The 63,789-nt window shown below is 39.3% G+C and overlaps 4 protein-coding genes and 1 long non-coding RNA gene across 6 annotated transcripts; 1 reads left to right on the top strand and 4 right to left on the bottom strand.

Moving 5' to 3' along the window:
* Positions 1-8,498: 8,498 nt before the first annotated feature.
* On the bottom strand, positions 8,499-11,871 carry LOC148892714 (uncharacterized). The gene is made up of 3 exons (XM_089007061.1): positions 11,465-11,871; positions 9,808-9,920; positions 8,499-8,841 (listed from the first exon to the last, which is right to left on the bottom strand). The coding sequence occupies exons 1-3, from the start codon at positions 11,869-11,871 to the stop codon at positions 8,672-8,674; spliced, it is 690 nt and encodes a 229-aa protein (XP_088863187.1). The 3' UTR covers positions 8,499-8,671.
* An 846-nt stretch (positions 11,872-12,717) lies between these two features.
* Positions 12,718-35,105, bottom strand: rab11fip4b (RAB11 family interacting protein 4 (class II) b). Its single transcript, XM_089006498.1, has 13 exons — positions 34,738-35,105; positions 24,676-24,908; positions 24,392-24,577; positions 22,646-22,780; positions 20,434-20,469; positions 19,386-19,485; positions 18,505-18,608; positions 18,263-18,403; positions 17,233-17,314; positions 16,988-17,125; positions 16,138-16,296; positions 14,731-14,874; positions 12,718-14,176 (listed from the first exon to the last, which is right to left on the bottom strand). The coding sequence occupies exons 1-13, from the start codon at positions 34,813-34,815 to the stop codon at positions 14,060-14,062; spliced, it is 1,653 nt and encodes a 550-aa protein (XP_088862624.1). The 5' UTR covers positions 34,816-35,105; the 3' UTR covers positions 12,718-14,059.
* Positions 35,106-35,438: 333 nt separating this feature from the next.
* On the bottom strand, positions 35,439-46,306 carry LOC148892716 (uncharacterized). Its single transcript, XR_016116192.1, has 3 exons — positions 46,278-46,306; positions 36,344-36,439; positions 35,439-35,560 (listed from the first exon to the last, which is right to left on the bottom strand). It is a non-coding gene; the product is annotated as an uncharacterized LOC148892716 (long non-coding RNA).
* On the top strand, positions 41,080-48,279 carry LOC148892717 (uncharacterized). 2 transcript variants are annotated; one of them, XM_089005840.1, is made up of 11 exons: positions 41,080-41,404; positions 41,549-41,697; positions 41,784-41,937; positions 44,450-44,806; positions 44,926-45,207; positions 46,220-46,243; positions 46,329-46,430; positions 46,507-46,537; positions 46,629-46,678; positions 47,065-47,099; positions 47,978-48,279. In XM_089005840.1, the coding sequence occupies exons 1-11, from the start codon at positions 41,344-41,346 to the stop codon at positions 48,065-48,067; spliced, it is 1,335 nt and encodes a 444-aa protein (XP_088861966.1). In that variant the 5' UTR covers positions 41,080-41,343; the 3' UTR covers positions 48,068-48,279. The 2 variants fall into 2 exon arrangements, 1 of the variants encoding a protein (XP_088861966.1); XR_016116191.1 differs by lacking the exon at positions 47,978-48,279 and having other exon boundaries at positions 41,329-41,404; positions 46,329-46,427; positions 46,503-46,537.
* Positions 48,280-51,221: 2,942 nt separating this feature from the next.
* On the bottom strand, positions 51,222-59,848 carry misp3 (MISP family member 3). The gene is made up of 4 exons (XM_089005839.1): positions 59,741-59,848; positions 56,095-58,058; positions 55,158-55,231; positions 51,222-53,290 (listed from the first exon to the last, which is right to left on the bottom strand). The coding sequence occupies exons 2-4, from the start codon at positions 58,010-58,012 to the stop codon at positions 53,195-53,197; spliced, it is 2,088 nt and encodes a 695-aa protein (XP_088861965.1). The 5' UTR covers positions 58,013-58,058; positions 59,741-59,848; the 3' UTR covers positions 51,222-53,194.
* Positions 59,849-63,789: the final 3,941 nt, after the last annotated feature.

A 63,789-nucleotide genomic window follows, 5' to 3' on the forward strand; every position in this document is an offset into this window, starting at 1 on the left:
TCTATTTTCCTTGTTGAACTTTTGTGGAAGTGGGAAGTTTGTAAACTGAGTAGACTACCAGAGCTCAGAATTTTTACTTAAAACTCATTCACTGCCAGACGTGATAAAATGTGTCCACTTGAGTGGCAGGGTTTTTGTCATTGTCACTTGAATTCCAGGACCCACAGGATATTGAGTTTTAGGACTACATAAACTTTCAATGCAGCATTGGAAACTTTAGACTCTCTTCTTTCATCAGAAAAAAAGACTCAATTCCTAAATCATATGGGTCTGGATTTATATGAGCTTGAAATGAGGGTGGCTGTTCAAAATAAAATGCAATACATACACATTGGTTTATATAGCGCTTTAACAACAGCTGAAGCTGGAACAAAGCAATAACATGGAGAAAAAAGGGGGAATGGTGCCCCCTTGTGGAAGGTAAAAACATTGCCAGAGGCCAAGGCCAGTGCTTCATCGGCACCCAAACAAGAAAAAAACAAAACCCGAACAAATTCCCGACTGGCGCTTTATGTCCTATTTTCAATTCCAGAATAAAATTGTAAATGGCAGTGAACAAGTTAATCTGATTTTACATAATTTGGTGCCATCCCCAGAATCACAATGTGATTTATTGCTGTCAAAAAAACTACCGTGCATGGAATGTGAGCAAGAAAAAAAAATGAAATATTCCTGATTTTCTAACAGTCTGAAGGCAGCTTTTTTTTATTAGAAATTTGGACATCCTCCATAATGGATTATGAGGCAGACATGCTAACCACTACCACATCATGCTCCCCTAAAAGTACGCGTTCAAGCTTAAATATTTATTTTGACACTCGTCCACGAATGACAAATTATTCATTAGCGACAAGGGGTCACAAGGGCGAAAGCTGTGCTTGTCTTATCAGTGATTCAATAAGTCATCACAATGATGCAGCGACAGCGTGTGTGTGTGCATGAGAGATAGAAAGAGAGAGAGAAGGAAGTATGACTGTCACAAGCTCTTTGTTTCCGCACATGTTAAGTCTTTGAAGAATGATCGCCGAACTCTGCAGACAGCACGTGTGATAATTTAATTTTTCAACAGTAGCCAAAATGGAACTGTATAGTGCCACTTAGCACTTAGCAGTTTTTTTGACGACGATACTAGTGCAGCGTATTCTACCGGAAACAAATTCCTTGTGTGTCCTACATACTTGGCAATAAAGATGATTCTGATTCTGATTCTGATTTAATACAAACCCCAGAAATGTGCAAGCCTGAAAATGAGCAAAATGCATCATCCTTACATTTTGACACTGTCAGATTTGTGTATCCTGTTTGTATCGCCCGCACTTTATTTTCATTTGTTCTGTGTTTTGTATCCATTTACAGTATATATTATTTCATCTATCACAGGCCCTCCGGCAATTCTTGTTCCCTTGTCACTGATGTTAGCAGTCGGCAGGGCGCTTGTTATCCAGTACCTATTTTGACATCCCAGCCAGACGGCACCAAACTGGCAGGTGTGCACAAAGACATAAGATATGTGCCGACAATGAACCACTTAAAAGCTATTGTAGTAAAAGTGATGGGGAGAAAAGTGGGTAAGGGTCAGTGTGCGTGTGTGTGTGTGTGTGTGTTGGGGGGTGTTGTTCGCGTAGGCGTGGCTAAATGCCATCTTGTCAGAGGCAGACAGGTGGTCAAAGCAGCCAGACAAGCAGGTCGTTAAAGGCTGGCGGGGAGCTGAAGGCTGAGCTACGAGCTCAGCATCTCAACAGGCCATAGTCGATAGAGGCTGGGCTGATAAATACTGCCCCTATCTGGGCCTGAAAGGGTATTGCAGGGTTCGATTAAACAGACATGTTGCACAATCAGGCAGACAAGTTGCACTGGAGGGGGTTGGATTTTTTTTTTTGTTGATTTTTCAAAGACTCCCCTCAGATTACTAAAAACCAACTCAACATAACCAAATTGTTTGTGTCTAACTGTCATCTATAATTTAGTTGGTTTGTCTAAACGTTAACCCTTTCACTGGATTGGATTTGGATTTACCTTTATTAGTCTCACAGCGGAGAAATTTACATTTCACAGCAGCAACGTTATGAAAGGAAGAGGAAATGAAAAAAATAAGTAGAATAACAAAATACAGGAGCTGCTGGAAATGTAGCCACTCTCACGGCGCCATCTTGAAGTCAAAAGAACGAAAAAAAATCTCCTCCAGAAGAGAATATGACAACACTACACATGCACCTTGGAACCTGATATATTGATAAACTGAAATGACTGTTCATGTTCCACATTGTTCCATTACATTTGCCTGAATTTAAATTACCGTATTTTCTGGAATATAAGGCGAATGACATATTTAAAAACCTTTTCCATACATAAGGTGTGCCGCATTATAATGGGCACCTTCAATGAATAACATATTTGAAAATGTTTTCCATACATAAGGTGCACCGGATGATGAGGTGCACGGTCAGCTTTTGAAAAAAGTATTTTCTTTTAGGTGCGCCTTATAGTGCAGAAAACACGGTAATATTAATCAATTATAGCCGGCTAGCGCGAACCGTTTTCTTTGAAAACGGGCGGAGTAATCAATTTATCCATCCATCCATCCGATCCCATTCATCCCCACAAGAGTCACAGAGCGGGCTGGAGCCTAACCCAACTGTCTTTAGGCAGTAGGCTGGACATACCCTGAACCAGTTACCAGGAGGGCATACAGTGACAACAATCCGCCCTCACACTCACACCTAAAGACAACTTACAGTGTTCAATTAGCCTGCCTTGCATGTAATTGGAATGTGGGGAGAAACCAGAGTACCTGGAAAAATAACCACGCAGGCATGGGGAAAGCATGCAAACTCCACACAGGGAGGCCCGATCTGGAATTGAACGTGGAAAAGAAGACTCAAACAACCCACTCGACTGAACTGCTCTGAACACAACTGGGCTTCTATAGGCCCACGTGTTAACAATTTCAACAGCATTCGTGTTACAGTAAAAATGTTCTGAATTAACATTGCACACGGTGAAAGACATTCGCACAAGCACATGCACACACACACAGAGCCGCATAGCCAGCAGCGGTAACATATGCTCCACTTTCACAATATAGTGAAGCTTTCACCCTAGAAAAGGAGTCTTGACTCACAAACTTCGCTAAACCCGCTGCCTTTGTTGTGTTCACCACATGTGGCAAGACTTTATTTCAGAACAATACACCCAAGAGGACAAAAATGAGTACACCCACCCGAGCGCGAGACATAAAGCAACATAAAAAGGAAATCAGGCAAGGGTTTTGCGGAGAGGAGGGCCTGTCAAGAGCATGCAAGCTTGATTTATTAGAGTGGGGAAATGTTGCGTCTTGTCAGGATGGCTTGCACCATTTCTGGGTCCAGACTGCAACCCTTGAAAGATGCATCACTCAGATCACGACAAACTGGCTCCCTTCCATCTGGGTTAGATCACAATGAAAGGATCCTTCATAAAAATGAAAGACAATACACACAACGGAGAGCTCACATCCTCACGGAACGCCATCAAATCCAAACCACAGTTGCTATAATGTCAAAGTCATTCAATATTACGGTCAAATATTGGTGAAACTAAATCCAAAAATGGCTAAGAGTAGCATGAAACTAGCGCATTTTTGACCTACCATCTTCTACCGCTTTACACAAGATGATTCCAGATTATGTCTTGACCCCTGAAGGGCTAAATGTAAACTTATTTTTCTATCGCTTGTACCTGACTGTGGTGAGCTAACTGCGGCCATCTTTGTTTACATGCCAATATAGTGCACAGGAAGAATCAGGAATAAGGTGTCAGATGCATGTGCACGCATTACAAGGGCAAGAAGAAAGACTTGACTGGTTGTGAGTCCCAGTGGAGGAAGAGAGAATGAGCCGCCTGTATTTGTGTGTGTTTTATGTTCAATGCACAACACACGTACACACACACACCATTGATGCATGCTGTTTCCATGAGCAAAGAGGAATTCATCTGCTGGCTCTGCCAACTGGTGGCCAAATGTGATCTTGCGGATCAGCAAGACTGATTAGTGAAAGACCTACCCTCTAGTTTAAAATAAGATGCAAAGTCTACAGGTAATACTCAGAAAATTTGAATATCGTGAAAAAGTTCATTTAAGCACAGACGCTCCCCACCTTATGAACGAGATATGTTTCGAGCGATCGTTCGTAAGGTGAATTTGTTCGTAAGTTGCTTCAGTGCTATCTTTTTTATGGGATGTATGTTTAAATCAAACAATTGGGAAGTATAAAACACAGAGACTCTTTTTGGTCTTTTGGATTGGATTGGATATGCCTTTATTAGTCTCACAGTGGAGAAATTTACATTTCACAGCAGGAAAGTGATGAAAGGAATGAGAGTAGAGCGTAGTAGAGTTTTGGGGTACAGGCGTCACTCCTAAGGACTTTCTATGACTGTGTGGTGGTTTCAGTCATCCACTATGGAATTGTCTGCTTGTCAGGCAGCATCACGACCAGGGACAGGAAAAAGACTGGAGCGCCTTGTCAAGAGGGCCAGTTCTGTCCTGGGCTGCTAGCTGGACTCTCTGGTGGATGTGGGCAACAGACGGACGCTTACTAAACTAAAAGCTATGATGGACAGCGCCTCCCACCGTCCCCTGCCCACCCTGACAGCACTGGGTAGCTCCTTCAGCCAGAGACTGTTACACCCACGCTGCAGGAAGGAGAGGTACCGCCGCTCGTTCCTACCGACTGCTGTCAGGCTTCGCAATTCTCAATAAACAAGAAAAAAAACTGGACACTTGTACTGTAAATATGGGTTGATGCAATACAGCTACATATATCAATATGACTTTCTTGATAATTGCACTATGTAGTTTCTTTATGAAACGGTTTTGCACATTTACAGTATACAGTTGACATTTTTACTTTACTATGCTTAGAATAACTTGTTTTTCTATCCTTTCACCCCCCCCCCCCCACCCCATCCCCTTTCAAACTGCTGCTGTGGACTACAAATTTCCCCATTGTGGGACGAATAAAGGTTTTCTGATTCTGATTCTGATTCGAACATTCGTAAAATAAATTCACACCTAATATAGTAAAACGACATATATCCTTGGGTCTGCTGGTGAGTTTGCTGGCCAATCAAGCACAGGAATCTCATGGTCATTGAACCAGGCTTTGGTACTTTTAGCCGAGTGAGCAGGCAGACAAATCCTGGATATGGGTTTCAAGTGTCGTGTTGCTCAGGTCAAACCACTCCTGAGCAAAAAAACAATGCTAGAAATGTCATACTTGGCCAAAGAAAAAAACAGTCCAACGTCTTCTTTTCTGATGAGAGCAAATTCAGCATCTCATTTGGAAATAAAGGTCCCAGAGTCTGGAGAAAGAAAGGAGAGGCCCACAACCCAAAATAATTAAAGTCCAGTGAGAGGTTTCCACAGTGTATTATGGTTTGGGGTGCCCAGTCATCGTCTGGTGTTGGTCCACTGTACTTTATAGAGTCCAGAGTCAATGCATCCGTCGATGAAGCAATTTTAGAGCACTTCATGCTTCCTTCGGCAGTCAGCTCTTTGGAGATGCTGATTTCATTTTCTCACAGGACTTGGCATCTGCTCACTCAGCTAAAAGTACCAAAGCCTGGTTCAATGACCATGGGATTCCTGTGCTTGATTGACCAGCAACATTACCTGACTTCAACCCCATCGAAAATGTATAGACCATCGTCAAGAGGAAGATGAGAAACATGACACAGAGCAATGAAAAAGAGCTTAAGGTCACTATTTAAGCATCGTGGTGTTCCATAACACCGAGCAGTGATGGCTGATGGCTGACATTTCATTTATTTAACCTAATTTTTCTGTTTTTTTTTTTCATGGGATATTTTTTTTTTTATGTGACTGATTTTGTGGTTTTCATAAACTGTAAGCCATAATAATCAAAATTCTAACAAATAAAAGCTTGAAATATATTGTGATGCATATTATGAGTCTAAATAAAACATTTGTATCACCTTTCAAGATGAATTACTTAAATGAATGAACTTTTTCACCATATTCTAATTTTCTGAGTATAGCCAATACAGTCGTTGGTAAAAAGACACTTGCCCAGTAACAAAAGCAGGATGAACACTTACAACGCTGATGTCTATGATATAATATTTTTATTTTCCAACAGAAAGGTACATTTTTTTTCCACATTATTCAGAAAAAAATGGGCAAAGTAAATAACATATTTTTATTATTATTTAAAATGCTTTCCTATTAATTCATTAAGTGACATTCATTTTACTTATTTGTAATATTTTCGGCTGAATCAATACTGAATTGGTTGGGGAGGGTACTACTGCAAGGCAGTGATTAATTGATGTTTCTACCCACAACTGATCTGGAACCTATAATATAAATCCAACTTAAAATTCTGTTACTAGTTATCTGGATGGAGGAAGAATTAGTCATATATGTCATTATGGCCTCTATGTATATGTGCTAAAAAGCTACTACCAGTATTTCCAAGTCCAGCCAGTCAAACAAAATATTCGAAATAATACCATTCATATGCAAAATCTGTGAATTTGTATTCATTCGCCAAACAAAACATCAGTGTTGGAATTTAAATGATGAGTCAAGCACGCTGATGGCATTCAAGATGATTCATTTACATGCCGAACATCACCATCTGGAAGGCACATCTGACGACACATCAAAAGTAACTTCGGGTGACAGTGACAGCCATGTGTTTGCCAAAACAGACTTCAGGAAGTCACAATGATCACAAGCCCGAGTCCCCCGCCAGAGCTGACAAGTTCGTCTCCCGCCGCGTGATCAATAAAGACGCTACTTGACAGCTCTCACGGGAACCAGATGAATCAAATAAATGTCGGTGAGTCATATCGAAAGGAAGTGGCGTTGAAGCCCTGCAGCTTTGCCTTTCCGAATGTCATCATGAACAGAAAAACTGTGCGGCTGGCAGTGCAACACACACACACACACACACACACACACACACACACACACACACACACACACACACACACACACACACACACACACACACACACGCAGGACTAGAAATGCAAGTGTATATTGTCAACATGTGGGAACATCCACTGGTATTCCACGGCATGCACAAGGTTGTGACATTAACATCCAGATCAGTCTGTCGTTATTTTTCTTTTTTTTCACTAACATTTGTTTACCGTATTTTCCAGTGTATAAGGCGCACCCCAATGAATGGTGCATTTTCAAACTTTTTCCAGATATAAGGCGCACCGGACTATAATGTGCACCTTCAATTAAGTTTTCCAAATATAATATATAAATAGATAAACGTTTTCCAAATATAAGGCGGACCACATTATAAGGTACTACAGTAGCGGCTGGGGTTATGAACAACTTCTTCTACAGGAGGAAATGGAGTCATTGGCTGCTGACAGTCATTACGAGACCTGTTGTGGCTCATTATTACTTCACATCTAAAGCACACGTGCGTAAAAAACGCAGAGTCATGTTTTGAAGAAAATCAAGGCATTTGGGTGCACTTTATACACCGGAAAATACAGTATTTTGTAATAGTGGCTCAATGAAAATGGCTCTTGGGAAACTCAAACTACTCAAGTCAGACTTGTTCAAGGTACTGCAGCTATTTTTAAAAATGACCTTTGTCATTGTGGTTAGGCTAATTTCTTGATTTAATTGGACCATTTGGAATTTTAAAGTACTATTAGTGTTGGTGTGTGTTGGGTATGTTGGATGTTAGAATAATTTCTCATTTGTCGTTGTTCAGGCCTTTGTCATATTGTATCTATATTTTTTGTCCTTAGCAGAGTGGTGGTTCTCTAACTCAAACGATGCAAATCAGTAGTTTGATGAAAATGTGTCCTTTAATGTCAGATAGATACACTTAGATGTGCCTAACACGGAAGAACAAGTCGAACAATGGACCAAGGCCGTTGATTTTGCCATGAAATAACACTTCAAGCGTGGACATGAAGGGTTTTTCATACCATAAAAATCGCCTTAATTGGCACGACAGCGGTTACCTCACCTGCATTAAGTGCTTCGTGAATGAAACTCCGGGGAGAAATAGATTCGCTAAGCAGGGGAGTCGATTGGAAATGAACTCATTCAACTCCCGTTGAGGCACGAGAACGACAAGAAAATGTAACAACTGCACCACCAAGTGGTCAAAGAGCGTCATGGCCACAGCAAAAATGACTTCGGTTTTACCTCGTGGTGATGAAAAAATAATAGTTTGAGTTTTAGAACATGGGATTTATTGGAGTTCTGAAACGGCACAAAAGCACCAGAAGCCATGAATGTGTATATTAGTTGTGTCACAAATATGGCGTTGTGCAAGTCAAACTGATTGTACAGACAATATTCAAAAGTCGAACTTATTTTCTGCTAACAACACAACAATTAGAAAAGGAGTAAATAGACAATGAAAATAAAAGCACTTTCACAATGATATTACCAAAACTGAATAAAAACGAAAACATTTGGTTTGAAAAAAGCATGACACAATATACAGAGCACAACATAAATATAAAATCAGAAAAGTAAAAACAAGAAATAAAAGCTATGGCCATCTCCTACCCATTTTAAATGAATTACCGTACATTGATGCTTACATAACAAATGAACCCCAATCTTCCGAACTCCCATTAAGGATTAATAAATTTGACTGTTGTGTATCAAAATGCGAATTTAAGCTTCAGCATCTGCAAACTGTTCAGGCTCAACAGCGATGCTGGAGCAGGTCAACAGGAGGGGTCGTGCGTGCTTTGCAGCCGGAGTGAAACTGGCTGCGGAAGGCATGTCGCCCCGCTGTTCCAGTGTTAAACACTCAAAAGCAATCGCAAATACATCTTCTGGACCTAGAAGGAGCATAAAATATTATTGAAACAGTTTGAGGAGGGGTCGGTGGCATGGTTGACTGAGTGGTTAGCATATAATCAACTTTAAATTCAAAGGTTTACGAACAGAATGCAGTCCATATATATCAATTACAAGTATTTACACAAATATGATCTGATTACACAAGAGCGACCAAAGATGACGACACAATGAGCACCTGCAAAGTAATCACCCTCAGGCTGGAATGCATTTATTCTAACCAATATTTCTCTTACTAAAATCTATATATATATATATATATATATATATATATGTAAATTTTGAAAGGAAGAAAATTCACCTTGGCATTGCTGATACCCATTTAGCAAACCTGTATAGACTTAAAGGACAACCTCCGGACAAGTTGTGTGAATAATTTGTAAAATCACTTCAAATGACTTCTACTGAGCGTATTTTACAAAGATTCCACGGCATACAGCTATATTTTACGTTTTAAGACTCGCGCTGAATATTCAAGAAGTCTTGTTTTCGAGTTGATGACAATGCCTGACGTGACGTCACGTCTGGAACGCCCCTGACTGAGAAAGCAACACACAATGCATTTTGGGTACTTTGTTTGGTCTGAAAACTTTGTGTTGATCCGTGTTGACGGGGAAATTAGAAGGAAAACATAAATAATGCGATGGTGAATCGTTGTGTGTTGCACCAAGACTACTATTTGATACTAGTTGACACAAATTCCCAGCAGACAAATCAGCCCATTTCCAACGGAGCTTGGGCGCCATCTTGTGCATTCTACCTCGTGCTTTCTACTAACTTTGTGACAGCTTTATTTCCTGTTTATGATATCCATGTTAAGCGCTTTGTTGCAGCTTCAGCTGTTGTTAAAGCGCTATATATATATATATATATATATATATATATATATATATATATATATATATATATATATATATATAGCATTGTATAAAATAAACGTTCTTTACCATAAGGTTGGAGCGCGCGTGTCTTTTCCAAGTTGTCTTCACATTCTTTTTCCCAGTCTTCCTCCTCCAGTCGCTGTAATGTTGGATTCTTGGGACGCGCAGATTCTGTGCCTCTATAAACGTCGACTGATTACTACTGTATGTTTATTGTTGACAATATCGATACACGGTGACGAGGACATAAATTGGCTAAAATGTTTATGCACAAAAGAAGTGATTTTTTTTGTCATGGTATGAGCTGCTTTTGATTTGTAACAATGTTAGAGGTACTTTTTGGGGAGTAGCTTGTTGATGCGTGTGGTATGGACTAATCTGCTTATATTTTTGAGAAAAGGAATAAGTCAAACAAGATTGGTGGTTAAAAAAACATTTTTAAAACATTTCTTTGGTTCAAATATTTCAAAAATCGGAAAGCAAAACTCTCACTTGATTAACTATGACTTCAAACAGTGGCTGAGGGTGGAAATGAAATGTATTATTATTGTTATTATTATTATTATTATTATTATTACTGGGTAATTGTTAACAGAAATGTATATATTTCAGGTTACATTATTGTTATTTGGAAGGGCTCTGGTAGATTCTTTGCGGTCCAGTTTTGAAGCGACTACATCACACAAAATGTTTTTTTGCAAGGCTTTCTAATGAGCGACTTAGCTTCCTTCCATTTTCTAGTTGTAAATCGAAATGCTTGGTCGTAGTGCTGCTCAATACATTTTATCATATCCTGATACGGTATACAAAGGCACAGCCAGAAGAAGCAAACTAAAGTATGTGGCTATTGTTAGAGCAACTGATTATTTAAGTCGAGTCCCCCAAAAAATAAAAGGCTTAAATTATACTATTCATAAAATCCTTTCAGCTACATTGGTGCCATGAGTCAGGGTACTCAACAGTTTTTCAAGATAAAAGCGATTGCATGGCCACTTTTTCGTCTCACAAAATGAACAAAAATCAGAGAAATGAGTGTGCTTCTGACCGCCACCACTAGATGTGAGCAGATATCATAACATCGGGCCATTATTAATTTGCAACGCTTTTCAGCGATAGTGATTTGCCAACCAGCAATAAATACCACAGACGAAGAACATGGAATAACTAGATTTAGGTACAGTGCTTGTGTTTTGTTCTCGCAGTTTCATTGTTCATGTGGAGCACTGTGGGAATTACTAGGTTTTTGATTCAGGCTGAATAATTTTGAATCTACATATTGTAATTGCAATATAATCTGCATATTTTCAAGGACCTCTTCCCATTTATTATTGAAACAATAAATAAATCTATATTACCAAAAACAATAGATTAAACAGTGTTTTGGTCTTAGAGTTTGTGGTAAAATATAGGCAATGAACAGTGCTTGTCATCTTTTTGGCTTTCTTTCTACCGTATACACATTATTTTCTTCACAGAAAAAGTTTGTTTTAACCATCATGGTGCAACATATGTTAACATATCAACAAAATAGAGAAATAATGCAATTTACACATTGGAGATCTGCAGCCTCAAATTCAAAATACTCCCCAATAACTGAAATGTTGTTACCCACCAGGAATTGAATCCACAAATCTAAATTTGTGATTATGCTGAAGCTATTTCAAAATATTTTGGCATGGTATTGCAGTTTTCAATCAGCAAGCAATAAATTGTTGAGCCCTACCTGTATCTCTTATTTTTCACTCTGGGTGTCACAGGCAGGCCAGGTTCTTTTGGTGCTTGTTCAGAGGACGCCAACACATGGGGCTCACTGGCAGTATGGTGTACCAAGATACCATCTGCAGCTGAAAATGCCCTTCTTTGTTTCCTTTTAGTCCTTGAAGGTGCTACATTGGTAGCCTTGTCCTTAACATTGTTCAAGTATCCGTTAACAGTGTGGTTTGGCTTGGTCACATTTAACTTGACTGTTTTTGTGCTACTGCTGGTTCTAGTGGTAGAGAATGGATAGCCAACAGACACAGTCGGATCTTTAAGCGGAAACGAAACCGGAACGTTGTGACCATTGGCATGACAGGTGTTCTCGTGAGTTTCTTTTGTTCCATCCAAAAAATCAGTAGAACACAGAGACATCTTGAAACCTGCACAAAACACCAAGTCGCTTGGTGTCAGTACATTGATTTGAAAATGAGAAAAGAGAAAGAAATATTAAGAGAAAAGAGAAAAAAATATCAGAAAATTGTCAACATTTTTCAAAGGCAAATGATACTCACGGTAATTGTTCTGAAAAGAAACCACGGGTGTGGGTCTCACGTAGACCAAGTGAACACAACACATATTCATTTCGCTAGTTGAAAGCGTGCATTTTAACAAGACTTGCTATATAATACTGTGATACTTCAAAAACCAGTACACACACACCTACATTTATCAACAAACTTTCCAAGTTAACCGTACTTGTTAACGTTCTTACTTGGTGAACGGCGTGTTACGTTTCACGAACCAATAACGATACCTGGATGTAAGCTGCTAAGCTAATTTTAGCCAAGCAATTGATATGCATCAATTTGCGACGAATATAAAATTAAAAACTACAACATCGGTGGAATAACGCCAACGTCGGCGTTCTTTTGACGCTAAATTAGTTTAATTTTAACTATACCGTGTCTCACCTGTGCTGTTGCCAGAGAAGTGCAACTCCGACTCTAATCGATTCCGAATCGATCAGTATCCACCTGGAATAGGAAGTCAGACACTACCTGGCGCCAGAACTCTGGGAACGAGGTGCCAAATTGAAGTTTCAGAACGGCAAATGACACTTGCACTTTTCATTCGACTTTTTAAATTTATTTTTAAATCTCATTTACCCTTGCAGGTGACTTAATATTCCCGCAAGGGTACACGTACCCTCATTTGAGAATCACTGTGATATTAAATACATATAAATTCTACAGAAAGAGAAAATGCACACATATGTGATCTATTTTGCAAGCTCCATGTGCTCCTTTAATTTATTCCAGAATGGTACAAACAGCCCATGTGAAACCATTTGTTCAGCCAGACACAAAAAAAACAGGCATTTGGGGATGGTGACTAAAAGAAACCTCACCACTGAGTTCAGATAAGAAAGACAGTTTGCTTACCAGAAAACAAATTTAAATTAGTATGAAATCTCTGAGCATAAATTATTGTAGAAATGCAACAAAACGATTCACCCAGTGTTACACAATCTTTAAAATGAACAAAAATGTAACCTTTCTATGTCTTTAGTAAGAGGACACCTACTGTCCAAGCCATTGCGTGCTCTTCCATGATATGATCTGTAGAAAATAGATTTCCACAAAAAGACTAGTCGATATCATGTGTTTACAATTGGGCACATAATTATAACATTTACAAGTTAGAAAAATGATTAAGACATAGAACTTACCCTTCTGAAAACCGCCCTCCCAAGGCACAGACAGAATGTATAAACCATGAAGAGGGAAAACAAATCAACTTTTTTTTGTATGTGCAAGGAAGCAAAACTCAAGTTTCAGTTAATTACAAAGTACAGCATATTCTTATCCCATCTCATATATCAACATTTATATTAATGATATTTACACTATAATAAAGTTTCTGACAACTGTGCTGTGTACCCTTGTTGTTTTTAGTACCACTCTACAGGGCCAACACAAGAGTAGTCACAATCATTTCACCTTGTCACATTTATGTTGAGCCTATTATTGCTTGTGTACCTTTCGGGAGCTGCCTTTTCTTCTCTCGAAAGTGAGTGACAGCATGAATCATTCCAAGATTTCTGGAAGACGTTCTGGAGAACAATCACGAGTAGTAACTTCATCAAAACCCTCTTGTGTTTGGGTACATGACCGATTTTCCCCAAAAGTCCTCTCTGACCACCTTTTCACATTTCACAACCCAGTCTCAAGACGTGCAAGTACCAAACATATCACTCACATTTTTCTCCCACCACCTCCATGACCAAATGTAGCCGCTTAACAGATCAGATGATGGTACACTGGCCATATGTCTCACAGTGCTCAACTATTAGCCTACACTGTCACTGAGATGACAACAAAAGATGGCTGGCTATGTACGGTTCCAGTTTTCATGCCAGTGTGCAAATAGTTCAATCCTCAGACGCCGTAGAAAAAGGTCAGATGCCCTTCAACAGTCACAGCAGCAAAAGCATTGAGTGACTCCCCATTCTGAGCGTCCTTGTTTTCATCCACAAACAGCAGGGGGGATATTCCAGTTGTTTGTGTTCCATAACAGGGTGTTTGATTGATTCTTACAGTCTCTTCAGACGGAGTCCCTGCTAATTCTTTATCTCCAGGATGGATGGGTTGTGATCGAGGATGGATAGAATGATTTTGTCCATGTACTGCCGTAGCCTCATGTTGATTTCCTCCTGCTCTGTCAGGGCTTCCATTAACTGGGGAAAAAGTAGCACAAAAACTATCTATAAAGAACTGTTGAAAAAAATTAAAACGCCATGATTGCTTGTCCTTTTCATTCTGGTTTAGCCGTGACAAGTCAGCGATGTGCTAGAAATAGACCTTGTGATGATCTCCATATTGCATAATAGCTGCACTATTGACTCAGATGAGGAAAGTTGTCAGGCAGTGAAGTCCTGCGCTGACTCATAAATTGGTGCTCTCCACTGCACAATAACGGCTTGGTTCAGGTCGCCTCAGTTTTGAGCGATCCGTTTTCGAAAATGGTAGAAATTGCTTGAAATGCGGAATGTGACTGTAAATTTTTATGTGAAGAAGGCTTTGACATATACAAATATGAATCATAAAAGTGTATCAGTTACAAACATATTCTATACTTTTTATGTTACAGCCTGATAACAAAATGTATTTCATTCACACAAAAAAAACATTTTGAAATAAGGCTCTCATGTAATGAAATTCAGAATATGTGAAGCACCGCCAGTACTTCCTGGACGCACTTTACCATCACATGGTATGTTCTGAATATTACCTCATCTCTGGAAGCATTATCTATCTCGGCAGCCAGAGACTGTGCCTTGGTCTGCGTGGCAAACAAATTCTTGGCTTCGTACAGGCTCAGACTGAGAATCTGACCGTTCAGCTCGTCATTCTGCTCCTTCAGCCTCTGATTCTCCTGGGAAGGGAAAATTAGAGACTAGTGAGTGGTGAGTTTTTGATTCAAAGGGATTCTGTTGAATGAAACCTAACGCAAAGGATAGCACACGAAAATAATCCAGAAATTCCCCAGTGTAACACCTGTACAAAGCTAATCATGAGATGTGAAAACACACGTCCTGTCAATGTTTACTGAACAACAGGTCTGTACACTTCGTTCATTCAGCAAATAAGACGTCATAATTTTGAAACCCAAGAACATACAACGCATTTCAGGAAGTACCTTCACATTCAGAAAATAAACAAATGTGCCCAGTTTACTGCAAATGATTCAAGAGCTGTTCACAGGTTGATCAAGGGTTATACTGTACAAATCTACAAACCTCTCTGATCCAAACTTGATACTTTCAAATTGATACAATAGATTAGACATGGAAATGCAGAGGCAGAACGTAAGACAGGTTGAGGCTATTTATCTACAAGTTTCTACAAAATTCGCTCACTATAATACACAGGTGTCAAAGTCAAGGCCCGGGGGCCAAATCTGGCCTGCTACATCATTTCATTCGGCCCGCGAAAGTAAATAATCAAACTTGTGAAATTCCATGATCGCTAAAGTCAACCCAAAATTTCAAAGTGTCCCATGTAAACCAAAAAACAGTCATGATTTTTGACTTCAAATTTGAAAACTGATTATTCATTATTTTTTGTGCGCTCTTTTTTGTGCGCTCTAGATGTAATATGACACAGATGACCCACGGAGCAAATCTGGCCCACCATATTATTTTATTCGGTTCACTAAAGCAAATCAAACTTGTGAAATTCCATGCTCATCTATTGAGCTAGCTAGCTAGCTAGCGATTGAACGTGCTAGCTAGCTCACTTTCAATTGCTAGCAAGCAATTGAGCTAGCTAGCTCTCTTACTATTTAGCGAGCTAGCTAATCCCTTACATCACAGGTGTCCAAGTCAAGGAGCGGGGGGGGCAAATCAGACCCGCCATATCATTTTATTTGGTCCGTGAAAGGAAATCAAACTTGTGAAATTCCACGATGCTCCCTAAAATCCAAACCAAAATTTAAAATTCTCCTATGTAAACCACAATAACAGTCATTATTTTTTACTTCAAATTTTAAAAGTAGTTATCCATTCATTTTTTTGTGCGCTCTTAATGGCTTCCACATTTCCTAACGGCTCCTTTGCTGTAATAAAATATGGATGATAATTATGAAACATGCATTACAACAGGTGATACATAATTTTGACAATGCATTAAAAAGTACCTGCTTGAGCCTCTTCACCTCGTACTCCAGCTCCATCTCTCTGGTCCGACTGTTGTACTCGGAGAGACTAGAAGATGAGCTGCGTCCCCGTCCGGGCTTCTCTGCCTCCAGTTTGAAAAGTTGCAAGTGCTCCAGCTCTCGCCGCAGGTCTTCAATCAGCTGCGCAAAAGATGTAGACATATAGGAAGTGCTAAACTCTGAAAACTTCAGGTTATTTCATGAACTAAAATTGTGAGGTTGTTTGTGTTGGGTCCAAACTATGTGTTATTACTTCCCAAGACAATGAAATTGTTGGTTAAAATGAAACTTTTACTGGGTTATAAAATGAAACTTTTACTGGGTTATATGGCTATAATGTTTTCTTTGAGTCAAAAATCAATTGATCAAATCTGATTGGAGGCCAATTAGCTAGCAAGGTAGGTAGCTTGCCTGATAGCTAGGTCGCTATTCAATGAGAGTTTTAAAGAGTTGGGTGAAAATAAATGAAATGTTTTGACACAATTTTATATTTTCCCGTAACCTTAAAATGTGGAACAAAAATGGAATAATCCATTTTTTTGACTCAAATTGTGGGTGGATACTTTTTTAACCCCGTATTTGGATCAAAGCTGTTTTAAAATTGTATATACAGTAAAGTCTCGTTAAATCGATATTCAAGGGAGTCCGAAAAAATATCGATATAACCGGGACTATCGATATATCCGACCCTGTTTGCATGTAATTTTCTCCGTGCGTGCATAGAAATAGTACCGATATAACCGGGACTATCGATATATCCGATATCGATATAACGAGACTTTACTGTATTGTCAGTGGTAATGTCTAAGACAGAAGTTTTGATTGATTGTACCTCCTGCATGGCTTCTTTTTCTTGCTGGAACTGCTGCTTGCTCTTTCGTAGTTTGTCCATCATTTTCCTGTAAAGGTCCATCTCATCCTTCAAACGTAAACTGGTGTCCTCCAATTTATCTGTCATCCTTTGCTTCTCCTGAGCACAAATGTAAGTTTTTGTTGTACTTTCGCAGTTGTAGGAAAAAGAACCGGGACTATCGGTTCAGAGTTTATCCAAGCAAATACACATAAATTATGGCGCACCTTGTCCAATTTCTCTGTCTCCGTCTTGAGTCTGCACATGCCAGCATGTATTTCATTTTTCTCGTCCTCTAGCTGTTTCAATCTAAGAGTTGAAAACACAATCAATCACCAGTTCATCAGTACGAGGACGAGGACACCTTTAAAGGACAACCGACATCACTTTTTTGTTTCCTAACTGACATCAGAAAAACGTTTTAAAGCATCTAAAATACCCAAAACGATATGATATTTGATATTTTTAGTCAAATGCAAAACACCAATAAAAATGACTTAAACTGTCCAAAAACTACTTCAAATTGAACCTGGAAGTGGCCAGTTTCAGAAGGTCCCGCCCCCTTGTTCGTGGTGTCACCCCAAGACGTCTTGCCTTGCTGAAGAATCAAAACAATGGCTTCAGATTCGGAAAAGATGCTTTCTTGTTACTCATCGAGTTATGAATATGATTCAAATAGTTCTGAAGAGGAAAGCATACATGTTTGCAATCGATTAAATAATTTATTCCGGTCATTTTGATGCATCTGGAGAGACATGTAGTGACAAACTCTTTAGTACTCACAGTACCCAAAAAAAAGGCAGAAGAGGGCGACAAAGCTCTGTGTAAATTGTCTCCTGGGACGTTTTGTAAGCGAACATCAAATACACTGTAGAAGTCTTGGCGCAACACACAATAATTCACCATCGCGTTATTTATGTGTTTTCCTTCTAATTTCGCCATCAACACGGATCAACACGAAGTTTTCAGACCAAACAAAGTACCGCAAAATGCATTGAGGTGATGCAAGGTATGTCCTGTCTCGGTGAGGGGTGTTCCTTCAGTGACGTAGGGTGAGGACTCGTCACCAACTCAAAAACAAGACTTCCGGAATATTCAGTGCGAGTCTTAAAACGTAAAATATAGCTACATGCGGTGGAATCTTTGTAAAATACGCTCAGCAGAAGTCATTTGAAGCCATTTTACAAATTATGGACACAACTTGTCTGGAAACGTCGGTTGTCCTTTAAATACTAAATGCTTGTGTGAATTTCTCACTGGCTGTTCAGCAGCTCGATCTGAGTGTTTTTGTCATTCTCCATTTTGCTGAAGGCCTCTCGGTGTCGTTTCAACTCCCCCTGCAGATTTTGGTGCTCGCGGACCTCCTGGTCTTTCAGCTGCTCTTCGAGCTCATTAACTCTTTGTTTAATGAAATAAAAATTAATATTATTCCTTCACCAAACACTTGGAATTGGCAAAGGGTTTATGGCAAAGGTGTGGGACATTGTTTTGGACCATACCTGTGGACTAAATGAGTGTTATCCTGCTTCAATTTGGATTTCACGTCACCCTTCACCAAAATTTCATTCTCGAGTTCTGCAACATTCTTTTCCAATAAGTTTACCTGGCAAAGATAGAGAGGTTGAGGAACACAACAAACCTATGAGGCGTTCAATAGCTAGGCATCAACCAATGAACAGTTCACACTCGCAACTGAAGCCGTATACAATATAAATCTATTAGCTAGCTAGATTTCTATCCGAGTTACTTAGCTATCGAATTAGCTGTCTATTAGCTAGCTAGCTTATCCTGTGACTATGAAGTGACCTTGAGAGTTTTGAAAGGCACTTATAAATGAAAGTATTATTATTATTATTATTATTATTATTATTATTATTATTATTATTATTATTATTATAAACATTTTCTTCCACATTCTGAACATACTCAAAAGTCTTATTTTGGCCATAAAAATGTGACCATGTATACGGACCCATTCCACCAATAATTATCAATACTGGGTGATATGAAATATTTATATTTTGGGGCCTGTTTTCCAACTATATCGCCAAGCCTGATTAAGCACATTAGGTTTGAAATAGTATGTATTTAATCTTTATATGTAGCATTTTATTTAACTTTTTCATTGTTCCGTTGACTGCTTTTTAGAGATTACATATTTTCTTAAAATAAAAGGATTTAAATACAGCACTTTCATTAGTCATTATTTTTAACAGTTAATAAATGATTACATAGCAAATAATATGAAATGCTGATTATCGTGATATACTTTTCAGTTATATTGCTCAACCGTAATTGACAGTAACATAAAATAAAGTGGGTTTCACAACTACAAAAGCAAGCCAAGGAGTAAACAAACCCCAAAACAAAACGAACATACCTTCTCATTGATGTCGATGTCACAAGAGTCAATGCTATCTCGGAAGAGATCTTCGGTGCTTCCGTTGCTACTACTCAAGTTGCTGTTGTGGAGCAGCTGCCTGATCAAACACAGTGTTACATAGTCGCTCTCGTTAGTGTGATTGCATGACTGGAACAAAAAGTGCGGGGCAGGGTAAAAAAAAATATCTCCAAGGAAGGCAGAATGATAGAGGACTACCCCCCGAGGTCAATGTCAACTAGAGAAAGTGGTGCAAACAGAATTAAAATAGCACACGGTGGTTTTATCATGGTTGCAAATACGTTTTTTTAATCTTTATTCAATGCCATTTCAACTGCATTATTCAAGCACTTAAAGCGCAACAGTGGCCTCTGATTTTGAGGGATCGAGAAACAGAGCAACACAGAGATAGAGAGAGAGAGACAGAGAGATCTAGCTAGGTAGCCATCCAGCTCAATAGATACAGTAGACAGACGAGAGCGAGAGCGAGAGAGAGAGAGAGAGAGAGAGAGAGAGAGAGAGAGAGAGAGAGAGAGAGAGAGAGAGAGAGAGAGAGAGAGAAATAGTGCAAGTACCAAACTCACAAATTGAATACATAGATCAACTCTGACAGGCCATTTTCAGTCTGTCACCATAATTCAATTGGTGCGACTGGAATAAGGGATACAAAACATCTCGGAGACAAACAGACCCCTAAGACCGTGCAGCCCGAAACAATGATTTGACAGCACTTTCTGTTAGATATGTGTATGCTTTTATGGGAATAAGTAGTTAGTAATTAACTGACTAAGTACAACACTGCACATGGGAGAGGAGAAATGAGGAAGTTGTAAATGCTCTGGTGATGTGCTGTACACGGAAACCATGAGCAAACTTTGCTGTTTGTGAGAAAAAAAAAATAATCAAGTCTTACTTTAATGTTAGATGCTTTACATGAGAAGGTACTAAAACAGCTCTCAGTACGATGCAGTTTTGCTGTACAAAGTCCTCAAAGACAAACACGGATCCCAAGAAAGATGGAAAGAAATAAACACAACTTGTTTCTTACCTCCCAAATGCTGTACTGGAGATTTTCCTGTTCGGGCTACACCAAAAAAATATGAGAGAGATTTGTCAGTGAATTGCCATGGAGAAGTCTTCTCGTTCAACAAGGCAGTTTCGAAAAAATATGTAGCTGGCCCTTTAAATTGTATGTGGTGAAAGATGGAGACAAAAAAAAACAAAATAAAATATACCTAAAATACCCTTATTTGTTCATAGGATGGAAATAACGTAAAAAAGACCTTTCAACTTCATGAATGTCTAGCTCTTCGAAATCCATCTTTAAAATGACCAAGATGTAACATACAAAATGAATCTGCTCGCTAATGTGACTACAGTGATACCTCGGCTTAAGAACTTAATTGGTTCCCAGAAAGTATGTGTAAGGTGAAAAGTTCGTCTGCCAAACATTTATTTCTCATAAGAAACCATTAAAAATGAGAATAATCCGTTCCCAGGTCCTCATGAAACAATTTTCTGCGAAATAAGCCTTAAAACTACACAAAATATACCTTATTTTTACCTATAATAAATGTGCTATTGGATTGTAATTAAAGAAATGAACGGTACAGTATAATAAAATCAGTTTATTAACCTTTGTGATGGCAGTTGTCAATGAACGGTAGCAATGGTCGATTTAGCGTAATGGTGCTGGGACTGCTAAATCAAACAAACGCATACCTCGTTCGTGTTTTTCGATGATCTTCTGCTCGACCGTTATTTTCTTTTGAGTCCTTTTCGGTTTAACACTAGCCTGCGGTGGGGTCTTTTTCGGTCCCATATAGCAAAAGTAATCCATTCGATAACAAACCACGTCTGCACTCAAAGGGGGTGTGGAAAACTAATCCGCCAGCCACTGTGGCGCTCCATGTGGTTTGGTTCGTTTGCCGAAAACTAGTTCATATGCCAAGATTATATTCTCCCAAATTTAATGTTCGTAAAGCGAAAAGTTTGTAAACTAAAGCGTTCGTAAACGGAGGTATCACTGTACTTTCATTACATGAACAACACACGCCGAGGTTCTGAGGCTTCCAATGCAACTAAGCTTTTTGCATTTTAATATCTCCAACTGATCAATTTTCCTTCTTTTCCCATCTTTTTCTGCCCATGAAGATTGTGTTATTCACCAGAAAAAAGCATGTAGCATTGTGCCGGATTAACCGGATTAAACTCGTTTTCCACTGAGTCAGCGATGTAACCTCCTCACACCCTCCTGGGTTTCAAAATGAATGAGTGCAAGCAGGTACGACTATTAAGGGTCATGCTGGATTGTGTTTCCTTTAATAGATTCCCCGATGCAATGCTTGATGAGCTAAGTGCAGGCGTGAAAGCCTTATGTAAGAACCAATTAAGTCTTTGGATGTGTGAGTTGGGTGTGCGTCAAGAACATTTCTGTCAAATGAATGGCATGGACGAGCCCAAGATATATGATCAGGCATCCCTAACCTGTAAACAGTATATTGCTCTCAACAAATCAGCATATCACGGAACTGTCATTTATTGAAAATTATAATATGGTGGAGGGGTTATTTAGTTCAGTGGCTCAATTCTAAAAGTCCAATTTATGTGGAATCACTTCACCATAGTGAAATATGTCATGAAGTTGTTTATTTATTCAGATTCAGAAGTGTATATGATTAAAGGTGACAAAACCTAAATACAGTAAAGTCTCGTTATATCGATATCGGATATATCGATAGTCCCGGTTATATCGATACTATTTCTATGCACGCACGGAGAAAATTACATGCAAACAGGGTCGGATATATCGATAGTCCCGGTTATATCGATATTTTTTCGGACTCCCTTGAATATCGATATAACGAGACTTTACTGTACCACTATAGTGCTAATTTGGAATACACGACAAGACATCGAATGATTTTTCTGACAGGGTCTTGAGGTATGTTCCTCTGTCCATGTTAAGTGGTTTGTTGCAGCTTCTTCAGCTGTTGTTAAAGCGCTATATAAATCAATATGTATTTTATTTTATTGTATTGTGTTTACCGAATCACGACAAATGTAATTTTTTTTGAGTGGAACTTAATTGCAGTCACTTCGACTGCTACTTTCTATTACGTGCATTTTCTATTGAGCTGAAAGTCTTCCAATAGGCCCATTGTGGTCAGTGAGTTAACAAAGCTCATCATAGACTGTATCGTGTGAGCTAGCAAAAAGAACATTGCACACATTGTAAGTAGGACAGAGTGACATTCCACCTGTTGGCTTTGAGATTCTTGAGACGTGCTTCCAGGTCATTGAGTAGGTTGACTTTTTTGCTGCACTGAGAACAGTAGACGTCCACCATCTCACTAGGGTACTGTTGACGTAACTTCTGAGGAGTCTGGCCAGCACTGTTGACACATTGCCATACACAAGTGAATCTCGGCAAGCTGAAGAGCCATGCGGATCTGACAAGAGTCCCCGCCATGTAATTGTGAGTTCAAAAGCTGAGACATGTGATGTAATGTGAATAAGCATGAGGGAAACCTCATACACACCCGCCTCCCGCATACATATGCTGGTAATTGCCTTTCCATACCTCGCCTGTAATTACTGCTCATTGATGTTGTTGTATCTCTTTGAAAAAGAATTGGATCATGACAGGTTCTGTTGTCGAGAATGCAATATAGGCTGTAATCATCTACTGTGTCTTCTTGTTGAGATGCAATGCATAAAAAAGGAACCCTAGAAAACGGCTGTTTTGTTTGGGTCAAAAACCAAACGCTGCTACAATGTAAAATCACAGATGAATGCTGCATATTTTGTTTTCATTTGGATGTTAACTCATTCACTGTCATTCACGAATTTATTCGGTAAAGTCTCGTTATATCGATATTCTCGGGAGTCGGAAAAAATATCGATATAACCGGACTATCGATATATCCGATCCTGCAGCATGTAAATTTTCTCCTTGCGTTCATAGAAATAGTATCGTAATAAGCAGTACTATCGATATAACCGATATCGATATAACGAGACTTTACTGTATATGATGTAGAGCGCCATTCCCATATTTGTTCGGGTTTTGTTTTTTTCATGCTTGGGTGTCAATAAAGCGCTAGCCATGGCCTCTGGCAATGTTTTTTTATTTTCCACATGGGGGCAGCATTTCTCTTTTTTCCATTTTCAAGCTTTGTTCCAGCGTCAGCTGTTGTTAAAACGCTATTTAAACCAATATGTATGTATTGCATTGTATTTTGGACAGCTGCCCTCATTTCAAGCTCATATAACTCCAGACCCATATAATTTAGGAATTAACTCTTTTTTTCTGATGAAAGAAGAGGGTCTAAGGTTTCTTACGCTGCATTGAATGTTTATGAAGTCCTAAAACTCAATATTTTGTCCGTCCTGGACTTCAAGTGACAATGACAAAAACCCTGGCACAGGAGTGGATACATTATTGCACATGTCTGGCAGTGACCGAGTTAAACTTGTCGCGCTGCGTGTATACAAACATATACAATACATTTATAAAGTACAGTAGATTGTTGACTGAAAATGAGGGCAGGGTCGTTTAAAGGTCAGCTTTCAACATTTTTTTTCATAGTCTGTTAAAGTGTATGCTGTCGCGGGTGATATGTTTTGTCACTTCCCTCAAGTTTTCAATCACAGTTCGATTAAAAAATGGTTTTAATTACACACAAATGAATATTTGGGGATATTGTTCAGCATTGTTCTCGACTATACCTTGAACCTATTTTCAATTAAACTAAACTTATTTAAAATGGCTTCTGCCCGTCCAAAATGTGCAATCCAAGACTTCTCCTTGATCTGGCCCTCATTTAGAATTAAAATCTTGCCTAGTCAGTTCATTTTATAAGTTTTGTCTGCTTGGTATGTGTGGGAAAAAAAAATCAATGAGCAGCTTTTTCCACTTTATCAGCCTCTCATATGTGGAGTCAACATTTGACATGAAATGTCATGCTTTTTTTTTTTGCATTATATCGCCGAGTCTTTCTTACCTTGAGGACACAGATGAGCCAAGATCAGAATACCCGTTCATGCGGTTCTCGTCGTCGAGAGAAGGACTGCTGGGAACATAGTCTGGCTCTCCTCCTTCGCCGTAGTCCTCAAACTGCTCCTCGTTCAGAGAAGCCGAAGAGCGCGTGGACAGGTCAGAAGTCACAGAATTGCTTGTTCCACTTGTCCTAATGGCAACAACATTAAAGAATGCAACTTTTACACAGTAAAACAACAAAATACGTTGTAAAATAATCCGAAGCACTCCAAATGAAACGTTGCTTACTTTTCTGCAGGGAAGAAGAGATCCCCCAAGATGTCTTCTTTATCCCCGAGTCTCGTGGGACCTTCCGATGTGTCAGACCCTTGGGTGCTTTCCACTGCGCTGTCTCTGTCAGAGTCTCTCTCCTTGCCCTCATCTTCTTCGACATCTTTGGAGAACAGTGGGCTGCTGGGTAAGGCGTCGGGATAGGCCCGTGTGCACATGTTCACCGGAAAGTGCCGCTCGTCCTCACCGGACTGGAGGATGATACCGAAAGGGCGACAATATTGCATAAGATCTTTGAATCAGATCGATTGGTTCCCAACATGGCATTATGATAGCATATATAAAGTGAAATTAGAAAAAAAAATCCTCTCTAAATAATACTTTGTTGATGTTTTTTTACGCATTCACTGCCAGATGTGCCAAAATGTATCCACTCTAATGGCAGGGTTTTTGTCATTGTCACTCGATTTCCAGGACCCACAGATTATTGAGTTTTAGGACTACATAAACATTCAATGCAGCATAACGAAACCTTAGACTCTCTTCTTTCATCAGAAAAAAAACAAATTCCTAAATTATATGGGTCTGGAGTTATCGGAGCTTGAAATGGGGATGGCTGTCCAAAATACAATGTAATACATACATATTGGTTTATATTGTGCTTTAACAACAGCTGAAGCTGAAACAAAGCGCTAACATGACAAAAAGAAAAAGAAAATTTGGCCCCCTTGTGGAAAGGAAAAAACATTACCAGAGGCTATGGCCAGCGCTTTATCGGCACTTAAACAAGAAAAAAACAAAACCCGAACAAATTCAGGAATGGCGCTCTACGTCAATTCCCGAATAAATATGTGAGTGGCAGTGAATGAGTTAATTATGTTGAATCGAGTTTCGCAATAGCTTCAGTGGATATTTTTGCACATTGATCAAATGTTGCATTCTTGAGATTGTTTTGTTTTTGTTCACATTTCTGCAGGTATGTTAATTAAAAAAAGTTTGGATTTTATTGTTTTGGGTGGGCTACACTTATAAAGCACCTTATAAAGAGGATTAGACATGAAGTAAATCCCCTCCCTGTGGGAATGTTCTTAAAACTAAGTGGTGGGGGGTGGAAGGAGAAAAGGTTCATAGGTCACGGGCCACAAGTCCTGCTACATTGCATTCAAATGTTTCAATGTAGTGAGCTACAAGGCTTATCCCAGCATGCCTGAGCAGCTGAAAGACCAGAGCACAAAAGGGGGGAGGTGCAGGTGAAGAAAGCGATGAGACCAATTAACACGGTATTAAAAAGGAAAGACTCGAACAATGTCGGGGATATCACACAAATATTATTTTGAATAATTGTGAATTGCTGAAGTCAAGTATACAATTTGCTAGTACAGTATGACATTTTTCAGTGTCGTGACAACGGCAGATGACTGTCATGTCTGTTTCAAGATGTTAGTTTCCTTTATTTGTCTTATTTTGATAGCTTTCTACCTTTCCCATGCAAGCCGATAAGAGTCTCAGTGATAGGGAGGTAGGAACGGGAAAATGACCCGTGTTGTGTAAACAGTAGACTTGTCATTGAGTCATGCATTTTGAGTGACATCTGTTTGTGATGCGTGCAAAGAGCGAACACGTGATCGTAGACCGTCCACCACGGCCTTCGTTTGAGCGCACAATGTTTTAGAACAACTTTAGGCCAGACAGGCGAGCTTCTGCTACAAGCAAGCTAACCCGTGAAATGCTCCCCCTACTGACTTTAAAAGCAAGACTAAACACTTACTATATTACTATTCATAGTTTCTATTATTTCAGAATACGTTTGAAAGTTAAGGTGTGGCTCGTTGGCTCTGACATCTACCCAAAGTAGTCCCAATGAAAATTAGCTTAATTTTAGCTCACTGTTATGAGGTTTCAAATGGATTAATTTAGCATTGCATCTTTCTAAATAAATAAGATTGATATATTAGCTTTTTGAAAATTAGCTTAATTTTAGCTAACTCTTATGAAATTACAAATTGATTAATTTTGCATTGCATCTTTTTAAATAAATACATTAGATGGATACATTATTGTTTTGAAAATTAGCTTAATTTTAGCTAACTCTGATGAGGTTTCAAATTGATTAATGTTCCATTTCATTTTTTTAAAGAAATAAATGAGATTGACACATTAGCTTTTTGAAAATTTAGCTTAATTTTAGCTGACTATTGTGAGGTTTCAAATAGATTAATTTAGAATTGCATCTTTTGAAATAAATACAGTAAAGTCTCGTTATATCGATATAACCGGGACTATCGATATATCCGACCCTGTTTCAAATAGATTAATTTAGAATTGCATCTTTTGAAATAAATACATGAGATTGATACACTAGCTTTACGCCCAGATGGAGATTGTTTGATGAGGAGGGAGCAACCGCTTTTACAAAGCAAAAGGAAACACCTGAAGAATAGGCAAGCGATTTAGAAAAAAAAAAATGCTACAAGTCCATGTTGTAATAAATATATATTAAGAGAGCTATTGTGGTCCTCTGCATTCTAGTGGTTTGGCCGGAGCAGAAACACCTTTTATCTGATTATCCTCCTAACTTCTTTTTCCTTTTGTTTTTGAGGGCCAAACCACCTCCTGGCTATTTATGTGAAGAAAAGTACACTAGTGGTCTTGAATGAACTGAGAAAAAAATATTGATTGGATGGATTCGGAATGTTTGCTATCAGGGTGACTCAGCACAGCACATGGAAAATTGTCTGAGCTACAATGTAGTAAGAAAAAGGATGGACAGATGGATGCTGGAGAGGAAAACATAAAATATAAAGAGGGAGAGAAAATGCATGAGAATGTTAATATAGCACTGCAAAGCCCTTTTCTACATCTGTAACTCTCTTCCCCGGCATTACTTTCCTCTTTGCCGCCGGGTAATTTGAAACTTGGCAACCCCAAAATATTCACAACTGCATTTAATGCCTCGCTTCTGATGTTCAGCCAAGCTGTCGCCCGTGGCTACTTCTGTCATCTCAAATCCATTCAGAGGGTCCGAGAGGAGGCCACAACATTTTGAAAGTGAAATCACTCTTCTCTCGGGATGAGATTAGCAAACGGAATAAATGCTTCATTTTTTTTTTCTAAACAAGTTAATTCCATACAAAAGTGAGTCTTAATCGTTAGTGCCACTATCTCTTTTGAATAATTTTTCAAAGTCGTAATACGATATGAAGATTTCTCACCAAAATGTATTGATATTCAAAACACAGTGATACCTTGGCTTACAAACGCTTTAGCTAACGAACTTTACGATAAAGCTGCCAAAGCTTACAAGGAATCATTCCTCAAGATGGCGGAAGAAGAAGACTACGTTCCTCATCAAGTATTTAATGCTGATCAAACCAGCCACTACATTCCATCAAGCCATCAATGACCCTCTCAAAGGTAAATAAAATGACTTTATTATACAATACAGTTTATTTATTTAATTACAATAGCATATCACATTTATTATACATAACGAAGGTATATGTTGTGTCGTTTTAAGGCTTATTTAGTAGAAAACTATGTTTTATGGGGACCTGGAAACGGATTATTCTGATTTTAATGGTTTCCTATGAGAAATTAATGTTTGGAATAAACACTTTTCACCGTACACACACTTTCTGGGAACCAATTAATTTCGTCAGGTATCGCTGTAGTCTGGTTTTCAAATCTATCTTTTGTGATGCCAATCCTGGAACTTTTCTGAAATACCACAGGTGCATGCACAAAAATAAAGAGCACCGTTGAATGTCTGCAGGTTTTAAGATCAGACACCTGCTTGCTTCCAGTGGCGGCACAGGTGGCATCTTGGATTACCAGGAATGTTGGCCAGTTGCAAAATGCAGGGAGTGGTTTGCGTTGACTATGAGGAGGCATTCATGCCAAAACTCTACTGAGGTAAGAAAAGGAAAATCCGTGGGAAGAAATGGCTTCATTTTTACATACAGGATGGAGTACATTTATCAGGCAACTGATTATATTGACTTACCTTACATAATATGAGATAAGACTTCAAAACGTGCATTCATTTTGCAAACGGTTTAATGTGCCTTGGTACTCTTCATATTACTTAACAACAGATTTCAAAGTGTCCATGAAGAGATATTTACAAATAAGACTTTTTTTCGAGTACAAAATGTGCAGGCAACCATTTGAGGGGTGTTTGCATAGCTTCCTTCATGTGTGTTTTCTGCTCAATCAGCATATCAGAGACTACACTCGTGAAGTCGGGCGTTTCAGTGTACATGTACTATGTGTTGGCAAGGGGACACGGACAAAAAACATTAGTTGCGTGGCGACTTCTGTGCCAGCGTCTGGTGTGACGTCGTTGATACTTGTGGGACAATGACGATTGGTTTCAACACAACAGGGTGTGTGTGTCTTGGGTGTTGCCATTTCACACCCCATTCAGTATTTTCCGCTATTCAAACTGCTACGTCGGTTAGGTCGGCGTTCCAACGTGAGAAACGGGAAAATTGGTGGATTGAATTTGATCCTTTCTTCATACGGTATGTGAAAATAGCAACCTGGTCTTTTTGCCTTCAGTGGATGGCATCACTAATAGCCGTCGCCATAAGTCATGGTGACTATTAGTGGGATGGGTACTTTCGATGCGTTATCATCATTAGTCTTATGACAGAATTTACTGTTTTACAGTCATTAAAGTTCATGAAAACACCCTAAACAAGTACGGGAGAGGCTTTGGAGTGGCGCACAGTACATCTGACAGAAACCGCGGGTATGGAGCGGGTGTGTTAAACAAGGAAAACCTGAAATCCATCAAAAGTGAGAACTCATCCTGAGAACTTTGGGATTGATCAAAAGTGAACTAGTGAAATGATGACACTTTTATGTCATTTTTAAATGCTAAAATGTCAGTTCTAACTTTTTCTTTATAAAAGAGATATGGATATGTGTGTGTTTATGTGTTTGGTTTCATGTCCTTTTGTTCACAAAGTGACACACACCCGTAAAACTCTTAAATGCTTCCCTACTCACAACACAGACACTTTATGTCAACATGAAGTAGGCCCAACAAAGGTAACACTAAACAGACAGAAGGTGAAACAAGGAAGGGTGTGTTGTCTGTCTGAAGCTCTGGAATAGCACAGTAATAGTTTTTAGGACTCTGTGTTCAAATTCCAAAAGAACTTGGCGTCCTGAGCATTCACTCAGGGCGCCAATACAGTATTTACATTACTTTATTTATTTTTAATAATCCCACCAAAGGATAAACAAATAAAGACAGCTTTCACACTTGACCAAACAAACCACAAACAAGTCACACTGGAGTTGATTTTCATCACTAATGGACAAAAGAGTTCAATGACTCCAATAACATTTCAGACCCCCCCACCCCCCTTTTGCCCCGCTGGTTAATCACTCAACCACTAAAGAGCAAGACAATCAGTTCCCACTCTGCTCCACATCCCGAAAATAGTTTGCTCACGTCAAAAGATGATAGTCGCCCAAATAGCTAAGGTTCCTCTGTTGGATGAAAAGTTCAAGGGTGCCGTTTTGCACTTTCCCTTCTGACTATGATGTGTTAGTGCATGAAAATGTTAAAATCTAACTATTCCAAATGATGATTGTGTGATACAACAGTGACTCGTTTATTGGTTGTAAAGCTTTTACTCAATTCTGTACTTTGGGCTGAATCACCTTAACACAGATGTTATTCTCTAAATATTTCTACTTTTGTAATTTTTGGAATATATCGTACAGGAACCTCGCACCCTGCCCACAACCTTTTCCAGCTACTCCCCTCAGGTAGGTGCTACCGATCCGTGCGCACTAAATCCAGCAGACATTTAAACAGCTTCTTCCCTCCAAACCATTAACTCTCTCAACAGTAACCCAAAAATAACGGTATTGTGCTTCTTTGCATTTTTTTATGATGATACTAGAGTAGCGTGTTGTACCGGAAATTCATTGTGTGTTCTACCTACTTCGCAATAAAGATGATTCTGATTCTGATATAAAAGGACAACTTGGCAAAGGGTGAACACATGATTTGACTTTATAAAACAAATGAAATAAAGTGAACTGCAACTTTGCTGTCAAATACAGTAAAGTCTCGTTATATCGATATTCAAGGGAGTCCGAAAAAATATCGATATAACCGGGACTATCGATATATCCGACCCTGTTTGCATGTAATTTTCTCTGTGCGTGCATAGAAATAGTATCGATATAACCGGGACTATCGATATATCCGATATCGATATAACGAGACTTTACTGTATGTAAAATTTCAACTTGAAAATGTATCCCGATAATTATAACATCTGTCTTAACGATGAAAAGTATATATATATATATATATATATATATATATATATATATATATATATATATATATATATATATATATATATATATATATATCGATATATATATATATATATATATATATATATATATGTCCCTACTGTCCAGTCATGGCAGTGCCAGACTCTGCTATGATAGGTCCCTGCTCTCAGGTTGGGGGGAGCAGAGGATTACTCCCTGCCACTCCACTGATTGTTCCTATTGTCCTGATTTACGACTGGTCTGAATGCCCCACTTCCACCGGTATCACCTCATCAGTATTCCTAATCCTATTTTGCCTAAGTAGGCTGTTGTACGAACGATCCAAATCGAACCTCACCCCACCAAACCGGTTTAATGAAGGATTTAGTTGTTTCATGAAGATTGCTTCTTTTACTCCCCTTTCAAACCATCTATGTTCTTTCGCTAAGATTTTAACCTCATTGTCGTCAAATGAGTGGTTGCTAGTTTTTAGGTGCCTATGTACTGCCGATTGAGGCCCACTAGTATTATCCCTGTGATGTTGATAATCTTTTTTTGAGAATTTGTTTAGTCTCCCCAATGTACTGCTCTTTACAATTTTCATTCTTACAATGACCACTGAGGGTACCCACAGTTAGTGAGTGCTCTCCTGATATGTTTTGACTCCTTTTCTCTCCCTTCAAAGCTTGTTGGTATTAGTTTAGCCCTATGCTGGAGGGTTCTGATAACTCCTAGTTTGTGTTGTAAAGGGTGGTTAGAATCGAAAAGTAAATATTGGTCAGTGTGCGTCGCCTTCCTAAAGACTTCTGTTTTTAGCGCTCTGTCCTCTTTTATAAGTACTTTACAATCCAAAAAGGCTAGTAGGTTCTCTTTAATGTCCTCACGAGTAAATTTAATGTTGATGTCTACCGAGTTCAGGTGATCTGTGAAGGATTGAATTTCTTGTTTTTTGATTATGACAAAAGTATCGTCCACATATCTAAACCAGTGTCTAGGTTTTGTCCCCGGGAAGGATGTGAGGGCCTGTTTCTCCATATCTTCCATGTACAGATTAGCCACTATGGGTGAAACTGGTGAGCTCATAGCACAACCATGAATTTGTTTTCATCGATGGACCACTCCTGTACAACTGAGAGTTTACACAGATGAAACATCTGTCTTATTTTTGTTTTGCGGCTAAACCACTCCCTTCAGCGAAAAGAACAAATGTTTGATGACTCAGACGATATGAATGCTTTTGTACTGTATTGTCGGCTCATTTTATTTTATTTTTTTTTCGAGGAGAACATTTCTCCCACAGCAACAATCTCTCAGGTAATATAAAAAGAACCTGTGAGAAAGGAAGGAGCGTTTTAACTCCCGATTAGCCCCATTCATCCACGACAGTGCAGTAGGCTGGGTTAATCTAGTTATTCAATTGCCAGTGTGTACGCATTGTGTACGGGCAGGACATGTGTGGTTTAAATATCTTTTTGGGGGAAAGATAAAAATATAATGAGAGTCATAATCCCATCCAACAGGGGAATACACTCAAACAAGATGACTGGGGGATAAGAACAAAAAGCACAAACAAGAGAATTTTATGTGACAGTGTCATATGGAAAGACTAATCTTCTCGTTACGTAACATCCAAATCAAGACCTGGAGTATTCCACATGTCACATGTCGTGACTGACAATCACACGGCAAATAACTTATGTCACTATTCTACTTTTGGACTCATTCATTAGTGCCACTTGCACAGCCATGTGAGAAGTCTAACATTGGAGGTTTCCTATTATTGTCTAGATTAGTGTTTCCAAACCTATACTGTGTAGCTGGCTATCTAGCTGGCTACCTAGCTAGCTAGCTATCTGCTATCTATTAGCTATCTGGCTGGCTTGCGAGCTATCTATTTGAGTTACTTCCGGGTTGAGTGAACGCTGGCGCGTGTGGCTGCCGCTGCTCACCCACAGAAAAACATATACTGTGACTGTAAAGTGACCTTGACACTTTTCAAAGGCGCTTATAAATGAAAATTATTATGATTGTGATTATTATGATTATTATTATTATATTGAGCCACATCTGTTTTCCATGAGGAAAAAAGCTCACAGGACACCTGCAAAGAAACAATGTCACACACTGTATTGTGTCTTTGTAAACGGTAAACACACTCTTTCAATCGCCCAAAATACAGAATGTTCCAGAACAATGCATCTGTCCATATTATTTTGAATGTGGACTATTTAATTAAAATCTTTGCAGAGTCAAGAAAAGAGTTACGTGACCATGATTAAAAGGCAATTTCAGCGCACATGTACAGTATATATTTTAATTTTACTTGTTTAATCTGTGCTTTTTATGTTTTTCTCTGTAATCTCATAACATCCATAATTTCATAGTCCAAACTGTAATCAGATGCAGATGTTCTCTCAAACCAGCCTCATCTCCCCTCACCTTGGACAGTCCCTCACTGAGTTGAGAAAGATTGTAAAAGGTGTAAACCCGATTGCCTCTGTCTTCATATGGTTTATTGTTTTCTTTTTATAGAAAAACGTTTCTATTGTCACGCTGATGTATTTCATAGTTTTGCTGATTGTACAGCAGATACAGCGCGACACGCGGCTGACAGTGTTCTGCCTCATATAGGTAGCAATAAACATTTCTAATAAAAAGGAATAAGAATAAGAAGAATTCATGCAATGGAATGTTACATCTTCTTTCTGCATTTATTAATGCTGCAGTCAAGAGAGATGGGAAATTAATTTGTCCCAGCTCCAACGTCAAAGCTTTCGAGGGGAATGTAAACAACAAAGATGGCTGATTCCGACGAATTGTTTGTTGTTCTGATTCATCATAACACATTTGTACTTTTATCAAACCTTCTCTATGTTCTTAATTTAATTAAATAAATTTCGCTATATAATTTCATGCAGGAAAATATCCACATATTTTCAGGCAATTGGAACCTATTCTGATGCGTTGTGTGAAGTTATTCTAAATAATATATATTTTAAAAAAATCAATAAAATAAATAAACACGTTTATAACATTATAAATTATATTTTTCCCTAAACATTTTAACTCCTTGGGGCCACCATTGTGAAGTGATGTTACATTGAAGTCAGTTAAATTCAAAACATGAACTAATTATTGAGGTAAAATCAATCTGACTTAAACCTGCTAATTTAATGTTGAATCTACCACTCAATTTGGTCACTTTTTTATCATACTCTTTACTCATCCCGTGTTGCTGATACTGTGTAGGCGATGATAATTTATGCAATCAAGGTTTTTGAGGCTCCAGTTATGACCTTTGGATAGTTTTTAAAAGTGTAGAGCAGCCCAGAAACCCTTTTGAGGTCTGTATGAAGGCCAAAGGCCATGTATTCCCAACCTGTTCACTTTTTAAACAATCAGTATTATTTGTTTTAATTTATCATCATGTTGATAATTCTACGATTTTGTTACGTACCCTTCCCCCACTGAGGAAGTATTTGATGAATAGAAACTGGGAAGCGACTGTAGTGTGGTGTGATGTTTTTGGTCACTAATCAGCTGAGTTTTGTCAGACATATAACAAGTGTAAAATACAATACAAAACAATACATGATTGATATCGCGAGCATCAATAACGGAACATACATGTACTGGATATATAACTAAAATGGCAAGAAGGTGTGACATTTTTTTACGTATCACTCCGAAACAACGATTTTAGCCTCATTCCCAAGGGAGAAAAAGTGTCGAATATGCTGAGCCAAGCGTCATTTGTCATCCCCCTTTACTCACCTCGCTTCCTAAAGAGGGGGGTCCAACGTCCAAAGCCCCCCTCTGGGCTCCAGACAGACCTTCATCCACCGAATTCATCCACTCCCTCCGTGTTCAAGTGAGCGACGTCGCTATTCCCTCTCCGTTAGTGGCTGACACCGGAACAGGTGCTTCGGTCGTCTAGTCGCCCCAAAAGCTTAGAAAAAAAAGTCCCAAACCCGCACCGATCCTAGTTGATGTATTCCAGTCAGTGCCCAGCAGGCTAACATAAACGAGCTACTCGCTCGCTCTTTCCGTTTCACACAGACAAGAAACACGAAGAAAGCTCACACGGCGGCCCCGGAGTACCTCGCTCAACACGGCTTGAGTACTTCTATTCACAGCCCCTCCCCTCTTCCTCTTCCTCCTCCTTTTTCTCCTCAGCTTGTAGAAAGGGCAGCCGCCGTTGCTCGTTGCCAGGCAACTGTCTATATAGGCGGGGCTTACACGTCACCCACTCAGTCTGTATTTGCATATAACGCCCCGCCCCTTCTGCTTGTGTGGTCGTATGAGGGAAGTGATTGTCCCAAGCAAACAGGGCGTCTACTGTGCAGCACTTTCGTGTAAATCAGGGGACCTTTTTGACTAAGAGAGCCATAAAAGTAAAATATTTAGAAATGTTTGTCAGTGAGAGCCACAATGTCAGAATGTATTATTTAAAATAACTTTGTAATAGTACTTACCATTAACATGAGTGATTTTCCGTTCCTCATGATTGGTAAAAATCCAGCCAAACGATCGGAATAAAAGTCAACTTGCCGGGTCCAGAGGCGAAGTTACTGCTAGCTAGCTAGCCTGCACGCGGCTGTACAGAATACAATAAAAATTCCCCTTTTTCCAGTTAGTTTTGTTCCTACTTCAGCTGTTGTTCAAGCGCTATACAAACCAATATGTCATTAGTGCATTTTGGACAGCTGTCCTCATTTCAAGCTCATATAACTCCAGACCCATATAATTTAGGAATTAACTATTTTTTCTGATGGAAGAAGAGAGTCCAAGTTTTCTAACACTGTATTGATTGTTTATGTAGTCCTAAAAATGTATATTCTGTGGGTCCTGGAATTCAAGTGACAATAATAGAAACCCTGGCACTGGAGTCGACATACTTTTGCACATCGTCTGACAATGAATGAGTTAAAAGTTGACAATAACTCAACAACATCAAAGTGACAGAAAAGTAATAATTAAATAAGAACTTGAGGGTTAATAGGCGAATGCCACAATTTTCATATTGATGTGTTAGTTTCATCAACACAATAAACCTCAGTTTAGCGGCGATACATTCTCTCATGCAGCAACAGAGTTGACCTGATTTTGGCGGCACTGCATAATAACTCAACACAAGCACCAGAATTGGTCTCATTTCTACAAACAGGTCAGTGACAATAACAATTATAAACTGGTGGTTTGTAGTCATTTGTTTTTGTAGCCGTTTACTGGGTGACCCACTCGTTCCGTTTTGTAAAGGTACTCATTTGCAATTCTAATCAGGTCTGTGTAACACTAACAATCAAAGCAGAGTACAAACTGGATCACACTATAAATTCAACTTAAGTCAGCGATTCTATCTCGCAGAATGAAAATTCACCTCATTTGAGTTGACAAAGTTCTGCTGAGACTTCACAAGGGGGGATTCTCCACCCACTGCTGTGTTCGCATTGCAGCAAGATGAATGATGTCGAGACTGGAGAGGGTGGGGGACGAAAAGGGAAAGAAATACACTTTCAAAAGCTGTGAGTTTGTAGGTCACTTATTGGGGTCATGAGCGTGTCACAACATGGGTATGTGGTTATTTCACTGCAGGGGTCGGGAACCTAAGGATCCCAAACCATTTACAGTGATAAAGTGAGACCTCAACTTACAAACACCTTATCTTACAAACTTTTTGTCTTACGAACCTCTAATTTATGAAAATTAAACCTTATAATAAGCACTATTTTCATAATACACACCCACCACGGCTGGCGGAGTGATCTTCGGCGGAAGCCCACGACCGAACAGCGCTCCAGCTGGCGCTACTTTGCACACCCCCTCTCATTGAATGCACACGTCGATCGCCTACTTGGAGCTTTTTGCTGATAATTTTACTATGATGGGACCGAAATAAACCACCACAGGCTCGTGTTCAGCCCAAGAAGACACAAAATAAAATCACCGTCGCTGAGAAGAAGGAGATACAGTAAAGTCTCGTTATATCGATATTCAAGGGAGTCCGAAAAAATATCGATATAACCGGGACTATCGATATATCCGACCCAGTTTGCATGTAATTTTCTCCGTGCGTGCATAAAAATAGTATCGATATAACCGGGACTATCGATAGATCCGATATCGATATAACGAGACTTTACTGTAATTGAAAAACACGAACGAGGTGTGCGTTTGTGTGATTTAGTGGCTAAGCAAGGCTATGCTAAGTCAACCATTGCTCCCATTCTCCGGAACAGAGAAGCCATCAAAGGTGAGTCTGTTGCAAAAGGTGTTTCCGTGCTCTCAAAGCGACGGTCTCGGGCAATCGAAGAAGTTGAAAAAAAATATATTTTACAGCACAGTTTATTTCTTTAATTACAGTCCTCATGTAATGTGCCTCTCTTTGTGACTTTATGATACAATGCAGTGTATTTCTTTACAATTACAATACAATAGCACATTTATTATACATAGAATAAGTTATGTTGTGTGTAGTTTTAAGGCTTATTTAGTTAAAAACTATATTTTATGGAAACCCAGGAACGGATTATTCCCATAATGGTTTCCTATGGGAATTTTTTTTTTTAGATACACACTTTTCACCTAACACACTCTGTCTGGGAACCAATTAAGTTCGTAAGTTGAGGTCTCACTGTATATTGGCTTAGGAACTTAATTGGTTCCCAGACAGAGCGTGTAAGGCGAAAAGTGTGTATCCCAAAAATTAATTTCCCATAGGAAACCATTAAAATTAGAATAATCCCTTCCCAGGTCCTCATAAAACATAATTTTCTACTTTCTAATTTTCTAACCCTTAAAACTACACAAACTATACCTTATTTTATGTATAATACATGTGCGATGGTATTATAATTAAAGAAATTAAAGCTCCTGTATTTTGTTATTCTACTTCTTCCTTTCCTCTTACATCCATAACTTCCTTACCTCTTACATCACTTTATGACTGTTGAGATTGTGCAAGCATTTGTTTCCTGTGTCTCAGAGCAATGTCATTGTTTATTCACATTCATCATTGCACTACGTACAGTGCTTCTTTTTAATGCATTTAAAGAAATCACGAATAAATGTAAGGTTTCAAATAACCTGGCACTGGTTTTGTCCCTTTTGGACCCAGCACCGAGTTAGCTGGATTTGGCATACTTTTGAGCCAGCAGTATTAAGAGTGTCTTCTTGTGGTGTGTAAATCACTCTTGAAGACATGACTTAAGTCAGGCTGCCATGCATTGTGAAAGTTGTGCTAACATGATTCTTGTGAACCCTCAAAGTTGACTATAGCAACATCCTTACAGCAGCAGATGCCCATTTTTGGCCCATGGCTGTGTTGATTTTCCCTCATTTTCATGATGCCCGCAATGAGCGCATGCATGCTAGTATGAGAGAGTCGGAGAGGGAGACAGAAGGAGTGTCAATGCAATGATCCAGAAGTGAAGTTCTTTCATATTTTTCCTTTTCAGGAAACACTAATCGCTGACCAATTACAATAAACAGGGAACGTGTTCGAGGAATTACTTGAAATTCTTTGTGGGAAACAATTTAAACATTAATATATATATATATATATATATATATATATATATATATATATATATATATATATATATATATATATATATATATATATATATATATATATTTCCATACATTTTGCTCAAAAACACTTCTGAGGAAAACTCTTAACTCATTCACTGACCTTTGCAACAGACGGTCCAGACATGTTGCAAGACACATGATTAAAAACGACACAGTGTTCAAAGTCAAGCTAAGGTCACATAAATTACAACCGGTTCTCAGTTCCTATACTCCCACTGCAGCTGCAACGCCAGCACGGCGCTCCCTCAAGACTGCAATGTGCCTTTTATGTAAGTGTAACAACTGCATAATAAATGACGAGATGTTAAAGATTTGTGGAGCTGTTCAATATTTCAACATATTTTCTACTGTACACATTATTGAAGCAGACCTGAAGTGTACAACATTTTATTGGTGGAAAAAAATAACAAAGTGGGCTAATGTGCAAGTGAATTACATTAATTCCAAAAGATTTTTGTATGTTTTTGCACGGGTAGACTTCAGGAGGTTGGGTTGGTGGGGGTCATCTTAGGGTGAATAACTCATGTTTATGTTTATTAGCAGTCCTCCCGTATAGCTCAATAGTTACAGGATAACCATGCCATCTTGGAATGTGGTGTCCTTGATTGTCATTGGTCGTTCTCTGCAGGTCCTCACCTCTATCCCGGACTGTGTATGTTTGGACATGGGTGTAAATTTGCAAAACACAATCGTTATATGAAGCTATTTTGAATTAAAGGACAACCGACGTCACTTTTTTGTTTCTTAACTGACATCAGAAAAACGTTTTATAGCATCTAAAATACCCAAAACACGCAGTATATTTTTATTCAAATGCAAAAGACCAATAAAAATTACTTAAAGTGTCCAAAATCTGCAAAAAATTGAGCTGCGAATTGGGCATTTTCAGAAAGTCCCGCCCCCTTACATGGAGCTTGGTCGCCCTCTTCTGGCTCTTTTTGGTGCAATATGACGTTTTCAGGCCAAACAAGTACAGCTAAAGATATTGACGTGATGCAAGGACTGCTACAATGTGTCGTTTTTTCGGTCAGGGGCGATCCTTCAGTGACGTCACGTACGGACTCGTCACCAACTCAAAAACAAGACTTCCGGAATATTCAGCGCGAGTCTTAAAACGTAAAATATAGCTATATGCGGTGGAATCTTTAAACTGAGCGTAAAATACGCTCAGTAGAAGTCATTTGAGGCCATTTTACAAATTATAGACACAACTTGTCCGGAGACGTCAGTTATCCTTTAAACATACTTTTATAAGCCTTTAACATACATTCAATGACCGTTCGGAAAGTATCTCATTGGTAAGTTGAGGAGCGTCTGCAATGTTGCCAAATGATACATTTCAAATTTTACAGACGTTCTTCCATCATTTAGCCCATGCAGAAAGTGGTTCCTTCCTCTGAGATCTATCGATCTGATTAATACATCTGTCTCTTTGCAAGCTGATTTTTTTTTTTTTGAAAAGGATAGAGCGTTATTTTGCAGGTAGGAAAACCCACATCCTGTCCGGTCACGCCACTTGCCATCTGAGTTTAAGCAAGGAATTCAGTCTGCGATCAAAATGGGTCGCTTCTGTCCCCTTGAGCTTGGAAATGGGACATACAGTGATGTGCTGCAGGGAAGAGTTAAACTATTTTAAGGGTTGCAGTGAAGGTTACCAAAAAGGAGAACAGAGTTAGTTAGCCTGAGGCGTTCACTTTTCAAATATATTGGACAGATTAAAGAGGCGGGGAGTATTGTTAAATAATTTACACTCAGATCTGGGCGGAAAGATGTTGAAAATGAAGCAAATTGGATCCCACCCCTTGCAATTTTATATGCAATATTTTTTTAAAGATCATATTCCCATTGTTTTTTTTAAACAAGCGCAAGCAACTAATAAATCTGGATTTTAGTAAATAATCAGATTGATTTTATTGGACATAAATATTTTGGTCTTATCGATTTGGTCTTTGGTCCCTCCAAAAGTGGTTCATATTTTGAATGAGTTAATATTGTTTTTGGATATTCGTATACTGGCTCGGTCCAGATCAACATTGATATTTTGTAAACAAATCAGGACCATTATCTGCACCACAACACTACCTGCTGGACAACGTGTGGAACTGCCACTCTCGGCCCTGAAGGAATACAGTGATCCTCTCTACGTCGCGGTTCACTTACCACAATTCCAGTGCATCGCGGATTTATCGCTATGTATATATGTGCTATGTATCGGTATGATAGGTCCAAACCTATCATAGCAGAGTCCGCCATGTCTGGACAGTAGGGATATATATAAGGCCTAAACTACCAGGAAGACTTTAGTTTGCTGACAAAGTTTCTTGGATAAGAAGCGAAACATCCGACACCTTCAAAAAAGTACAGATGACGGCTGAAGAAACCTTTTCATCAATGGACCACTCCTGTACGACTGAGAGCTTACACAGACGTATTATATAACTCTTTGCGGATTTTTTGTCGATCATGGATAGTTCCCAATTAATGGATAATGGATAGGTCCCAATTAAAGATAAAAAAACGAAGGATTACTGCACTGCATTGCCACCAGCTGAAGAAACAATCTGATTTAATGGACTAAAGTAAAAACAATGGTGGGCCTGCTTCAGATGATATCATACATCCGACTTGGACATCGCACAAGAGGAAGTGTCTACATGTTCAACCCCCTCCATCACAACATGACTTTGCTTTCACATATGACATCCGCCAAGAGAGGAAGAGACAAGGGGGGTAAGAGAGCAGTTTTTTTTTCGAGAGCCAGCTTCAACTCTTCTTCTTGCCTGAAGGATGCAAAGTGGACGATGGCTTTGGATACAAACGCTGGTGCTAACTTTTTTACCACTATGGGGTAAGAAACACGGTCCATCGGCAAGCTTGTCCAATATTATCGATCACGTTTTTTGCGTGTTTGCATGTTACATGGCTCAGATGTTGCTTCATCTGGAAGGGGAACTGATTTCTCTTGTGTAACGTCCCTTTTTTTTAACCGTAGGAACATTTTGGGCTTCCACGTCTCCTCAAAACCCGCCGGCACCTGAACTGCGGATACATTCGCGGTCCGGGGACTCCGTGGTTCTGGTTTGCCGGACCTCAGAAGGTCACCAAGGAGTTCTCTTCAAACTGTTCAGATTCACCAAGGAGGTTTTACATTTTTTCTGGGGACATCAGATCTTTTGTGGTGCCGTTTTTGTGTCCACTTGATTAAATGACTTCCAACTTTCTTTAAGGTGGATTCAGTAGAGCTTTCGCCATCTGAGGAGGTTTTCTTCACTGTCCAGCTCAGAGTGGCAAGAGAACCTGAACTTTTTTGCTGTATGTATAAGAACCAGCAAGGCCTCTACAGTGCTTTCAGTCCCTATTTAAAGACAGAACAACAAACAGGTAAGTGCTAATCCACTAAATTGCCGATGCATATGTGGAACTGTCGCGGCTTGGAATTGAAGCGGATTTACGCCGGACACGAGACGTGAGACAATCTCTTTTCGTCAATGGATGCTACAGCTTCTTGTTTGCTTTCAAAACTATGCTTGTAGGAGTGCACATTCCACCATGACGTCCCTGATCCACTGGTGTAAAGGATGCTTTGATCGTCTTCTATTTCATGTAAAAGTTTCATGCAACAATGAGGATGCACAAAGTGCTTAAGATTGAATGACTGTCTATGTCTTTGTGTCGTCACATTACTTGTTTTTTGTTTGTTTTACTTCAAGATGGCGTTGCGAGAGTGACTGCCTTTCCAGCAGCTCCTGTATTTTGTTTTTGCTGCTGTGAAATGTAAATTTCTCCACTGTGAGACAAATTAAGGGTCACCCATACACAATAACAGTCAGATGTCACCACATGACTTAAAAAAATAAAAATAAAAATCGGCACAGATTTTTACCGTTACTTGTGGCATGAAATAATAAACACTACCATCCGTTGCGGTAGCTCCCTATGTCGTCTCATTGTCCTGCGCTCGGTGTGTGTGCGCCCGCGAGCGTATTGCGGTTGTCATATCCTGCTGCATTTCATATTGAAAGCTACCACCCACTTACAACATCAAATAAAAAGCACACTGCAGAAGGTTAGAAGAGGAGATTTGGTAAGCAAGTGCGGTAAACCATGGCAGGATACGACACTACATGATACACTCGAAGGAATAATATATGAAATACTATATATTATTCCATGGGGTGTGTCTTTTTTTTCCTCGACATTCATTAAAAAAATGGCCTTCTGCAAATTGTTCCCGCAAATTGGGAATTTTACATTAGATTACATGAGCCTTTATTCGTCTCACAATGGAGAAATTTACATTTCACAGCAGCAAAAACAAAATAAAGGAGCTGCTGTAAAGGCAGCCACTCACGGGGCCTCATCTTGAAGTCAAAATTTAAAAAAAAAGTGACACAACACAAAGGACACAGACAGTCTTTCAACTTTAAGCACTTTCTGCACCCTCGTTGCATGAAGCAGTTCTCGATGAAAGAGGAGAGGATCAAAGCGTCCATTTCACCAGTGGCTCAGGGACGTCATGTTGTAATGTGCACGTCCGGTACAAGCTAAATGTTGAAAGCAAACACAAAGCTGTAGTATTCATTTATGAAAAGAGATTGTCTGAAATCTCCTGTCCCACGTAAATCCGCTTCAATTCCAAGCCGCGACAGTTACACACCCGCATCGCCACTCCACCTCTCCTTTCTTCTCATCATTTTGGTTTTTCTCGTGTGGGGTGTCGATAAAGTGCTGGTCAGACCTCTGACAATATTTTTCCCTTCCACGTGGGGCCAACATTTGCCTTTTGTCCATGTTAGTGCTTTGTTACAGCTTCAGCTGTTGTTAAAGCGCTATATAATTCAATATGTATGTATTGTGTTGCCTTTTGTACAGCCGCCCCCATTTCAACCTCAGATAACTCCACACCCATATAACTTAGGAATTAACCCTTTTTTGATTAAAGAAGAGTCTAAGGTTTCTTACACTGCCCTGAATGTTTATGTAGACCTAAAACTCAATATTCTGTGGGTATTGCAATTTGGCCAAAAATGACAAAAACCCTTATTATGATTATGATTATTATTATTATTATTATTATTATTATTATTATTACTAACCCTGACTTTTGACTTCAACTGTGGACAGTTTATCATGTTATCGGATTACACGGTTGTCAGAGATATTTGTTCGGACACGGTGAACAAAGACTCAAACACAAAGATTGTCCTTTACTGCAGGCAGGGGACGCAGCCATTAATGACCGACGCCCAACTACTGCAGCCTTCTGCCAAGCTATTTATTGTAGAGCAGGGGTGTCAAAGTCATTTTTTGCCGCGGGCCACATTGTAGTTATGGTTTCCTCTCGAGGGCCGTTATGAATTTGGGGAACCCATTAGAATGTTTAAATCCCTTCAAACATTACATATAGAGCACATAGCAAATTAATGAATATCTTGTTTTCAAATCTGAAGTCAAGAATAATGACTTTTATTGTGGTTGACATCCAAAAATATGAAATTTTGGCTCAGATTTTAGCAATCATCATGGAATGTAACAAGTTTGATTTGCTTTCCCGGGCCGAAAAAAATGATGTGGCGGGCCGGATTTGGCCCGCGGGCCTTGACTTTGACACCTGTGTTGTAGAGTATATGCAAATTTAAGGGATATGTTCGTAAAACATAGTCTTCTTGATTTGAATACCATGTCCCTGGACGTCCAAAGTACCAACAACTATAAACAAAAGAATGGCACATTTTAATGGGTTGTCCTTTCCATGAACTGACAGATTTGTTGTAACCCTAAATTAGTCCAAGGCCAGATCTATCAATGGTGCATGAACGGGTACATTGATGAAGATGTTTGTCCCACGAGTGTTGATCATAGTCATACTGTACATATTTTCCCGCCTTTCCAGATGTTGCCACCACACAAGCGATACCCAGCCTGCCACCTCCAGTCTTATCAGTGGAGCCTCCCAGCGGGATGGTTGAACGTGGCGACATGTTGTACTTCCGATGCTCTGTCCCAGCTCTTCAGTCCACCTCCAAACCAAAGTCCTTCATTTTGCTGAGGACATCATATGGGCAGGAGTCGATAATCAGCCAGCATCATAACGTTCGGATGTTAAACTTGGAATCCCAACCGGGGGAGTTCAGTGTGGGGCCCGTAAAGCAAGGAGAGGGCGGCGAGTATGTTTGCCTCTACTACACTACACATGGAGTGGACATCGTCAATTCAACGATCAGCAACAAAATCCAAATAACTGTGAAAGGTATTTGACACAGTCTGTCCAGTTTTTCGACTGAGAATCTGAAAAAATATGTGATTCCTTCTCACATCTTTTTTTCTTTTGTGTGTGTGTGTGTGTGGGGGGGGGGGGTATATATCCAGATGATCTGCCTGTACCCACCCTAATTCTCCAGCAACACACACAAGTGTGGCAAATGCTCTGCACGGGCTCCCCTGCATACCCTGGGGCTGTTTTCACCCTTTACTTGATGGACAGTCAACTTCCAGTGGACAGTCATCATGTACAAGTCACCAGTCACAAGAGCGCCTTTGCAATACCGGTGCAGGACACTCTGATGGCTTTGTACCAGTGTCAGTACAGTGTCCTCATGGGGGACAAGTGGATGAATTCTGAACGCAGCCGCCCTCTGGCCATTTCAAAAGGTACTGATTTTGCGCCCCTTGTTCTCGTTAGTGTCATCGGTAATCGGCATTGCAACATGGTTAAAAAGATCCATTGTTTTGGTACATACACGATAAGTCAGTGATTGATTATTTGCCAACAGTGTCTGGCTTGATGGCAATTTACCTTGTCATACCACTCAACTTTTGAAACCAGAATGGCCTAGTAAAATCCATGGGCCGCAGTCCCCGGTCGGTCATACATACAGTAAAGTCTCGTTATATCGATATCGGATATATCGATAGTCCCGGTTATATCGATACTATTTCTATGCACGCACGGAGAAAATTACATGCAAACAGGGTCGGATATATCGATAGTCCCGGTTATATCGATATTTTTTCGAACTCCCTTGAATATCGATATAACGAGACTTTACTGTATATACAGTAAAGTTTCGTTATATCGATATTCTCGGGAGTCGGAAAAAATGTCGATATAACCGGACTATCGATATATCCGATCCTGCGGCATGTAAATGTTCTCCTTGCGTTCATAGAAATAGTATCGTAATAAGCAGTACTATCCATATAACCGATATCGACAGTGACGTGCAGTCAGTGGAGGCAGGTGAGGCAGTGCCTCACCTGTCATCATGGAAAGCTGTCATGGAAATATCAAATGAAAAAATAAATTAAACAGTTAGATGTATTTAGTGATTTGTACTTTAAAGTTCTTGTCCATTTAACTTCACCGTTTTAGGATTTTTTTCAAAATCGCTGAATTTTCACATTTACCGTTCAAGTAGAGACGAGCGGTGACGTCATCGATGACGTCAGTGTCTCAACAGCCATGAACCTCACCGCACGTCACTGGATATCGATATAACGAGACTTTACTGTATATATGTATATATATTTAAAGTATCATGCAAACTTTTTTCAAACTAGAAACATGTACAGTATATGTTTGTGAACCATTGCCTGGTTTTAGATGTTTTTTTTTAATAGAGATTTGAATGGATTTACATGCAAAATGTTTTCTCTTTTTCAGATCTTCCTCCTCCATCAACACAAGGTATCATTATTTTGATAGAAAGACTTTTCCATACCTTGACTTTACTTACATACGGTAGGTACGTGTTTGTCTCGCCTTTTCGCAGATGTGTCAGGTGTGGACTGGCCTCTTATCCTTGGCTCCTTATCCACTGTGGTGCTTTTCCTTTGCTCACTGGCCCTCCTGGGGGTAGTGGTGCACAAAAAAGGTACAGTATTTCCACCGAGTGCACCACTATGCATGTTGCATTTGTTTAGCCTCAAGTGTGCTTGTTTTTCTTAAAGTGAAAGCAGCAGCTGATGAAAACAACAAAAGGTATTGAGTATGGCAGCAGTGTTCATTTGTCATTTGTTTCAAAGAGAAGGAAATAGCACAGTGTGAGACTTTTTTGTTGTTTGTTTCTTAGATCAGAAGCAAAGTTTTGGACTCAAGTTCACGCCAGGGACCATGTCGTTGGTAAGGCTCTTTCCAATGAGGATAATTTCATGACGATGTTTGTGCAAATCAAATTTGATTGTGAATAATTTATTGAACACAATTGCAATGTTTTGTCCTTGACGGAAAGTGACAAGTAGAACAATTACTCTTCCACTAGATGGCAGAAGTTACATAATTTGTTGTATCCACCTGATTGACATTCACACAGGGATAGCATGATAGCAGTCAGTAAATCCTACAGTAAACTCAAACAAGATCATCTTAATTTCAGTATATCGTACATACCGTTTTGTTGTTGCCATGCAATCTAATGTAAAACGTGCCTTGGGCCAACCCATGTTGGCAAACGCTGATCTAGTAAAGTAGTATATTGATATTGTGACTATAATGTTTTTTTTTTTCAGACCTAGCCCTCAGGTGTGCCAGTGTGACCTCCCAGGTAATTATTACTCATCAGCTATAACGCCACTTGCCAACGTCACATCAACAAAAATCCTCCAATGATCTATAGGACCCATCTAGATATATTTCCAATAACATATTTCAACCTTTGTCGAAACAAAGATTAGACATTTTTTAGTTCTTTAGTTCGCTGACGAAGCCTCTTGGATAGGAGGCGAAACGTCCGAAACCTTCAAATTTGTACAGATGACGGCTGAAGAAACCTTCTCATCGATTAGACATTTATCTTATTTACCTGTCAGCTTTAATTCTCAGTTGCAGTTTTACAACCAAGGTCAATTCAGTCGGCTTGAATTATATTAGCCCTTTGAGTCAGCATACTTCGTGTATCCCAAAAGGTAAAAATAATGCATTCGGGTACAAACACGACACAATATAGGGTTTCTGTTTTGTGTTAGCATAAGCATCGGTGCTAACCCTTTAAATCGGTGTCATTTTTAGTGCTGATACTATGTGATGAAAAGTCTTGTGTTTAGAAGACGATTAGCACGAATGCTCATGCTAATACCTATTGCCAAACATTCTTCAACTGGTCAAGGTAACGCCGATGATTAAAATCGTCGACAATGGATGATACGTCCGTCACCTTCAAAGAAGTACTGATGACGGCTGAAGAAACCTTTTCATCGACTGTCCAGTGGACTATCAGATGACTTTTTCCCGGTCAAACTGTAAAATGTTTCTTCTTCATGAAGAGCTTTAATGGAAATGTGAAAGTCTCTCCCCAAATTGTGTGTTAGGTTACCAAAATGAGAAATAAACCAGAAGCTACGCTGCAGGAAATACTTTCATGCTGGGTTGCTCGCAGCTTGTGTTGTTATTGTGTTAATGTTATGTGCGCATGTGTGTATGCAGGAATGGGCCAGCAGGGACATGGGAACAGACAACAACTCCAGATCCCCATTATGGAACTCCCACTCCACATTCACAAACCCCATCCATTAGAAATCTCTCTCTTTATGTATATTTATAGTTTATTACGGTGTGTCTGTGTAGCATCAGCAGTCTTTAAACACAGCAGGACAGGAAAGGCAATTTCCTTACTTCCTTATTTCATGTGGAGAGGCACACTTCTTCAATTAGATGGAATGTGATGTTTATTTTATGTACCTGCCACTGAGCTACTATTCCGAAATAAAATCTGCCGTGTTTACTTATGAGGGTTGTATTGTGGGATGTATTTGTGATGCTTCATTCGTTTTAAGAATATTATTTTATTGTGGGTTATTGTGGACTGCAGATCTGTACAATTTTCTATTTTTCAGAACATTCTCCAGCCATCTTTTGTTTGTAAAAACCAAGCCATCCATTCTTTTAGGCCAATGTCCTGTTGTTTTCGTTTTCTGAATGAAAAAAAAGACATGCATATGACATTTTTGTAAAATGCTCTAATGAATACAACCACTTGTCTCTTGTTGAAATACAGCCGTGGAAAATAGAAAATGATATATATAAATATATAATATATAAATAATAATAATAATAATAATAATAATAATAATACATTTAATTTATAAGCGCCTTTCAGAACTCTCAAGGTCATTTACAGTCACAGGATATTTTTTTGGGTGGATGAGCAGTGGCAGCCACACGCGCCAGGGTTCACTCAACTCGGAAGTAACTCAAATAGATTGAAAGCTAGCTAGCTGGACAAGTACTGTGTGTATAAATGCAATGAATAGACATACACACAAGCGAAAATTCTCCTTATTTCATAATTTCAGCAAGCGAATCAAAATTGAAAGTGATGTTTCATCGTGGTTCTTCTTGTTTTTGATAGTTGAAAGTCTTTACAGAAATATGAGATACTGCCAGCAGAATTCTTTCATGTTCATGAACAAATTAATAAAATACAAATTGTATTCGGAGGTTTGGACAGCGAGCTGATTTGTGTGGACGTCTTCATGTTGGGCCAACACAAATTGGGAGATCAAGTAGGGGGATTATTTTATGGAGAAAAAATGTTTACTGCGAAATATCCAGCAGGGGTCACTGTTTCTGTGTTCAAACAAATAGAGTTTCTGGAATAAATTCTGCACTGTTCTTGATTTCTTAATAATAAAGAAAAAAACTGATGTCATCCTAGCTCGGAACATGCACCACGACACAACAAACAAAAATCATACAAAGGTCATTTTTTATTTTATTTTTTGCTGCATGGAAGGAAAAGCAAACTTGAGGGCAATGTACCTTTGCCTCGTTTTTGTGTGCTGCCCAAGAATTCAGCACTAAAGGTCATTTCTCACAGTGTTGTGCAGATAGATTTTGTTATTTCCTTTCAAATCCGTTCAACAGACACGTTATAATAATAATACATTTCATTTACAAGTGCACTGACTGATGAGCTGTACCAAATTTTCTGAATAACATAACATAACAAAACATAGTACAGTATAGTATAGTACTATATAGTATAGTATAGTACAGTACAATGCAGTATAGTACAGTACAGTATAGTATAGTACAGTATAGTATAGTAAAGTATATATAATATAATATAATATAAAATAATATTCCTGAGAAGCTTGTTATATTTTCTTTCTTATTGTATTCCTCAACCGTTTGTGTTCAAATAACAGCCACTAATCAATACTACACTAACATTAGCATTTCAACGATGTGTTGAATTATTTGTTCGGATTGAGCTATGAAAAAAAATGCAAGTGCAAAAAAAAAACGGTACCCAAAACTTAATTTCTTAATCATTCTCCACCCTAACAACAAAAGTATTCAAACAATCATGGCATTTATTTATTCTACAATTGATGAAGAAGCAACATTTACAAATGTGCGAAGGATCAAACCCCCCCCCCCCCCCCCCCCCAAGTAGTGAGGTGCTGCCCCTCTTATACAATTACATTTTTTCCTTGGTAGGGATTAAAATCTGACGCATAACCTTGAACAGCAATAAACTTGCATAGCAACACTTAGATAGCATGATGTTGGATACAAGTTAATCGGTAATTATAAGATAAACATTCACACTTCGACTCCGAAAAGTGCTCGGTACACAATTGCCATGTGACATTATTGATAAAAAAAATCTAAATACAACACGCCGGTCTTCTGTCCCGCATTACGATTTTATGTCATCCTCGTTATCCTCTTTTCTCTTGAACGTGCCTCAAAAACACCCCCACGCCCAGGCAAAGCCTTATGATGCAAATATTTGAGAAAAATCAGTTTTGATGTGTGTGGACGCCACTGAAACATCCACGGGGCACATTGCATACTTCAAGGGCAACCGACATCCCCAGACAAGTTGTGTACATAATTTGTAAAATGGCTTCAAATGACTTCTACTGAGCGTATTTTACAATGATTCCACCGCATATAGCTATATTTTACGTTTTAAGATTCATGCTGAATATTCCGGAAGTCTTGTTTTTGAGTTGGTGACGAGTCCGTACGTGACTGAAAAAAAGGACACATTGTAGCAGTCCTTCCATCACATCAATGCTTGTTTGGTCTGAAAACCTCATGTTGCACCAGAAAGAGCCAGAAGAAGGCGTCCAAGCTCCATTTAAGGAATTTATCAGCCTGTGGAAACGGGTTGATTCATTCGTCACAGGAGCTCGGTGGCAATTTTCTGCCTCTTTTTGGGTGAGACATTTCTCCGCAATGTTGCCTCAAAATAGCATGGAATACATTCTTTAATCGATTTCAAACATGTATGCTTTCCTCTTCAGAACTATTTGAATCATATTCATAACTGGATGTGTAACAAGAAAGCATATTTTCCGAATCTGAAGCCATTGTTTTGATTCTCCAGCAATGCAAGACGTCTTAACGTGACGTCACGAACTGGGGGCGGGACTGTCTGAAAATGCCCAATTCGCAGCTCATTTTTTTGCAGATTTTGGACACTTTAAGTCATTTTTATTGGTGTTTTGCATTTGAATAAAAATATCAGCCTGTGTGTTTTGGGTATTTTAGATGCTATGAAACGTTTTTCTGATGTCAGTTAGGAAACAAAAAAGTGACGTCGGTTGTCCTTTAAGGGACAACAACACCATTTTTTGTTTTATATTAATATTTTTGTTATATGTTAATTTTTGGTTTAAATACCTGAATAGTTGCCATAGAAACAGAGACTTGATGACTGTGATGGATTTCTTTACTTTTTTTTTTACATTATCCCATTAATATTTCTGCCAATCTAAAGACAGACAAATACTGAACTGCTGATAAAATAGAATACAAAGAGTCACCTGCTAGCTAATATCAAATTCCATTCCAAAGTTAAACATTTACAGCATGACTCGAGAAAGTGTCAGCAATAGCGGCACTTTTATTCACTCACGTGTACTCTGGACTATCATAATTCACCTGCAAAATCTGGATCAACTCTTATTGCAATGTCATCCGAGCGCAACGCATGACGGTAAAGTCCAGGATTAAGTCCTGGTTTGTTCATAGTACTGGGTGACAAGCTTATTATTGCCAATTTGGTGATAACATAAAATAAAATAGCAGTGAACTACATGCGAGCTTGTTTTTATTCTTATTTTTTTTTTAAATCAGACTCCGCTTTACACATGCTTGGAATTATAAATGGTCGCCAGTGTGAAGCAGTGTGTTCCACCAATCAAAATTATTATAAGTAACAAAATGATTCCCAAGACTCAACATGGATTGATGATCAAAGACACAATGATTATGTATCTGAAAATACCTTTGAATTCAAAAACTACCTGGCATAAGCACTAAAATGTGTTCTTTTATAGCATCAATGTTGAACTGGGTGGTATCATAAAATCATAAAAGTTTACATTGTTTTTATGAGGGTCGGACCGATATGAATTTTTGGAGGCCGATGTGGATTTGGCGAAATAGATTTCATCGAAAATATTTATCGACTGATGAATGATAAAAAAATGGATATACAGTACAGTGAATAACAGAATTTAAAAAAATCAATTAGACAGAATAAGAGAAATTGGCAAAAATCAGCAGATTATGGTTTTTTTTGTGGAAGAAATGTTTCATAAGTATGTATCTTTTTCTTATTTTGCAATGTGGTCATGTAAAACAAAAGAGCTAATATAATCCAATTATAAATGTCGCATAATTAATCTATTGCTTTTATTTGGTATATGATAAAATGTTAAGAGAAAATCAGAAGGATATTGAGATTAAAGGACAACCGACACCATTTTTTTTGTTTCCTAACTGACATCAGAAAAACGTTTTATCGCATCTAAAATACCCAAAACACGCAGGCTGATATTTTTAGTCGAATACAAAACACCAATAAAAATGAGTTAAAGTGTCCCAAAACTACTTCAAAATGACCCCGGAAAAGGAGAGTTTCAGAAGGTCCCGCCCCCTTGTTCGTGACGTCGCGCCAAGACGTCTTTGCCTTGCTCAAGAATCAAAACAATGGCTTCAGATTCGGAGAAGATGCTTTCTTGTTAATCATCCAGTTCTGAATATGATTGAAATAGTTCTGAAGAGGAAAGCATAAATGTTTGCAATTGATTAAAGAAGTCCTTCTATCGCATTTTGAGCTGTCTGGACTCCAATGTAGCTCCCAGATAATGCACAAGATGGTGCCCAAGCTCGGTTGGAAATGGGCTGATTTGTCTGCTGGGAATTTGTGTCAAGTAGTATCAAATAGTAGTCTTGGTGCAACACACAACGATTCACCATTGCTTTATTTTTGTGTTTTCCTTCTAATTTCATCCATCATCACGGATCAACACAAAGTTTTCAGACCAAACAAAGTACCCAAAATGCATTGCGTGTCGCTTGCGTTCCATACGTGATGTCACGTCAGACATCGTCATAAACTCGAAAACAAGACTTCCTGAATATTCAGCGCAAATCTTAAAACGCAAAATATAGCTATATGCTGTGGAATCTTTGTAAAATACGCTCAATAGAAGTCATTTGAAGTGATGTTATAAATTATGGACACAATTTGTCAGGAGGCGTCGGTTGTCCTTTAAAACGTGTACAAGTGCAGTTAGTTTCAAGTCATTTTTTAAATTCTGTCTGATGTCCTCACTTCACCCTTTTCATCATTCACACGCTCTACAAAAATCAACTTTTTTCAAAACTTGCTCCTCATTATTGATCGTCCACGTTGTATCCGTTGACCAGGCCCGACTCCCAAAGGTCCACCAAGGGTGTCTTGTGTCTGGAACTGTGGGCGGTCTGCATCACCTAAATGATGGCGAGAATGCACAATGGGGGGGGGGCATCATTGATCAAGGTCAACAAAGCGAAGGTGAGACTAAATGATTGGGAAAACTTTAGTGAAAGAAAATGAAAAATCTAGGAAAACGAATGCATGATATGAAAGATGAAAATGTCTGAATTAAATTATTTTACACACTTTCAGAAGGCTTGGAAGTTTCTCCTTCATTGTATAAACCTAAATCATCTTTCCCCATTGCTATGAATGGAATACACATTAATTTGTTCAGCCTCACCCGAAAAAAAAAACAACAAAATTACAAAAATGATTTAAAGAGAAAACTACGACTCTATAGTATTGCACTTTCTAAAAACCTAAAGTAACATTCTTCTTTTCCTTTCGGCTTTGCCCTTGTGGGTCGCCACAGCGAATCAGTGTGGTCCATTTTTAGAGGATTGATTCGCATCATAAAATGAAATCCAATATTTCGAAAATTATCAATTTTTGTTACACTTTTTTCAGTTTAATGGCCAGTGTGTGTGAATCTAAATTCCCTCCACCTCTGTGTGCCCCCCCCCCCGCCCGTCTCAGCACGATGTGGGACAGGGCTTTCAGCTGCACTGCCCCAAAACTCTGGAACTCACATCCTCCAAACATTCGTAACATCGATTCTCTTCCCACCTTCAAGTCTCATCTCAAACCCCACCTACTACTACCCTGAGCCGAAATTATTATGGCACTGTAATCAGCCACAGATGATGAACAGAAAGAAAGTTTGTAGAAAGAGGAGACAACACTTTGAAATAGATGCAAGAAGCCACAAGGCAGGTAATGGGAGTTAACACACACACACACACACACACACACACACACACACACACACACACACACACACACACACACACACACACACACACACACACACACACACACACACACACACACACACACACACACACACACACACACACACACACACTCCCCAGACTCTTCTTCCCTGTCTCCTTATCTACCAAGATAAGATCCTCACTGTGTGTTCCGAGAGTTATCAGATGCTTTGCGGCCCACATTTGGCGCCGCGGAGATGCTTGTTTGCTGTCTGCATTGAAGCCTGGGAACTTTTTAACAAGAATACATTTCATATTCACCCCCACGGATTAAACACCCACCCCTCTTCCCCCGTGTCGTTCTGCTGCAGGTCGCCTTGGAGATAATATCTCAACGTTATAGTAATTATTATTACTTCTCAACAATAAACTGAACTGGACTGCAAACACCGATGCCGTGATCAAAAAGGGACAGAGTCGCCTCTTCCTACTCAGGAAACTGAGGTCTTTTGGAGTTCAAGGGTGGTCGCTTCTGCCATCCAGTATGGAATTGTCTGCTGGTCAGGCAGCATCAACACCCAGGACAGAAAAAGACTGTATTGGAAGCAGGCAGGAGGGAGCAGGTATTGTATTTGACAAATTGTATTAAAATAAAGTCAGCAGGAACAAAATCTAAAACATCAAAGTCATCCGAACAAAAAAGTAGAAAGTATCAAAGAAAACCATGAGTAAAAATCTGCCAAGATGAAACAAACCTGACAGGGTGAAGCAAACGCATTCAATGAAATTACCCGACACGGAATGGTCGTGCCGGGAGTCCTTTCAACTGCCACTGATTGGAACGACCAACACCTGTGCGGCTGCAGGCGGTGCCAACAGCGACACTCGTTGGTCGCCAACCAGATCGTGACACCTCCATTTACCATACCATGTTTGTGGTCATGGAACTCATTTGAATCAAGTATACTAATTGCAAGGTGCTGTGTAATAATAATCAGAAATATCAGATCATATTTGAGTGTGTTTTAAGAATGATGTTATCAAGCGCCAAGGCACCCTTGCTAACCTTTTGCTGGTTCACTGCATCTTCATGGTCCTGGGCTGGAGGCCACGCGCTGATTTTTCCAACAGATTGACGGGCTGGTGGAGATGGAAGAAGTTGATTTGTATTAGGAAGAATGGGCGAGACAATAATTTGTCCAGCGTCATCATAGACATACACAGCATTCACTTTGGTATTTTTTATGCCCTGTGATACCATTCAGATTTACACAAAGACTGTGGAGAAACCCTCCCTGACAGCAAACACACACTCACGCATGACATTAAAATTGATGCTGAGCCAAGTTCAATTCATAAAGGAGAATTTTTTAAATGAGTCGATAGTTGAGTGGGCGAGTACAGTCACAATTCCAAAGAGGGGTGGCAATCACAGTGTGTACATTAGGATATGATATCATCACGCTATCTGGCTCAAGTTATCTATCGTTTCAGGTTAGCATAAAAAAAACAGTTCAATAAAATGAACTGCAATATGTGATTGTATATGACGACATTGTTTCACAGAATATAACTACATTTTCAATTTATAGTCAAACGAAAACTACATTTTTTTTAACTAAAAACTCCAATATCAATGCTATGAATCCAAGGAATCAAAATAATCCAACACCAATATAAATCACCATCTACAACTCTGAAAATAGAGTTTTTTTAAACTCATGTAAGTAACAATGCAAAAAAAAAGTTTAGTAAACATTACTTCATGATATCAATGATATCTGAAGTATCACGATATCACATAGGATTATCGATAAAAACACAATCCGACATCACTAAATTCCTTCGCTCATCCACACGGTTAAACACATTATACGACTATCAACTACGATACATACAAACATATTTCAACATATTAAATCTTCAAATTAGGAGCTATGATTCAATCTGAGACCACCCAAAATAAGATACTTGAGATGTGAATAAAACCCACAAACCCTGACCTTTTGTGTGTCTGTTGCGCCCACTGGCAGAAGAGTTGGAAGAATCCAGAACAGATCCTTGGAGGTTTCTTCTATCCATGCCGGCTGACCCACCACCATCTCCTCCTCCCCCATACAAGTAGATTCTCTGCTTGCGGAGCTCTTTCTCCCTCTCTTGAGCCTCCCGGATATCTTGCTCCACTTTAATACCATTTGTGAGGGAGCGCAGCTTGAAGAAAGGGTTCTCCTTAGGTAGCATCTCCTCTGCTTGCATCTCTAAATTGTATTGTCCGGATCCGGATGGGAGGACATTGGAAGCTTCTTGATCAACACGGACGAGGCCATCTACCCTGGCGTTGGTTGGGTAAAGCTTCTGTCCTGGGACACTGGTCTTGTTCGCCTTAATGATTACTTGGCAAGACATTCCCTCAGATAAACTCGGTTCTCTTGGAGGTGAACACCCATGAGCACCTATCACAAGCTCTGTACTCTGTACTTCTGAGCTTCTCACGGTGGACGCCTGTGATGAGCTTGATGAACTAGAGCTGGAACCGCTGCTGCTCACACTGGACATGCTCAAAGATGACTCTCTGCGGGTTTGAAAGGCTTCAAAAATCTGTTTCTTCTCTTTCAGTTGACGAACTGTCCCTTTATGATAGAAACCAGGAACCTTACCCAACTTGACCAGATCTTGCTCTCGGCCGACCTCCTCATGGATGTCATGCTGCATGAGTTTTCCTGCTAGCTCCCTGTCTGCATTATGATACTTCTCAGTTTTGGTAGCGATGGTCTGGTTGAGAACAGTTTTCATCAGGGGGATCTCAACGTACTCCGGGGATGCATTCGGAAGTCCCCTGGATCTTCTCAGACTATGTTCTCGCTCGATGGCCCGTCTGATTTCCCTCTCAATGGGGGTTTCTTTGGGTCGAGTTCCTTGGGGGGCTGCGGGGATGTTGGGAGTACTACGTGGGGAGAAGTCGGACGATAATCCGCTGTCGCTTTGGCTGTCGTCACTTGAGTCACTCTCCATTTTGATGAGTTTACGACCCTCAGTACTGTTGTTATTTTCTCTCTTCTCTTCCTGGATTTGCCTCAATCCACAAGATTTTAGCAGTCCTTCACCTTGCTCTCGTTCATCTACCTTGTTCCCTCCCGGTCCACCGTAGTACTGCTCTCCTGTTTCGCTTTCCCCTTCTGTCCTTTGCCCTGCCGTTTCTTCCTGCCTTTCTCTCACTGTGACAACACAGACAGAGCCTTTGGAAGGTGCCCCACCCTGATTGGGTGGCTCCATAGCAACGACAGACAAAGGTGCAGAGTTCTGGCAGAGCACCTGTTGAGTAGTTTCCTGGTTTGCTTCCTTGGGGGGAAGCGAATGTTGGGTTTGGGGTAGTAGCTCCGCCTGATGGTTGTCCAAGGGACTGACAGCCACATTCGAGTCTGAGGACTTGGAACCACAGGTGTTCTTTTCCTTTTCTTCATCAGCAAATGTTGGTGAATAAAAAACAAATGGAAATTGGTGAGTGATACTTTTAGGTGGCCTGAGAGAAAGGGCAAGAGAAGCCTCCTCAGATGGTGAGAATTGTAGAACATTGTGGTGACAGTCAGCAAAGTTGTTATTTGGGTTGATATCGTCATCACTGGGCCACTCTGGACCCTTCACTTTCAATCTGGAGAAATCCTTTTGGGAACCGCTTTGTCCAATCAACATATTAAACTCTTCAGGTTCCTCGTTAGATTTTGTCTGTTGGATTGCTGGAACCCAGTCTGACTTTCTGGCTTGACATTCATCCCTGTATCCCTGGAACATTTTAGTGTTATTGTCTGGTTCTGCTCTGTGGGCTTTTTGTTCAAGCGCAGCAGAATCAAGGCAGGCGTCCACAGCGCATTGCATCGGGCAGTCTTGCGGATCCTCTTGCTTTTGTAGGGACACTGTTTCCATGGTGATGGCAGTCAGGATCTTTTGATCTCTAGGCAGTCAGTCAGCGCTAAAAGGATATAAAGCACAGAGTGAAGCACCGCAGGGATCAGTTGTTGTTACAGCAGGAGCACAACATGCAAATTGTATGTGGGACGACCAAGCCGAGATCCAAACACTGAACCTGAGAATCATGAGACATTTTAACCACTTGGACACCACCAAACCCCGCAGCAGCTTTCCATTGCACTTTGAAAGGTTTTTACAATTGTAAACAATTTCACTTTGATTTCAAAATCATCCTTGCAGCTGCATATAACGACATCGTAATTCTCCAGCAATCAGAATCAGAATCAGAATACCTTTATTCGTCCCGCAATGGGGAAATTTGCAGTCCACAGCAGCAATAGAAGAGGGATGGGGTTGGGCTGGGAGTGAAAGGATAGAAAACAAGATATTCTAAGCATAACAAAATAAAAATGTCAACTGTATACTGTGCAAATGTAGATGTGCAAAAACCGTTCTATAAACAAGACTGTACATAATGCAGAATCAAGAAATGCATTTAGATATATTGCAACAACCCATATTTACAAGTGTCCAGTTTTTTTTTTTCACATGTGATCATTGGGAATTGTGAAGCCTGACAGCAGTCGGTAGGAACGAGCGGCGGTACCTCTCCTTCTTGCAGCGCGGGTGTAATAGTCTCTGCAAGACGTCTTGGCGTGATGTCACGAACTAGGGGCGGAACTTTCTGAAAATGCCCAATTCGCAGCTCAATTTTTTGCAGATTTTGGACACTTTAAGTCATTTTTGTGTTTTGCATTTGACTAAAAATATCAGCCCGCGTGTTTTGGGTATTTTAGATGCTATCAAACGATTTTCTGTCAGTTAGGAAACAAAAAAGTGATGTCGGTTGTCCTTTAAGTATGTTCTTTGTTGAAGAGCATTGTGACTTTTTTTTCTGTGGACAGATTCAATTTGTCGACAGCAAAAAAAAATGAATTTAAACATATGTTCTTATGATGTACAGTATAATGTTTATAAAAATATGAATGATATTACGGTGAAAAAAAACACGATAAAATGTTTAATTTAACTGATTTTAAAATAAAATTCCACTTGACCGGAAATTGTCTTCTCAGAACTTTTGTTTCTTCTCGAGACTTTTCACACGGACTTGTTTTCTTGGTGGTCGACTTTGCTTTTTACGAGTAGCGATATTTGTTATAACATTACTGCTAATATTTAATGACGAAAACGGAATAAAAAATATCTCAAAATTATATTGAACAATTTCTGTGTTTCCTGTACAAACTTTCTCGTAGGCCATACACATCTAAAAATGTGCAAAAATCATACAGTATATGGCAAAATACAGCCGGTTGACAGGTATGTATTTATAAAGCCTTTCCTGTATATTTAATAGGATATGCATTGCATAGCATCATTATCTCATTGTAAGAAGGTACACAAGAGATTACGGATAAGACACCTATGATGTAACGGACTTGCGTTTGCTATCCAAACAAAATACTTATTTTGTTGTTCCAAAAACAACAGTAACACAATCTTAACACCATTAAGATTACATCAAATGCAGGTTCCACAAACTCAATTTGAAATGGGGGCATTTTGAACATTTTTTTTCCTCCTGGAAATAAAAACATTTGACAAAAAGGAAACATTTAAACATAAAATAGCACAATCCTGATCAACATCATCATTTTCAACTCCAGGTAACCGACTGACCTGTAAACAGTCACCGAAGATGCCTTCCGAATGACACACATCATTGCATGACCATGCCAGCACTCCTCTCGTCATCTTCAACGTGCACATCTGCAATGCACAACGCTGACCAGCAATCACTTCCTCATACATAAACAATAATGACAACGCGCACGTGGACATAAGAGGCTTATTTTATTGCTGCTGTGGATTAAAAATGCTAATCCTGTTTTGGAGTGACACGTGTTTGCTTCACTCTGCTCACGTATTCACATTCATGAACAAACTATATTCAAAACATTCACAAACAAACAAAAGAAGAAAGAAGAAATACAAGATGGTGCCCAAGTAGGCAGCCATCTTGGTTTTTTTTTCTTTTGTCACGGAGTTGTGCGTCATGTCGAACGGATACAGGTTGTTTTTCAGCATTTTTGGCGGCGGGAGAGCAGAGGACTACTCCCTGCGGCTACACCGATTACTTTGATTGTCCTGACTGTTACTTCTATTGTCCTGCCTGAGTATGGGGTCTACTACTGGCCTCATTGCTCTATTTGCTCTGGTATCACCTCATCAGCATAACTAAACCTACGTTGCCTAAGAAAACTCTTGTACCTCACCCCACCAAGGCGATTTAGTGAAGGGTTTTGCTGTTTTATGAAAATAGCTTAACTCCCCTTTCAAACCATCTATTTTCTTTCGCTAAGATTTTAACCTCATTGTCGTCAAATGAGTGGTTGCTAGCTTTTAGGTGCATATGTACTGCCGATTGAGTTCCACTAGTATTATCCCTGCGATATTGATAGTCTTTTGAGAATTTGTTTAGTCTCCCCACTGTATTGCTCTTTACAATTTCCATTTTTACAATGTATTGAATAAACTACATTTCCGGCATCTTGGGAAAAAAAAAACAAAAATAAAGAAGCGAAACGTCTGACACCTTCAAAGAAGTACAGATGACGGCTGAAAAAAGCCTTCTCATAAGTGTTTTTTGTTGTTTTTTATGAAAAAAAATTGATGAAAATATTTTAAGGCTAAATAAATGTCATTTATAGAATGTGAGTGTAAAACTGAAGTGATGTGAATGCAAAAAGTTGCTTTCGTATAATAAATAATAATCGATGCGTGATTGTTTTGCAAATAATTTATTCTCAACAGGACAAAGAATGTATTTATTATGACGGGACAGAGTATTTATTATCTTCGGGACAGAGCTCCTTCCTGGGATCCAACCAAGCAGGGGGAAGCATGTTCAGACACACCACCTGAGCCATGAACTCAGCCTTCTCCTCTTGGGTCACCTCCCTACTTCTGCTGAACAGGTAGGCTCGCATCATTGTGTTGTTGTCCTTGTCGTAGTGTAACAACAAACAATCCGGGCATGATGTGTAGAGCAAGGTCACAGTGACATTGGACTTCCCCCAGAAGTGAAGAGTGCTGCCTTCAAGGGTCACGTTGTGGGTGCTGGAATGGCACTCGGCTTCCATGTGAACTCTGGGTGTGTAGGAAATATCACCGCTGGGGCTCACGTTGACATCAATGCTGGCGCTGTCTCTGCGCTTGAAGTAGGAAAGTTTTGCCGAGTTGGTAAAACCGCCCGAAATTAGAGCCCAGCGACCGGCAAGGAGTCCAGCTTCCATTCCATCAAGAGGTCGGAGCAGGTCTTTGCACTCTAAAGGAGCTGAGTGGACAAAGCAGCACCAAGTGCACACCAACACGAGCCACGGAATAAACATTCCGACTGGATGCATGTCCTTTGGTTGACTTTCGAATGTTTCTTGTTGAAATAAGAGAGCGGTGTGCTTTTATACTTGATTTAACTTGTGCAATACTAAACTTTACAGGCTTATGTTGGACTATGACTCACTGCTGACACTGGACGGAGTATTGCGCTCAACAAACCCCCGCCCCCCCCTAAAAAAATATATACAGCGATAGCTTACAAACTTAAGTGGTTCCCAGAAAGTGCGTGTAAGGCAAAAAGTTCATCTTCCAAACATTTATTTCCCATAAGAAACCATTAAAATGAGAATAATCCGTTCCCAGGTCCCAATAAAACACACTTTTCTATTTAGCCTTAAAACTACACAAAATATACCTTATTTGGTCTCTATTTGCTATCTATCTGGCTAGCTATTAGCTATCTATTGCACGTTTTCCATCTCTTGGAGTTACTTTCGGGTTAAGTGAATGCTGTCGCGTGTGGCTGCCACTGCTCACCCACAGAAAGACTGAGCCTGTGACTGAAAAGTGACCTTGAGAGTTTTAAAAGGCGTTTTGAAATGAAACGATTATTATAATTATATTATGTATAATAAATGTGCTCTTGTATTGTAATTAACAGTACAGTATAATAAAGTCGTTTTATTTACCTTTGTGATGGTAGTTGTCAACGGATGACAAACTTCCAGGTTGCCTCTTGATGATATCCAAGTCAAGTTGCCGTGCTTTCTTGGCGATAATATCCTCACTCACACTGTCTTCTGCTAGCTGCTTTTTATCTAAATCAACAAAAGTTTTTCTTTTGTGTCTTCTTCAGCTTAACACTAGCCTGTGGTGGGGTATTTTTCGGTCAACAATGTAATTTACAGGTACGCCACACTTATGATTATTATTTATTTTTTTATTGTTCCAACCATGACGTCAACAAAAACAAAAAAGAAACAAACAAAGAAGTTCAAATGGCTTCTGTCACACTTTTAAGATTGGGGGTTCGAATCCGAACTTTGACCCTGCTTTATGAAATTTTCATGTACTCCCCGCCGCACATCCTCCGGTCGAGCTTGTGATGTAAATGAACTAAAACCAAACAACAAATTATCATTAACACTAAATAAAAATATGGAAACGTTTTTAAATAAACTAACTGAAATGACAATTTCTAATTCATTCATTTCTACTTCATTTTTGTTCATGTATAATTCATACCAAATAGAATAACATAATATCAAAACTATTACTAAAACAAATATAAAAATTAAAAAAATTGTAAAAAAAAAAAAAAAATACAACCTAATAAAAAAAATTACCGATTTTTTTTAAACTACCTGAATTTAGAAAACAAAACTCAATATTAAAATATTAAAGGTCAATATTAAATAAAAATAATTATAATCCAGTTTCAGGTCCATTGTCTTCCCTCACGTTCTAAAAATGTTATCAGTGAAGACCTTGGATTTTCCATAGGTGTGAATTTTCAATTCACTTGTTTTGTGATTGTGTGAAGGCCAGTGCAGGGTGCACCCCGTCCGCCTTCTGAGGAAAGTCTTCTGTACAGGACATTGATGCTTGCTTTGGCTGAGCGCCTGTAGTTTCGCAATAGAAATCAATAGAAGAACCGAAGTCCAAAACCCATCACCCCATTCTCGGAAATGACACGAAGCTATCACGAGAACATTGCTATCTGTTCTGGGATGTCGCAATGCAATCGCTTGTGAAAATGTAATTTCACTCATGATCCCGTGAGCGAATAAACTGTCTGGCAATCTAATCAGCATTTTCAAATACAATTCAATTAAACGTATGTATGCATATCATTTATATTTTCATGTATTGAGCTAAATGTCCACCATGTTCTGTGTAATAACTGGAAATTGGGATTTTTTTCCTTATATATATATATACAGTAAAGTCTCGTTATATCGATAGAATTAGTATCGTAATAAGCGGTACTATGACCGCACGGAGAAAATTACATGCGCGCAGGGTCGGATATATCAATAGTCCCGGTTATATCGATATTTTTTGGACTCCCGAGAATATCGATATAACGAGACTTTATTGTATATACAGTAAAGTCTCGTCATATCGATATTCAAGGGAGTCCGAAAAAATATCGATATAACCGTACTATCGATATATCCGACCCTGTTTGCATGTAATTTTCTCAGTGCGTGCATAGAAATAGTATCGATATAACCGGGACTATCGATATATCCGATATCGATATAACGAGACTTTACTGTACACACACACACACACACACACACACACACACACACACACACACACACACACACACACACACACACACACACACACACACACACACACACACACACACACACACACAC

The sequence above is a fragment of the Hippocampus bargibanti genome, linkage group LG10, assembly GCF_051943395.1.
Source record: "Hippocampus bargibanti isolate YZ-2025 linkage group LG10, ASM5194339v1, whole genome shotgun sequence".
In the NCBI taxonomy this organism is placed as follows: domain Eukaryota; kingdom Metazoa; phylum Chordata; class Actinopteri; order Syngnathiformes; family Syngnathidae; genus Hippocampus; species Hippocampus bargibanti.

Excerpts from the sequence above, each read along its gene's own strand:
- LOC148892714 (XM_089007061.1), bottom strand. The coding sequence starts at position 11,871 with ATGTCTCTGTGTTCTACTGATTTTTTGGATGGAACAAAAGAAACTCAC. Across the intron at positions 9,921-11,464 it reads GTGAAAAATAAGAGATACAG|AGGCACAGAATCTGCGCGTC; the intron begins GTAGGGCTCAAC and ends CGACGTTTATAG. Across the intron at positions 8,842-9,807 it reads ACGCGCGCTCCAACCTTATG|GTCCAGAAGATGTATTTGCG; the intron begins GTAAAGAACGTT and ends TGCTCCTTCTAG.
- rab11fip4b (XM_089006498.1), bottom strand. The coding sequence starts at position 34,815 with ATGAATTCGGTGGATGAAGGTCTGTCTGGAGCCCAGAGGGGGGCTTTG. Across the intron at positions 20,470-22,645 it reads AAGAATCTCAAAGCCAACAG|CCCGAACAGGAAAATCTCCA; the intron begins GTGGAATGTCAC and ends TTTTTGGTGTAG. Across the intron at positions 16,297-16,987 it reads AAAAAGAAGCCATGCAGGAG|CTGATTGAAGACCTGCGGCG; the intron begins GTACAATCAATC and ends TCTTTTGCGCAG.
- LOC148892717 (XM_089005840.1), top strand. The coding sequence starts at position 41,344 with ATGCAAAGTGGACGATGGCTTTGGATACAAACGCTGGTGCTAACTTTT. Across the intron at positions 41,405-41,548 it reads AACTTTTTTACCACTATGGG|GAACATTTTGGGCTTCCACG; the intron begins GTAAGAAACACG and ends TTTTAACCGTAG. Across the intron at positions 46,431-46,506 it reads GGTAGTGGTGCACAAAAAAG|TGAAAGCAGCAGCTGATGAA; the intron begins GTACAGTATTTC and ends TTTTTCTTAAAG.
- misp3 (XM_089005839.1), bottom strand. The coding sequence starts at position 58,012 with ATGGAAACAGTGTCCCTACAAAAGCAAGAGGATCCGCAAGACTGCCCG. Across the intron at positions 55,232-56,094 it reads GCGCAACAGACACACAAAAG|CCCGTCAATCTGTTGGAAAA; the intron begins GTCAGGGTTTGT and ends CATCTCCACCAG. Across the intron at positions 53,291-55,157 it reads ATGCAGTGAACCAGCAAAAG|GTGATGCAGACCGCCCACAG; the intron begins GTTAGCAAGGGT and ends GCCATCATTTAG.